The 72089-nt window shown below is 31.3% G+C and overlaps 4 protein-coding genes across 5 annotated transcripts; 2 read left to right on the top strand and 2 right to left on the bottom strand.

Moving 5' to 3' along the window:
* The first annotated feature begins 275 nt into the window (after nucleotides 1–275).
* Nucleotides 276–11864, top strand: LOC139512125 (perlwapin-like protein). Of its 2 annotated transcripts, XM_071299518.1 has the most exons (4): nucleotides 304–450; nucleotides 4513–4615; nucleotides 5599–5667; nucleotides 11618–11864. In XM_071299518.1, exons 1-4 carry the CDS (start codon nucleotides 352–354, stop codon nucleotides 11758–11760), a joined length of 414 nt encoding a protein of 137 aa, XP_071155619.1. In that variant the 5' UTR covers nucleotides 304–351; the 3' UTR covers nucleotides 11761–11864. The 2 variants fall into 2 exon arrangements, with proteins under 2 accessions (XP_071155620.1, XP_071155619.1); XM_071299519.1 differs by lacking the exon at nucleotides 4513–4615 and having other exon boundaries at nucleotides 276–450.
* Nucleotides 11865–16793: 4929 nt separating this feature from the next.
* LOC139512124 (perlwapin-like protein) lies at nucleotides 16794–20726 on the top strand. Its single transcript, XM_071299517.1, has 5 exons — nucleotides 16794–16854; nucleotides 17093–17154; nucleotides 17518–17620; nucleotides 18597–18665; nucleotides 20486–20726. The coding sequence occupies exons 2-5, from the start codon at nucleotides 17113–17115 to the stop codon at nucleotides 20626–20628; spliced, it is 357 nt and encodes a 118-aa protein (XP_071155618.1). The 5' UTR covers nucleotides 16794–16854; nucleotides 17093–17112; the 3' UTR covers nucleotides 20629–20726.
* Nucleotides 20727–26914: 6188 nt separating this feature from the next.
* LOC139510557 (perlwapin-like protein) lies at nucleotides 26915–31635 on the bottom strand. The gene is made up of 4 exons (XM_071297119.1): nucleotides 31514–31635; nucleotides 30213–30315; nucleotides 28924–28992; nucleotides 26915–27125 (listed from the first exon to the last, which is right to left on the bottom strand). Exons 1-4 carry the CDS (start codon nucleotides 31580–31582, stop codon nucleotides 26971–26973), a joined length of 396 nt encoding a protein of 131 aa, XP_071153220.1. The 5' UTR covers nucleotides 31583–31635; the 3' UTR covers nucleotides 26915–26970.
* A 6155-nt stretch (nucleotides 31636–37790) lies between these two features.
* LOC139512123 (high-affinity choline transporter 1-like) lies at nucleotides 37791–52169 on the bottom strand. Its single transcript, XM_071299516.1, has 8 exons — nucleotides 51859–52169; nucleotides 48801–48908; nucleotides 46862–47017; nucleotides 45941–46089; nucleotides 44907–45059; nucleotides 44057–44186; nucleotides 42713–42936; nucleotides 37791–38561 (listed from the first exon to the last, which is right to left on the bottom strand). Exons 1-8 carry the CDS (start codon nucleotides 52019–52021, stop codon nucleotides 37926–37928), a joined length of 1719 nt encoding a protein of 572 aa, XP_071155617.1. The 5' UTR covers nucleotides 52022–52169; the 3' UTR covers nucleotides 37791–37925.
* Nucleotides 52170–72089: the final 19920 nt, after the last annotated feature.

Below are 72089 nucleotides of genomic sequence, written 5' to 3'. Positions count from 1 at the left end.
TTTACAGTGTTAGACTTCAACATGCCTTGTTTATGTAAACAAAGACATTAACAGACGATGACCTGTCTTCAGATAATATCAGATGCACTGAAAGATCCAGACTAAACCAGTACATTTTTGTACCTCTTCCCAATTCTACCGCGTTATTTGTCAAATATTGTGTTGTGGTTTGTTTGATATATTGATATTTCACGTGTCTCTGACTGCATCATACATTATTTACTTGTTTCATACTTAAAAAAATCAATTTTAAAACTTAAGTATACATATGGTAATATTAAAATTATCCGGGATTATATTTCATGTCAAAAAAATTGTTTCAAGAAAAGTATAAATGGCTGCTGCTTTTCAATGTTATCTTATATACAGTATTCAAGCAACACGATGACAACTGTGGTACAAATGAACGTTTATTTGATCTGGTTTCTGGGATTTGTTGCATTTATACAGGTATGTTTCTAAGTTACGAAATTAAAAAAAAATCTAGTATCGCATGCAATTTAATATGAAAAGAAGATCTGGTATGATTGCAATGAGACAACTCTCCACAAGAGACTAAATGACACATAAATAAACAACTTTAGATCACCTAACGGCCTTTAACAATGAGCAAAGCTCATGCCGCAAAGTGAGCTATGAAAGGCCTTGAAATGACAAATGTAAAACAATTCAGCGAGAAAACTAATTATTTATGTACAAAAAATTAACGAAAAAACAAATATGTAATACTTCAACAAACGACAACAACTGAATTACAGGCCCCTGACTTTGGATCCATACAGAATGCAGCGGGTTCAAAAATGTAAGCAGGATCCATACCCTTCCCCTAACCTGGGACAGTGATGTATCAGTACACATCAGAACGTACTATAAAAATCAGTTGTAAAAGGCTTAACTCATCAGATGGATACAAATAACATACATGTAACTAAAACACGGAGTGTGCGTGGCCGAGTTCTTGTTGATCCCAACAACAAAATGACACTGAGTACTGATCTGAGAGTATTCGAAGATGCTGACAGCTAGTTCAAAGCCTCTAACAACTAATAAAAAAATGCTTGCATCTAAGACTAGATAATCAATCAGTCCAACATAGAACAAAGAAAATTATTCTATGATTTTCGGAAACCATTTAAAGTTTGTCTTTGCTTAACAATCAATTTAACCCATGTGCTAGAAAACGCTTAGATTTCTGTAGACCTAAATAGAAAGTACGTTAGTCCAAATATACATTCGATGGTCTCATTTTGCATATCACAACGTCTGTTCCCATTATCAACTTTTAATGATCTAAAATGATTATTTGTTATTCCAATGTGACGTGCTTCTTTCGCTTTGTGAATAAACCCATGCTCTAAATCCAATAAAACTTGTTTGCACATGCGTATGATGACAGAATAATGAATTTTTATCAAATTGTCATGCATTTAATATATTTCATTAACTTATAACCAGAGATGGGTCCGATTACTTTCAATGTAATTGATTAAATTACAATTACTTTGTCATTTGTACGATTAAATTAAATTAATAATTACTTCATTTATGAAAGTGTCTGATTAAATTAATGATTACATTGGCAAAGTAATCATGATTACATCTGATTACAATGAAATGAAAAAAAAAACATTTTGAATGATGAGAATGAATTAACGTTTAATATAATGTTAGTTCTTTTTACAAAGAATTTTGTTTTATATATTTTAAAATGATAACTTCAAACTTCATTTATTTAATAAACCACAAAAGTTAACTTCAGACATACATGAACATTGTGTCACCCATTACACTTTATCATCATTGATCTCTGAATCATGTTGACGTCAATTGAATATGACTTTATAAAGAGTTTGCTGTTTGTCTTCTGACCTCTTCCAAACTTTATATGTATTTCAAGGTGCAGTTTTTGGAAGTTAAAATATGGATAAAATAAAGTTAACAAATAAAAATTATGAAAAAAATCAATAGAATTGTTTAAACAAATTGTAAACAAAATACAAGTACTATAAGTCTGCAATTTACATGTCCAGTCCAAGTACATACAAAAATTTGCTTACATTAAAAAAGATATTTGTCAAACTTTTAATTTAGTTTGTGCTAATTAGATAAATTTGCACATGTCTGATTAATCTTTTATCATATATATTGTCCTACAGCTATACTCAATTGTAAATTGCAATAAAAAAAACACCTTAAAGGGGCACTAGCTGTCAAATTCATTGTAACCGATTTGACTCAAATTCTCATATTTGGTTTATAACAATGTAAAACATTTATCCAAACTGTCAAAAGTCTAAAATAAACAGTTTACAGAGCATGGGGTAGATAATATATAGGTTCGATTCGTGTGTATTTTAGTCCAGACGCCATCTAATTAACTATCGATTTGACCTCAGATGACCATATAAGCGATGTAAACAAAAATAAAGATACGAATAGATTAAACCAACACGTGCAATTGTATTTTTATAGGTCTGTTCGATTTTATTTTATAGATTAAAAATAGATGTTTCTCATTGTTTTTAACCATATAAGAATGATTTAATGTGCATCAAATTAGTAATCAAATGATTTACCGTAGTTTCACTTTCATTGTTGACATTCTTTTTCTTTAAATAACCAGTACACGTACAATGCATGCGTTGTCAATCTTTCTAGCTAGGGGTTAACTTGAAGTTCACATGAATACCGGTTAGAATGATGATGACGTTTTCACTTGCAAGTGAATCAGTCAAAAATTATGTTTAATCGCTTATTTCAACAAAATTTAAGGAAATTGATTGCTAAAAGCAAATAATTATTTCATTATTCCAATTTGATTAATGATTGATCTAAAAAAATCATACTTTATTTTTTTATATGTATCGTAGCTAGTGCCCCTTTAATTGGTTTCCTACCTGACAATTCAAAGTTTACAATAAACACAATATTAACAAAAGATTATAATTCAGGGTTAAAGAAAAATATAACATTGCTTAAATATAACCGTTTTTTTTATCAAATATATATATGTACATCTTTGAATTGTGAATATATGTACAATATCTTTTACTAAGGCCTTCTTAGGCTAATGATGACTTTTTAAATATTGTAACAGTTTATTTTTTACTGAAGTATACAAATCAATTAACATGCTTGATAAAGTAAACCAAACTATCTTAACTTGTTATAAATATCTATTAAATAAGAATAACAAAAAGGTTTCATTTATTGACCATAAACACAGTTCAAGATTTTTTTCATTGTAATCAGAATGTAATCAAAATGTAATCAGGATTAGAGGGCATTTTGAAAAGTAATTGATTAAATTAAATTACATGTAATCAGATTTTTGGCTGATAAATGATTACAATGATTACTTGAAAAATTGTAATCAATTACAGCTGATTAACGATTACAATTACCCTAATATAAGTCTGCTTATAACGCTTCCAAACTCTTAAATGATGTTGTTACTAATTCATTTATTATGACTGTAATGTGTTGCAATTTGAAATTTACATATTTGACCTAGGTTTGACAACCGTTCATGCTGGCTGGTCAAAACTCTTCCTTCTGAAAAATCACATTGCTAGTCGTTTGCTTGTTTATAAACAAAAAAGGGAGATTCATGGAAGAGCCTTCACAAATGTGCTACACTTAAACACATCGGACATAGAAATTACCTTAATTTTCCTAATCAGAATCGAAATAATTGATCCAAGCTATACTTTATTGTAGTTTTAACATGGGTAGGCATGATATTCATATTATTTTTGCCCTCACTATCGCTTGGGCAAAAATAATCACGAATATAATGCCTACCCATGTTAAAACTACAATAAAGTATAGCTTGCATCAATTATGTCTTAATTATAAAGATATTTTGAGAAAAGATCACAGCTACGTATTGTTGTTTGTGACGATTGAAAACCTTTTTTTTTTTAAGGTTTTCTAGAACTTTGCATCGGTGGGAAATTTCACCAAAATGAAATATTTGTATGAAAGACAATATATATATTTGTGATTGCAATATGATTTTAGGTTCGATATATTTTTCTAACATCATTTTTTATGACGGCTAACAAAATCCTTTTTTTTTTCCAAACAACAATAAGAGCTTTCAGTAGTTAATCTTTAAAATTGCACACTCGAAGCTGTGATATTGTTCTATCATGTCTACTGAGAGACTTTTAAAATAATTAAATATCTGTGGAATTAGTTTAGTTGGCAGTAGCCCCTATATTTTTTCTATATTTTAACTAATCAACGTTTCTTGTTCTGTAGTGTTTGTGGAACATTTTGGGTTTTTTTTTATTTTCTGTTGGCCATTGATAAACCAGCTTTCCTTTTTTCTTTTTTTTTTGCAAATTCTATTATTTTCTCTTTATTTGTCTAAACATACTTGTAAAATATGATTTTTGCCAAGTATTAGGGCAAATAATACAATTATCAGTATATATTACATTTGATCATCATCACCACCGTAATCATTATATGCAGAATTACTATGTTTATAATTTTTGTTATTAGGTAAACTCTAAAGGCCTTGGTGCTTGTCCTAAATTTGACATTTTTACAGCATGTGTTATTGATTTTAAATTCCATTGTGCTGTACAAAAGCAATGCCCATCAGGTAGGTTTTCAGTTATTGATATATTTGTGTATATATAAAATTACTAAAAAAGATCATTTAAATAATCTCATCATAAATACCAGGATTGAAATTTTAACCGATTTTAATTACAAGGTACTTGGTATGTAACACATACAATTTTATGAAACAATGTTCAACTAGTTTTGTGATAATTCATTCCAAATTCTATTTTTACAGATGCATAGAAATAGACTATAAAAATGCACCCTAAAATCCCATTTGAGGATGTTTGATTTTCAAAAGACTCCTATAAATTGATAGTATGTAAAGAATAAAATTAAAAAGCAGAAACAAATTTAGGACCCGTGTCCTTTTTTCTAGACATAAGCCATTGTAAATAAGCCTGAAAAGTGTTCTCTCTAGAACTTTTATACAATGTAGTTTAAAAGTGGCACTTTTTCTTTGTTGAAAACAATGAAATATGGCTTTTCAAACTATATGTAATAAAACAGTAAAAAGAAATTTAGGGTTGAGCGGTCGAAATTGTTAATGGCACCCCCTTAATAAAACAGAAGTATTCTGAATATCATACCAAAAATTTAAAAACAAGAGGAGCGCACATTGTTTAATCAATGATATCCGTGTTACAGACAGACGAAATGCTGTAACATGACAAAAATATTACATAAGCACAAATCTGTGAGATTTTGCTGTTACGTAGATATATGTAAGCTCGATTGGTTTTAAAAATTCTTAGTTTTATATAGACTTCATGTATGGAAAAGAACTCTAAAAAAACACAAATTTTGATTGTAATTTGCAAGCTCAACGTGTCTACTAACATGGAGTGATTGCCGTCTTACTTAAAATAAGATAAAATGCTAATCTGCCATTCTGAATAATAAAGCTGGTATCTTTGATATATTTTACAATGATATTTAAAACTTAAAGTAAGGAGTAGATTGGTTAGTTTACATAGATGTGAAAAAATGTAATTTTAATTATTTATTTTTATTTTATAGGATATCGATGCTGTCCCCATGGTTGCAATAAACGATGTGCGGCAGTGACAGTTGATGGTAAACACCCAGGTTAGTTTCTTTAAAACCAACATTCTCAATTTTATTATTACATTATATGTATGTTTCATGATAATCCGTTATTTTGATATGCTAGTTACAATCGGGAGACACTCCAGTATCATATTTTATTTCCGTATAAATTTTAACAGCAAAGACTTAACGTGCTTTGCGTGACAACGTTTGAACTAAGTGTTGAAAATCAAACAAACATCTTGATATAACTCTTCATTTCGAGTTTGTAACATATAAGAAATGACTATTTCTTTATTTGTTTCTGCAGGTTAGAAACTCGTTGATCGTTTACATATCGTTTATATGAAGTGCTACTGCTCTTCATACATAATGTATTTCGGTTATGCCCGCGTCACATTGTCCCGATTTTTATATACGATGGACACCCGAATGCGAAAATTGTAAGTTCGTACGAAGTTGGTCCCGATCTCGTTAAAATACCAAAAAGTGACCGAAGCAAGTACGATGAATAACGAAGTCTATACGATGGTGCCAAACTTATATACGATAGCAAAAGATGGACATACGAAGGTTAACCGAAGACGGGTATTTAAGCTTCATATCTCAGCCGAAGCCTACACGATGGATCACGAAGGCTACACGATGGATTACGAAGGCTACACGATGGATTACGATGATAGCGCGATGGCCATACGATGTCTAAAAGACGTCGTGTAAAGCTTACGATGCATTTAAATTATATGCCGAAGGCACATGATAAATAAAGGTAAAATACATGTATGTACATAATACAAGTATACAAACGATCTAAAAATGCGTTCTACCTGTTTTGAACTTTTTTATGAAACGAACAGAATTTCGACAACATTTCTGTACAAGTCTGCCATGCATGGCGGGAAATCGATCTTTTTGTCTAATTCTTATAAAACTTAGTTTATTATCCCCTCGCCTACTACATGTAAGATGAGTGTAGATAAAAATTGTTATGGACACTCTAGAACCAAAATGCTCAAAACTTGGTATGGTGTTACTCGTTAAGAATATCTTAAGCGCTATTGACTTTAAAGTTCAAAGGTCAAGGTCACAGTGGCAGTTGTAATACAAAGCAATATCACCCTTGTGGACACTCTAAAACCAAAAGATTTTAACCACATTTGGTATAGTGTTCCTCCTTGTAATAATCTGACATTTTTTACGTTCAATGCCAAAGGTCAAGGTCATGCAGATGGACTTGTTTTTTCTCCTTGAAATAGCATAATACACAGGAAATTGGTCGCTCATTTTTTTACCTGCTGGTTCTAAAGACAATATTAAAGGTATTTCCAGTTACTGAATGTTTTGGTTGATTTCTAAAAAAATAGTTTATGTATCAAATATGCATATTCAATTTACCATTTTCTGCATGTGTCATATACAAATATAGCGTCCGTATTTGTCCCCAATATGTTACATAAGAGGAGATGCCACGCTCGGCATTGCCTTGTTTGAACTGTAAAATGTGTGCACTAGTCTGAATAATCACCCATAAGTATGCCCATGTTTACTGATCTACAAATGTATCTTAAAGTTAAGGTAATGGGTTCGTTGATCCCTTTTATTCAAAAAGAGCTCTTTCCAGGAGAATATCATAATAATATAGACAAAAGGAAGGATGTGGAGAAAGCAACAAATGCGGAAAAATATGACATATAGAGAACAAAATGGTTATGGGGTAAACATTCGTGTGACAACAACTCAGACGATACATAAAAAATCAGAATAATGAAGAAAAAGTTGGTTTCCCTATATACGTGTACCTGCAGTTTTGGTGTACGAGGCGCGTTTATGATTTTCATTATGTTACTTGATATGAAAAATTGACAAAAAAATCATATTTTACTTGTAAAAGTAAATCCTGGGCCTGTAATAGGTGCTCTTCTTGTTCCATTTGAATTAATAGAAACAACGCTGTCGTTTTCTTGTTCTCATAGAATCATATGATATGAGCTACAGGTTTTGTGAACGTCTTTCTTAACTGTCGTATTAGACTGACCAGTGCATATCGCGCATGGCACTTTAAATGTATTTTAGTGCGAACACTAACTTACATTTAGCTGGATTTATTGCCGTCGTAGTTCCATCTTGTCGCCTTCGTACTTTTATTCGATGGCAACACGACGGGATTACGAAGTCTTCACGAAGTCGTGTTGCCATCGTAAGACCTTCGGGTAGCTTCGTGATTCATTCGTGTAGACATCGTAATGTCAAAACTGCACGATGGAAACGATGGAAACACGAATGCAATACGATGTTCAAAGATGCATTCCCGGTGACATTACGATGGTGAGGATTCTGATACGAAATCAATACGAACCCTCGACATCGGACGCACCTTCGGGGATTTTTTAACATGTTAAAAAATTAAGAATCCTTCCCGAAGTTGTCTCCGAAGGCTAGAAAAAGTGGCCGATGGTTCTACGATGGTTAAAGATGGCACTACGAATAGCCCGATCTGGATACGATCAGTCCCAATTTTGAAAATTTCCATAATCGTTTTGCCATCGGCGTAAAAATCGGGACAGTGTGACGCGGGCATTAACGCTTTTACACGCTTATTTATATTATAAAAAGTACATCAAATTCTCACTTAATATAAACATTAAAAAGTGTATTAAATTACAGATTTTACCTTTGAAGATATTGTATGTTCATAAATTCAATAAACGAATTAAAATTTATGGACGAGACATACCACATGCATTATGTTGTTTTGAATTATTATTGTGAGTCTTAGATTTCTCCAAAATTTCATTATCTGTTCTTATATCTAATTAATAAAAATTAATTAATCATTTATTAAATATTCTGTTAATATACAAAGACATGTTATTCCTTTTTTTGGTACAAACAATAGTAGAATGAAAAGTTTCGATTTGTAAACCACTCACAGAGTCCAGCACACGATTCTGATCTAGCGGTTACTAACGAGTTCATCACATTTAAGCAAAATTTTTATTAATCGATAATCAGATTATACAAATTTTAACGGCATTTATCTCATTACAGCAAATGCGAAGTTCTATATTTTTTGTGTTTTATTCTCGGGGACTCGATATTAAAAATCAAAATTCTCAAACAAAAACCGAAGAGATGATAAACCCAAATATAAAAAAACTATAAGTAAGCCCTGACAAGGTATCAAATCTTTGCTTGGTAAGAAGAAGTTCCTGATTTATTACTGATTTTGAAATTAAAATTTAAGTAAATCACTATCCGCTTTTCAATGATAGTACGAAGGTTCTTGTAACTGGGCATGTGGAGTAGAGAGGATCATTATTGGTATCATTTTTTTCTATACCAAATGCACATTTCGATAATATGTAGATATTCTTCAGACATGTATTTTGAAAAAAAAGTCATCTATTTATAGATAAATGATTTGTTATTATACTTGTTGGTGATAAATATGGTAGTTATGCATGCATAACAATTTAATCAAAGTATGCATTACTTGACAATAGATATAGGAAGATGTGATGTGAGTGTCAATGAGAAAACTCTCCATCTAAACAATTTAAAAAAGTAAACCATTATAGGTCAATGTACGGCCTTCAACACGGAGCCTTGGCTCACACCGAACAACAAGCTATAAAGGGCCCCAAAATTACTAGTGTAAAACCATTCAAACGGGAAAACCAACGGTCTAATCTATATAAAATAAAACAAAAAAAAAACGAGAAACACGTTTAAATTACATACAAACGACAACTACTGTACATCAGATTCCTGACTTAGGACAGATGCAAACATTTGCAGCGGTATTAAAAGTTTGAATGGATCCAAACCTTCTCTCTTTTTCATAAACAATAGCATAACATCACAACATAGAAAAACACACATTAAAAGATCAATTGGCAGTCTTAACTCAAGTAAAAAAACGTACACTATAAACGAATAAATTCAATCTGCGATATCGAATGCAAATGCACAGTTAATAAAATATTAGGGACAATCATTCAAGGCCAAAAAGCAAACAAACAAGTCCAAACAAAGCCATGGCAAGTCACCACTGCGAAATATTTAACCCATCGAAAATATTCACTTTAGAAATAAAAACGGTTTTAAAAAAATACAGGTAAATCTTGAAGTATATACAAATGTAGTAAGAAGAAGTGAAACTTAGAATATATTCCAAATAATCAAAGCTGGTATATAGACAAGATCCATATAAATATAAAATAACAAAAAAGCATTATAAATAGTATCAACAGGTCGAATTAACAAGAAAATACGATTTGAGAGTACTCGCAGTTTCTGATAGCTAGTTAAAAGCCAAAAACAATTATTAATAATAAAAAAAAATCATGCATCAGAGACTAAAATCAACTAAAACACTTACTTCATAATTTTTTAACCTGCAACACAATTCTATTATTTTTCAAACTTACGTATGGGAATGATGTGATTTTTTTCTGATTGATGCAAACATTTTACGCTAATATAACACATCAATTTCGGTAGAACACATTTTAGCCATGTTCCTGGTGCAAAAAAACAATGGTATTGAATTTGTCACTCATAAATGACTTGCGTATTTTAAAATTCATCTAAGATATACAAGATATATAGAATATAAAATAAAACCTTTTTTTCGCAATATTGTAGAACGATAAAAATAAAATATTCTTTAACCATTATAATCATGAAATATTACTCTTTGAATTATATCTGTCTAGTATTAGCTCGGTTATGTCAGTCATTCCGTCTTTCGTTCTGTCCGTCTGCAATATGGCTGCCTAGCTTCTGAAATCTGTTTTTCAAATTAAAATCTTTCAAATACCCTACAGTGACAGCTAAGATATTTTAGATGTGTGTCTTCCAATATTCGTCCACTTCTCGAAATTATTTCACATTTTTTCAATTCATAGGACTTCGCTATTGTGACACTTACAGCTATAAAATGTACCTAGCTATTGCAATTTGTAACACTAAAAGTATCCGTCCTTAATATGTGAATAAATATAAAGTAAATCGGATAGAAATTGTTTTACAAATTCAATTGATTTACTCAAATATTCTTCTAAATATGTATATACGTTTTTTCCTTTCGTTTCAAATTTTAAAGAGTCAAGTACTAATTAATTAAGGCATATGTATTTGCGTATCATTATCCCTTTTTATTAAGTCTTTATTTTATATTCACTGGTTTGCTATCCGTGAAACACTTATTCACAGCTATACACATATATACATATACCATAACAATCCAGTCAAAATACCTGCGCAATTCTACTTATAGCGACAATTACTCATCACGACAGTGAAAGCATAGTTGTAATTAAATAAACGATCAGAAGTGTTTTCCAATGCTATTCTAATGAAAAAAATAATTATATAATCATAAAATCTAATTCTCTTTTAAATAGGATGTCCTAGTTTTTAATATTTCATGCAAGTTCAACGATGAAGTTTCTATCATTTAACATGTTTTAAGATGTGATGTTTATTCATATAATTCATCGTGTACAACGGTAATAAATCAGGAATTACAATTCCCAACAAATTATTACCAGAATCATTGCATTGTATGTAATTTGTATATTCCAGTTGAAATAATAATAATAAGTGTTCAAAATCAGACATCAGTTGATAGGTTGGTGAAAAGAAATATGGGAAGGTGTGAATAGCATTTTGTAGTAACAGACAATAGAGATATTCATAACTTCCGAAATGTGTGGTGGCCATTTTGAAAAAAAAAAAATTTCTAGCCAGCAGCGGATTTTTATTAAGTATCATTTAGTCAACCTTTATACCAAATGTCATGCTTTTATCACGATTTGCACAATTATGTCCATAATATCTCCCACTAAACTGTGGTCTTTTAAATGAAGCAAAACTCAGACTTCTAATACACATCAGTTCAATCTTATTTCAGGATAACATCGATCATTAAGTGCGTTTGTTTTAATGTTTATTTAGGACTTATATTTTATTTGATATTTTGTAGGGTCCTGCGGTGCTGCCTATGGTAAACGAGGAAAAACATGTAAAGTGGATAGCAGTTGTGAGGGACATGAAAAGTGTTGCTATGGGAAATGCCGAGAAGTCAGAAAACAAATTGTTAAAGTTCTTTATCCTATCAAAAGTTAGTTAATTTTAAAAAAAAGATATATACAAAATGTATTTATCAATTTTAAATACTTTATCAGTAAATCACTGTTTGTAATTTTTGCAATAAAATATATTCAATTCAATTTGTTTAATTTGATATACAGTGGTAATTTTTATGAATAATTAAGTACAATAACGAAGAAAAATTCTGCTATATTTCGAAGACACACACCGTTGTTCATCAGATCAGCTTGACAGCAGAATACGTGTTTATTATTTGTATGGAAACAACTTCATCCACTCATAAACTAATAACGCCTAGGTAAAAAAAAGACCATACAACAGTTTACAAAACACAACATAGTAAACGAAAGACTGAACAATACAAACCGCACCGGCGGTGATCGTAGCTGCTCTAGAAGGTAAGTTGATGTTGCTTCAGATGTGGCACCCATCATTTTGCTTATGCAAGTACAGTACAAACCAAGTCATAAGTCTGATTCGATATATCACATTCTTAAATAAAAGTACATGATAGTGGTTTCGATGATTGGAATATAACCGTCGACATCTGTGAAACAGATATTCCATAACCGTCCACAACCTCGTGATAGCTTCCGAAAACATTACGAAGGGATGATTTCAACTTAACCAATTAGAACTATTAATTTAAAAATTTTCTTGTGATCAACAATGCTCTACTCTGGTATTAAATACCTTAATAACTCATATCAGCTATAAACATGATAAAAGAGAGCCAGCCATTTGACTGTAATACTAATTTTAAGATGTATAGGAGAAAAGATTGATACACAATCCAAAAATAACCTACTTAAATAGATGTACTTTGGTACAGCCATCAAAGGGCATAGAAGAGATGCAAAAGAAACCAAAGGAACATTCAAACTTATAAATCGAATTTGAACTGACATTGCCATTGCAATAACAGAAAAAAGACTTCATTTTCTTAAATTTGATAACTGAATGTTTTATAGGTAAAGCATGAATACGTTAATTAAAAGAACATGTGTGAAAATAACGGGGTCATTATGTTTGGAAATTGTTAAGGTTCGCCTGACAACACATTCTGCCAAGTGTCGTGTTGTAATGAAAAGTTGTATCATGATGCTTTGCGAAAACGTAATTTGAAAATGATAGTGATCCTTACATTTTTTTTTTTTTTTTTTTTGCTTAACTTGAAATAACTCTTGTCGCTGATTTCACTTTTAATATTCAATGCCTAACTTAAGAAATGACGGAACTGTCTGGTTTCTTTCTTTTTGAAGGTGGATTTATAAAATTGACAACTTTATCACAATTTACATTTTACCCCCCCCCCCCCCTTTTTTTTCCCTTTTCCAAAAAAAAAACACACACACACACAAATTAATAATAAAACATCCTTTTACTTAATCTTTATTCTGCCTTTATGATTGCAAGACTATGATGTGCTTTATCTCAATTTTCGTAATTACCTCGTGACAACTGGACAGATACAGTCTTAAACGTATATATCTAGGATTGTAAATATTTGATAATATTTTGACCATGTTTTGGTCTTAAATCCTCACACGTGCCTATGCAAAACATTAGTGTATATATGTGCGAATAAATGGTTCTTACGTTTAAATCAGGGTATTTATATTCGTATTTTCACCTGTTTTACCAACAGTAAAATTAGGATAACTAAAGTACTAGGGCATGGTAAATAGCCAGTACTAATAATTTTAATAGTATATCAGTTCGTTATATTTTAAAATCTTAATTAGATACTTCTTATCTTGAAAACAGTGCTGCACTAAATTTTTCTCTTTGATACACAAACGATCCCAATTCCAAATTGTTTCAATTAAAATAACTTCGCTAACTTAGGCACATTAATGATTTTTTTCTCTCTTTAAATAAATGGAAAGAGATTGTAAATATCTGCATATGACATAGAGACAACAACAAAACGAGGAAAAAAGAAATAGATATCTACATTTAAGCAAACAGTCAATTGATAAGTAACCTTTTAAAATGCAAACTCCAAATCTTGCGTTGCATGAAAAAAGTTCAAAAGTTGATAATTTAACAGATTATATAAATATCTATCATAAATATCAAATTTCTCAAATCAGAAGCAAGGTTTCCTATTTGTGAAATGCACAATGCATAGGTACGAAATATTTTCCACTGGTATCAATCATAAAAAGTCTACTTCCGGAAAATCTTCTGCTTGTACAAATTTTTTGTTAAAGTTATAGACCTAGACAAAAAGCTAAGATCTGTGGTTGATAATGGAGTTAGAATTCAGAAACGGAAGAAAACTAACAAAATGGGTTTTGCAAATAGATATGAAACAGAACAATTATCAACACGGAGAAAGATTTCAAACGAAATGACATTGAGTAAGAGCGACGTACACAAATATTAACAATAACATGATATTGCATTGTAACATTTTAAAACATATAACAATATTAAAAAAGTTAAAAAATGATTTTAAAGAACAGCTTGATTAAAGAGAGGGTACAAAATGGCACTTACAAGACGGTGACAAGATATCAAATAATTTATAACAACAATAAAGCTCGTGTCGTATAAACAATGAGGAAAGTTATTGCGATATGTGAAGGTTTAATATAATATTTTTCAGAGAACAGTTTTGAACAATTCTTGTCTTAAATGCATTTGTAAACACATATGGTATTTATTTATTTCGCTACATATAAAGATTGCATAATTATGTAATGCATAAATAGTTAAAACAGTATGATTCATTCAACTGAAAGTTATCCACATAAACATAAATTAATTTTCTTTCGTCGATTTTTCTTACGTGATCAGTTTTGCAAACTTATATCAATTATTTAGATATCAAAATTATAAACCATCAAATATGATTAAACATCTCATTAACCTTGAATTTGACTGCTGCTGTAGGTGTCAACAGTATGATGATGATGATGACTACCAAAATATTATAGTGTAACTAAATCCCGTATTATTTAGATATTAAAAAAGACTGCGTAACTAAACGACGCATGGATTAAGCGAATGCGTAGCACACGTTTAACTACTTGTGGCGTTCGTTCACAAGTGATCTTATTTTGTAAATTTAATTACGACAATATGAGCAACACGACGGGCGGCACATGTTGAGTAGGATCTGCTTATTCTTCTAAAACACCCTCTTGTTTTTTTTTGAGCGGTACTTGTTGTTTATTTGTAAGTATGTTTGACAGGTCCATATATACTATTTTTGTATCTTTTAAAACTGAACCAAACCACTACTTTACTTAAAGATAAATGTTCTTATTTTTTACAAATAAATTCACCCCCTTATTACTCTTTCATACATAAAATACAGAGAAATAAATTTAAAGCTGAATGTAGATATATTTGCTGCAACTCATTTAAAGCCTTCTTCTCTAATGAGAAAGGTAAATATGCTAGATATACTTACTGGAGGTGTGATGAGATGTTTGAAGCTATTAATTTTCTCCTTGATAATATTTATGTACGTTTCGGCAACAAAGTTTATCGACAGGTTGTAGGTATCCCCATGGGCACTAATTGTGCCCTTTTAATAGCAGACTTGTTTTTGTACTGTTACGAATCACAGTTCATGACTAAACTCAGTAAAGACCCGTCGATATTGCATTTAATTGAAAAATTCAACAACACTTACCGTTATCTTGATGATATTTTTTCATTAAATAATCAAGAATTTTCTCAATATACTGCGGAAATTTACCCCAAGGAACTTACTTTAAATAAATCAAATTTATTCGGTAATAACTGTCCTTTCCTGGATTTAGATATTTCGATTTTAAACGGGAAACTCCACACTAAAATTTACGACAAAAGCGACGATTTCTTGTTCCCTATTGTTAATTTTCCATTTTTAGATGGTGATGTTGGTGTTTATATTTCACAACTTGTTCGCTATGCCCGTGTCTGTTGTGACGTTTTTGATTTTAACGAACGCAACCTATGTATTACTGGTAAATTATTAAACCAGGGATACCGTTACCATACTACCATATTACTTAAAACCTTTACTAAATTTTTCCATAGATATAAAAATTTGGTTTTGAAGTTTGGTTGTACCTGAAGAAAACTTATTTCAAACGGGATAGCACATCCTCATTTTTACGGAAATGTTGTTAACCGTGCCCGGAAATTTAGAAATGATCCATGTAAACTTGTCGCTCCTTTAAATAAACTTATTCTAAAAGGTTACCTATTTAACACTGTAATAAGATCCTTGAATATTGTTTTTATTGGTATAAATATAGATTTTGTTATCAGTAAATTTAAAGCTAACTAAATATTCCTAGTATGTTATATGTATATACATATTCATGGATCTACAATCTGTCGATACCTGTAACTTGGCATTGCACAAGGTCATGTTTTTCTCTGGCTGTTTATGACGTCTTTACACTAAATCCATTGGATGTTGGATGTGTACGGATTGATAGTTTAGTCTTAGTTGCATGATTTTTTTATTAGTTGTTAGTGGCTTTGAACTAGCTGTCAGATAACTGCAAGTACTCTCAGATCTGTTCATTGTGTCGTTTTGTGTCGGGATGTATAAGTACCGGGCCACGTCCACTTGTATTTTTGTCCATCTGATGAGGTAAGCCTTTTTCAACTGATTTTTATAGTTCGTTCTTATGTTGTACTGTTATACCACTGTCCCAGGTTAGGGGGAGGGTTGGGATCCCGCTAACATGTTTAACCCCGCCACATTATTTATGTATGTGCCTGTCCTAAGTCAAGAGCCTGTAATTCAGTGGTTGTCGTTTGTTTATGTGTTACATATTTGTTTTTCGTTCATTTTTTTTACCTAAATAAGGCCGTTAGTTTTCTCGTTTGAATTGTTTTACATTGTTTTATCGTTGCCTTTATAGCTGACTATGCGGTATGGGCTTTGCTCATTGTTGAAGGCCGTACGGTGACCTATAGTTTTTAATGTCTGTGTCATTTTGGTCTTTTGTGGATAGTTGTCTCATTGGCAATCATACCACATCTTCTTTTTTATATTAGAAGGTGTACGGAAAAAAGTTGGATGATGTTTACTGTCTACACTAAGGACTCTATTAGCACAAAAACCAAGGAACGATAACAGTGTCCCCGGAACTCGTAAGTCTAATTATGTTTTGTTCAAATCATTGATATTTCAAATTTTTCTAACATAATACATGTTATAGTACATTATTACGCTTGTCGAATCTAAATCGATTTTGATGTAAGTTTGCATAAGTAAATGTTAATTTTATTCGTGATCATTTTAAGGGTAAAAAAACCCGTCCTTTTCAAGACAAGTATGTACAGCTGTTGCACCTTATTATTCAGAATTATATGTAATTTTATATTTTAGTAACAGTACTAGTGGTAGAAATGAACGTTTATTTGTTGTTGGGACTTGTCGCTTATATAAAGGTATTTTAAGTATTGATAGGTAAATTTCTTCCAGAATCGCATGCATTTTAATTGAAAGATTCAATGTTGTTTACCTATTTGCTCGTTTGTGCTTTTGGGTCCGGTTGTCGTCTCTGTGGAACATTCCCCAATTCAATTCTCAATAACATTTATTATATGAAAAATAATATTTGTATTTGATTTCTATATAATCTTTTATTTGGGTACAATTATGCATTTAATTCATATCAATATCATTTTATAAACGATAAACAATGAACAATTTAGATCTTTTAAAACATTTTCCTACGTAGTCGTCATCAGCAGCAGCAGAAGAAGCAAAATCAGAACCTTATTCACTTTGATGATTATTTTTGTTATTAGGTGAACTGTCAAGACCTAGGCACTTGTCCTACATTTGACATTATAACAACATGTGTTATCGATTTTGCTTTCCATTGTAATGACCAAGACCAATGCCCATATGGTACGTTTTAAGTTATTAAATAGATTTGTATAAAAAAAAAACTTTTAACTCCATAATATCTGTATTAAAGACAAATTAATATGTTGCTACGTGACTAAACAAATTGCAAAAAATAACGATGATACTCTTGTTGTAATAGCAAGTTTTCTTTATGCTGTGCTATTCAGATTGTATTTAAGAAAACTAAAATCAGTGAAAGAGGATCTTCTCGACATTGAGCTTTTTGTATAATTCTTGATGAAAATTTAACTTTTAAGTAGAAATATGCAAATCAATTAGTCTAAAAACTACCTAGTTTCATATGGATTTAGTTCAAGTATGGAAAAGCATTTCCAAAAAAAAAACTTATAGTACCTTTAACATAATAAATATTAAATTTTATTGTATAGCAATATTATATTTCGCACAGAAAGTAACCAAAAGTTAGCGTGCAATAAATTCTAATATTGCACTAGTGCAATAAATTTTCAAAATGTATGACGTCATCAACGACCAAATCTTAGTTTAAAGCAATTTTTACTTTTAAAAATTATATTGCTATACAATAAAAGGGTTATTGCGTGAATATTGGGGAATATTGTCCCTCGTAGAACATATATTGCACTCGCAAGCTCGTGCAATATAAAATTCTACTCGGGACAATATTCCCCAATATTCATGCAATAACCCTATAGTATTAAATGTCCGGAAAATATTCCTAAAAGAATATAACATTGCTCTGATAACTTGTGTAACTAATTGAAAAATCTGTATTTGAATATGTTTGATACTGCATATGTGAAAAATATTAATATGTTTTTTTTTCGTAATTTGAAAACATAAATTCTTAAATATATATACTGACATGTCTGTCGAACTATATTATATACTTATTACATTTTAACAATTAAATATATATAAATACATAAATCAGAAGCTTTGTTAATTAACTACACATTAAGTCACATAGATGTAAAGACATGTACTTTTCATTTAGGATATCGATGCTGTCCTTATGGCTGCAATAAACGATGTGTAGCAGTTACAGTTAATGGAAAACACTTAGGTTTGTTTCTTTAAAACCAACATACATGTAAAAGTTCATTATATATCATTTTATTTTATTTTTGTATAAAAAAGCAATATTTTCATGTGAAATACAAGTAAATTCGTTTAAAATCAAACGGAAAGCTTGATATAACTCCTTACGTCGAGGTTGTAGCATACAAAGTTGTTATAAATCTTATAGGGTTGTAAAACGTTTATCGTACGCACTTTAAAAATATGAAGCGCTGCGCTTCTAATTTCTATTCATTGATTTTCGAGGACACAATGTTCCAAATTCCAAAACAAAATACGGATGTTGAGGACCTGAAAAACTTAAAACGGACAAAAGGTAAGTCTCGAGGAATCAGACTTACATTTGAGGGGAATACATTTCTTTTTACTGGTTGACAGTGTTAAAGCTTGAAAAAATTTCTTCATTCCTCTCGCAATGAGAAATCATATTTAATATAACAAGTTGTATGTATTACTTATCACATTTTAAAACTGGTTATGTTCAAAGAACCGTTAAATCATTTTTTTCTCTACCGAACAAATATTTTTTTTTTGTATAATTTCTGAATAACAATCCAATCATTTTTAAACTAACGTAAACGAATCATATATGTGCAAATTTTCTTTAAACCTATATAAACAAAATGCATGAAAAACGGTCATGCAGTGCTATATAAATTTATATAAGATAAGGACCTACAACGACATTACTTTTAAACAATAAATGTATACATTGTTTTATTTAAGATATGTGTCTCCTATTATTCACAGTTTCAAAAATTTGATCTCAGCTTTTCCATCCGTGTCACTTTACCATTTTTGTCAATGAATGTTATATGGTATAGAACTACATAAATTCCTGAATCAAACTATATCGATTCTTTACGAAGATGATGGTCGACTTTCAAAACACCACAGTGCTACACAGGTCCTGACATGTAAATAGTATTGATTGTTTAGTTACGTAATGCAGCAAGTATTTAAAATGTGAATATTTTAAGCTTATTTATTAAATTAATCGGATATAACATGTTAATGTGTTTACTAAAATGTTCAAATAAATAAGTTCTGTTATGACATTTTTATAAACTGCTTAGTTTATATGTAGTTGTGATATACTGCTTTAAGAAACATAATATTTATAATCAGATTTACATAAATATCTACGTCGTACGTGGAATAACGTCAGAAAAATAGTTGACAGTTTACTTAAGTACCAACTGCTAGTCAATGAAGGTATATTTGTTACTGAACAAAAACTATCAACAGTATTTTCAAATGGCCTTTTAATTTGGTTTTAGTTTCTAGAAATATTTTTATTTCACACTGTTTCATTCTTTTTCAAATAAAATGACTGATGCTTTATTTTATGTATGCAAGAAAAAAGTCCATATCCTGATTCAATTTTTAAAAGTAAAGCCAAAAAACAAAAATACTGTTGCTCTTATTTAATATTTTAAATTCTGCTTATTATTCACATTTTTATCTTGTACTATGGCAACCAATCAGAACTTACAATTCGAAACAAAATTATAACAAGAATCATTGAAGAGTTAGACATTTTTATATTCTTTATGAAAATATGTTATAAATGTTGAAAATCTGACATCTCATAATTGGTCTCTCAAAAAAATATTGGAAGTTGTGAAGAACATTTTTGTAGTTTCAGTTTAGTATCATGAGATATTCATAAACGAGTCTTTGAAATACAGCAAATCTCAGACTTTCAATACAAAGCAGTCTCATTTCATGATAGATGTCGATCTTAAAGTTCGATAGTTTTAATGTTAAATTTAAGCCTGGTATGCTATTTGGTGTGTTTTACAGGTTCTTGTCAGTCTGTAATTGGTGGAGATGGAAACACATGTACAGAAGATAGAAGTTGTGAAGGACACGAAAAGTGTTGTAATGGAAGATGCCAAACAGTCCGGCAACAAATTGTTAGGGTTCTCTTTCCGGTCGTAAATTAATTCGAATTGATTGTTTTTAATTATGGTAATATCTTTAAGGAAATCTTTCTAAAATTGAATAATATTTCTTTTTAGTGAAATAAAAAAATATCAATTGAGTTTGTTTTAATTCGTAAATATAACTCAACATGCAGACGTCTTATGCGTTCACGTATTTCACATCCAATCTTTTATTGCAGTATTCTTAACAAAAATGTCATTATTCACCTCAAAAGCTAACAAAACCTTTAAATAGACTTATCAAGAAGGGATATAGTAATGATACTGTTGTCAGGTCATTAAAGATTGCATATTTTGGCATTAATTTTGATTCACTTATAGGGTCTTGCATCGGAATTAAACACATTTAGTATAAAACCAGTTGTTGGCATAACACGTGGTATAATACTAAACCCCTTACAGGAGGGATTGTGCCTGATATTCCTATGATGAAGACATAATCTTTCAATCAGTTAAATTTAGGTCTGGAGCTGGCATGTCAGTAACTGCTAGTAGTCTGTTGTTATTTATGTATTATTGTCATTTTGTTAATTTTTAATTTGTTTCGTATTCTGACAACGGACTCGGACTTCTCTAAAACTGAGTTTTACAGTGCGTATTAGTGCGTTTGTTTTTTCTACATTGGCTAGAGGTATGGGGGAGGGTTGAGATCTCAAAATGTTTAACACCGCTGCAATTTTGCACCTGTACTAAGTCAGGAGCCTCTGGCCTTTGTTAGTCTTGTAAGATTTTTTAATTTTAATTTCTTGTGTATAATTCGGAGTTTAGTATGACTTCCATTATCACTGAACTAGTAAACATATTTGTTAAGGGACCAGCTGTGGGACGCCTCCGGGTGCGTGATTTTCTCGCTACATTGGTGGCCTTCGGCTGTTGTCTGCTCTATGATCGGGTTGTTGTCGCTTTGACTCATTCCCCAATTCCTTTCTCATTTTTTTTTTTATTTGATATACAGTGGTAAGTTTGATGAAAAAGAATTGTACAAAATCAAATGACATATAAATAAAAAAAAGTAAGGAACTTTAAATTATAAGATTAAGCACGTTTTCTGTAGATGTGTACACATCAATAACATCTACACGAAATGTGTTTAATCCTTATATTTATCATAAAATCAAGGAATGAACCAAATGCACAATTGACATGTCGTAACTAAGGAGATTGAGAGCCGTGGTGTAGTGTTTAGAGCAACACAAAGGTTCCTATTCGATTCCCGTTCCGGGATGAAAATTTCAGGGACTGAATTCTTGGGTCTCTCTTGACACCATTTACAAGTATGGTCATGAGGAAACGATGATAGTTCGTCGGAAGGGGACGATAACTGGCTCACCCGTGTTAAGAGAGAGACATATCTCTTGAACGTTATATACACCCTTGTTGATTTCGAAAAAAAAGAGCAGAATAATGCCGCTATAAGCAGGAGTCGCACCCGCAAAGTGGGAAGGGATTAATATAAGTTGCAAAACTTGTTTTCAAATCCACTATAAATAAATATGTTAAAATTAACTAAGGAGATCTAAGGAGATAGCCCACATATTAACTTTCTAAAATCCATAAATGTAATAATATCTAACATGATACCTAAAAATCTTATTTTGACTAGATTTTATCCAGATTTGAAACATATTCTTTTGCTTGAAAGATTTCATTCGTACATATGACGTCGTGTCTCGACATAACGTAAATTTGCTAAATCATTCATGAAATAGCGCTGAATTTTTATACATTTTAATTTTATACATTTTCAAAGCCTTAATGCACTATTTCGTTTTTGGTATATATGCATCAGAATTTATTGCAATTTTAAAATAAAACATAAACATTATAAATATCAAAGTTGTAGATCTGTTTGATTTCCAGCCTGTTTTTGTTTGACTCTATCAAATGTATTTTGTCAATATTAACTATAGTGACCTTGATACAAATATGATGTAGGGGTTAATAATCAACGCAACGAAAGCACCATGTACAAAGTATAATAACAAAACGGAAAATTACTTATCAAATGGCAAAATTAAAACCTCAGACGCATAACACGAATGACAAACAACTGTCATATTTCTGGTTTAATAGGTGTCGAAATTTCCTTATACTAAATAAAGCTAGTCAGGCATCCCAAGTCGCATAAAATTCGATTTTATCGACAAAAAATGTCCGAGCATAACAAACTGACATGATAAATAAATGTGTCAAAATTAGTGGAACAACAGCCCACATTGTCATAATTGTCATATGATCTTATTAACTTTTGAAACAAACAACTATGTCAAAAACAAAAACAAACTGCCATTAAGACACTCTAAGCACTACACAAAGCACATACGCAAAAACTGAAAGACAAGAATACAAACAATTAGCACAGTTACACAATGGCAGCATATAAATTCCAAAATATAATGTAAATACAAGACAAAATGTAATATGGAGTTCAGTGCTTACAACTGTTGTTTTCGGAATTACCTTCATCAGTACATCTTGACACAAACAAGGCGTGTTTCATTATTTGAATGTAGCATTCTTCATCTAACGAGCTTAAATAAGAAAGGCAAATACTACAGTGTTCTTTTAGTTCATGTGCTCCCCTAAAGAACATGTGTTATCATTCAGTATTTAAAAAGAGTATCGTAGGATAATAACCCTGTCTGGCATAAACACAAAATTTCAATCCTGGTATCGAGTTCATTTGACCCCTTTTTACAGAATCTTATATTTCGTATAATCATCAATCTATTTAATTTAGACTTCAGACATTACTGAAAATGTAGATAGCTTTAATATTTTCGCCAACAGCTGGTGGCATAAAAACTGGTTGAAAATAGTACACAAAAAGAGTCGTAAAATCATTTAAACTTTTCTCTCTCTTGGAAACGACGTCAAATTCCATTATATTTTCTATGTTAAGTCATCGTTTATGAAACAGATATGACATCAAGGTCAACCAACTTCTAATGGCGTCTGTAAAAGTTTAGAAGGGACGAGTTTAACTTCACCACTTTGATAAGAGTTAAAGCTTTCTCGTAACCAGTAACACTTTATTAAGGGAATTATTTATTATATTTTACACAACTTAAAGGAGAACCTGTTCTCTTTTAATTCCAAATTTCGGAAAACGTTAAAGAATTGTTTGAATATAATATAAAAACCACCCATTTTAATATGTGTACCTCATTCTTGATACGCTCTTTAACTGGCATAAAAGCATAAACATTCAAAAGCGGAAGTCGAAACTGAAAACGCAATGGCAAAACAAGAAAAAAGATCGAATGACAGTATAGAAAATCTTAGACTCTGCAACAGGGACTCCATCAATAACTGGAGGATAATTGATAACGTTCACTGATACCCCTTAAAAATATACCCAAAGTCATGATAACATTAATGCATATTTATAAACAGGTACTTGTTTCAAACTTTCAAGATTTCTGTAAGCTTTGGTGTAGATTCTTCCAACTTTATATATCATAAAGTCTACTAGTTTTGGAAGACGTTTAGATTTTAAAAAATGTGGACTATTGGGGGACAGGATTATTATGTTACCTAGAAAAATTTAAATCCAAAATAAGAAGATCATCATTTTTGGAAATTGTAATGGTTCTCTTGACAAAATATTCTGCACATTTTCTATGCACAGTTATTTTACCCATGATACTTTGTAAAATTGTATTTCCAAAATGGAGATGACCCTTATATTATTCGCTCAACTCTGTCACAGCGCTGATTTGTCAATTAGTATCAAAAGTTCTTTTTTGAAAATGATATAACCGCTTTATTTCTTTCTAACCTAAACGAGAATTCGTAAAATAGCCTATTTGATCACAATTTACTTTGTTTCGTACCACAACCCTAACACACACACAAACAGATACCAATAAGCAAACCAATCTTATGCTCTAACTGTAGGACTATGTTTAAGTTATCCTTATATTCTGGCTTCAAATCGTTATGCAACCTGACCGATAATGTATCATACGACTTTATCATGTTTTTCTATGAATGCATATACTTGTCTATTACATTAAATATTTCCGTCAATAACGACACCTATATTGTTTTCTTTTTCTCTGATTTTTTCCATTGTTTGTTTTAAATTCTTAAAAGTCGCCTAACACAACAATAAACTGTGAACAGTCAAAGTTTCACACGTCAATGTTTTTTTCTCAACGTCACAATAAGACTATATTCAAATGTTTCAGTATTTGGTAAATGTTAAATTAAAACTGTAATTCAATTCGATGCCGTTTCCGAGAAAAAAAACATATTTAGTGTGATTTTCTGTGATATTTTATTCTTATTGAGCTAACAGATCTTCACATTAAAGCGGTCAACATTTTCCATAATGTCTATGAGTGGATTAATGATTATACGAATATCTATTTTTTTAAAAGAGGGTGTTAAAACGAGTATTATTTTACGATATTCTTTTTACTTACTAGAATGTTAAGTGACAAGACATTTTCGTAGGGCGTAACATGAAATAAAAGACATAATGTCATATTTTCGTAGCTAATTGATAAGAAGGTTCTCGGGTGATGTTTATTGCTGCATAAAAAAAGTCTTTCGGTCTTAAGCTTAACTAATGAATGATATACATAGAATAGCAGTTGCGAGCACTGAAATCTGTTAAACAATGATAATCCTGTCACACTGATTCACTACCCCTACAATATAGGAAATCTACACAAACCTATCAAATATCAAGAATCTTACAGAGTAATGGATAGCAAATTTGTTACTTTCTTTAATGATTGGTGTCGATCTCAATTGACAAGAAATGTATCTTTTAAATGTACAATTTCTGTATCAAATGATCTCTTTCGAAGAGTTGTCTCATTGGCAATCACATGAACTCTTCTTTTTTATACACAATATTCATTGTGCTTCAAGGAAAGCGGAAATACCACCTTTCCTCACTTCCGGTATATAAATTTTTAATATTATAATGTGTAACATTGTGTATTTATTTAAATTGTGCATATGCCTTCACTCCCTCGTGGTACATATGAGATTTTCTCTCATAAATATATTTTAATAATCAGTAATAGATATCCCGTGAGGACGCATTGTTTCAGTGTAAGATCATCCCGATGCCCGGAGTCCAGAGGGTGATCTTAGACTGACCCACTAAATCCGAATGGGATAACTTTTTCCCATCCAACCTGTTCTTGATAATTTAAAAAAAAACATTTAAATTTCATAAAATCTAGTTTAGAACACCATACAATCCTACATATATACTTTCTATATTATTATATAGTTATACTTTTATTGAGCCCCGGACACGATGTTTAAAGGGGCACTAGCTATGAGATATATGAAAAACCTAATATATTATTTTTTTTTGGCTCAATCAGTAATGAAATACAAATAGTGAAATACTAATTCCTTTTTAATAGCGAATAAGGTTCAATTTTGTCAAAAGATACCAAAAAACATTGATGATGAATTATCCAATTGCAAGTGCAAGTGAATAATTCGACCTCATTGAATCCGTATTCATGTATTTAAATTAACCCCTTAGCTTGAAACGAATAACACGTAAATTGTATGTGTAAAAGTTATTTAAAGGAAGAGAATGTCAAATACACACGAAACGAAGCTACGTATTTTCATTTATATGAGAATTTGATTAGAATCGGTGAACATAGATTTGACAGCTAGTGCCCCTTTAAGTATGTCAAATTAACATATCCAGTCGTCCTGGTGTAGCGGTTTGAGTCGTGGGTTGATATGCTAAAGGTCTTGAGTTCAAATCCCAGCATAGACATTAGATTTTGTCTACATAAATTTTGACAATAAGGATTTTCTGTATAAATAATTCAAGTCTTATTGTGGATTAAGCATTCCCACCAAAATGTTACAAAACAAAGGAAAACATGCAAAACGAACAAAACTCAAGCTGGTGATATCTGGTACATGTAGGGGTGATCCGGCTCAGATCCCCCTTAATAGAACAAAGCTGGGATTTAAAAGTTGGAATCCTGTTGCTTTGTACTATCATTTTTAAAACAAAATAACACCGTAAATCTTTTCAAACCCACGAAAGTGAATCTTTTTTTTTTAGATATCTGGTACATGTAGGGGTGATCCGGCTCAGATCCCCCCTGATAGAACAAAGCTGGGATTTAAAAGTTGGAATCCTGTTGCTTTGTACTATCATTTTTAAAACAAAATAACACCGTAAATCTTTTCAAATGCCTTTATTTATTCAAACCCACGAAAGTGAATCTTTTTTTTTTTATTTCACTAATTATAAACAGCTATTAACTTATAAATTCAGAACAAAAAATTCAAATGGTATTTTTGATAACTGATATTAGTTCCGTTAAAAATAATACGTTAGCATCATTGTTTGGGAGCATTTTTAACCGGATATTTAACCGGAACAAGTTCTTTCCTGACTTTAAGACACGTTTTATTGCAACACCTTTCATATCCTTTACACTGTTTATCATTAGTACAGTATTTACCCATTGTACCAGAGCTATTGCTGCAAGATCCTGCAAATATACAAAGGTAAATGAGATAGAGCCTTCAGATCGACATATATCATTAATCCAGATTCAACGACTAAAAATTCAGATGTTCGCAATATTTGAGTGTCTACATTGAAACTTACTTATGTTTTGCACAAATTTGCATATTTCTGAAAATGATTATCTGATATGCACATTTTCATAATCAGCTACATACATTTTCTTCTGAAATTTGGAAATGTCGTTTCCTACATCAATTCCGGTTATTATTTTGTTGGACATTTTAAGTCCTCAATTAACGCCGTTGCATAAGATGAAAATGTGAATAAACATTTCAAAATTTTAAATTAGTGAAATTATTCATTTTGCTTTATTAACAAACTTTCTATTCAATTATCGAGAATTTTCTTCCATGCAAACAAATCAATCAAAGTACTTATAATATATATCTTAAATACAGAGGTAACAGAAAATGCGAATAGTTTTTAGTGAATTGTATTTTATAGTAGCTGCAGCGTTTATATGAAAGAAATCAACCGGATTATTCACACAAATAAATAAAGGCAACAATAGTACATAGCTGTTCGAAATTCATAAATCGATTGAGAATAAAACAAATCCGGGTTTCAAACTAAAACTTAGGGAAACACATCAAATATAAGAGGAGAACTACGACATAACAGAAACACAACATTAAAATGTAACACACAATGAAACGAACTATAATAGAACAATAACCATTTTCCTGACTTTTTATAGGACATTTTTAATATAAAAAAGTTAGTTAAACCTGGTTTCGTGGCATGCCAAACCTCCCGCTTTTATGGCAATGTTAAATATAACATTAAAATGGCAACATTACATGATAGGACTATAATGCAAATAAATGAGAGAACATATAAAATATTTGAACAATTTATTGTATCCAATGAAACTTTTACAGTAGGTTCTATATCTTAATTGCATATGTGTTCACATTTTAAAAACGCTTGTGTCAACACATAACTAACATAGCTGGTATGGTATATCCATCTGCCTCGCAATATGATGCTACGAAAATAACTTTTAGAAAAAAAAACCGATTGAACACAGCTTGGTTTAGAAATTGCTATAGTTAGGCCCAAATAAGTTTGAATAACTTAAGAAAAATGTTAGGGTTACCAATAAAGCAATGCTTGACCATGCCACAGGAGACACATGTAACAACGACATATATTGAAATATGTTTGACAAACTTATGTTATGCTGATATTTATGATTACATTACCATATAATTGAACTTATCTGAAATAATTCTCAAGTATTACAAACAAGGATTTATGTATATTTCAAAAACAAGATGTAGTATGATTTCCTTTAAGAAAACACTCCACGAAATAACACATGCCGTAGAAGTTAGCGACTATAAGTCATCGTACGTCTTGTTAAAATTATCAACACCTTTATCACACAGTAGGAGGCTCCGAAATGACAAATATCTAACAATTCAAACAAAACAACTAACAATATCCCGGAAACTATCCTGGTGCATGTTCTAAACATTAAACAAACTCAAAATATAACATGATATTTATAAATAAGCATACAAATTTCTGTAATGACAAAAGTTTCGATTTAAATAAAGCATATTTAACCCCAAAAAAAAGGTTTTCAACGTCAAGCCTATTATTATCTTATGATATTTCACGTTAAATTGGAATTTGTACATTGAAGTTGTGAACATAAATGTTAAAACAAAAAGTGGCAGAATCGTTAAAATATGAAACTTTAATTCAACAATAATAACAATGTTTTCTAATAATCTGGTTTTAGAGAAACAAACCTAAGTGTTGTCCATAAAATACCACTGCTGCACAACGTCTTTGACAAAAAGTACGACAGCATCGATAGCCTAAAAATAAATTTACAAATACATTTCCAAACATGTGTGTGACTTAATTATAAATCAAGTAACAATCTCAGTTTTTTTTATGATGTACTGTTGTCTATAAAAAAAATACTATCTAAATCATTTTCAAACCTGTATTAATCTTTATAATATCTTAGGCTTATATCTTTTAGATATTTCAATATATCAGTTTAGTTTTATAATGTCAAAATGAAGTCGAAATAGTCTAATGAAATACTTATAGATTTAACAATATAAGGAATTTTAAAGTGAATGTAAAATCTGGTTGCTCTATAATTGTTTGAAATATTAAAGAAACGTTTTCCTAAATTTCTAGAGCGGTTGTTTATCACCTTTGTATATATTCATGGGCGTTTCCGGGATATTCTTTTTGCATGAAAAACTTGCATATTCAAGTCAAAAGATGTACATGTAAACGTAAACGTAAGGAACTAAGTGTTACCTCCTGCTGTTAGTGTCAAACGTTTCATCATATGTAACTATGTTAGGCATTAGAGTAAATGTTTTGAAGTCTATTACAGCCGATAAAAATCAAATATCGTTTTTTACTGTAACAGTTTTAGATTAATTATGTATCAACCACAACCAACACAATATTGAACGCATAACATACAGAAACGTTCTATTGAAACACACAAGTGTCATTTAGTTTAAACATATTTATTTATAGTAGATTGGGAAACAAGTTTTGCAACTTATAGTAATCCCTTTCCACTTTGCGGGTGCGAGTGACGCTTTGTTGCGGCATTAGCCTGCTTTTTGTTCGAAATCTACAGGGGTGTCCTTAACGTGCAAGAGATATGGCTCTCTTAACACGGTTCTGCCATTTATCGTCCCTTTTCGACGGACTAGCATCGTTTCCTCAAGACTATACTCGCATATGGTGTCAAGGGGAGAGCCGAAAATTCAGTCCCTGAAATTTTCATCCCGAACGGGAATCGAACAAGGAACCTTTGTGTTAGTAGTCCGTTGCACTAACCACGGCTCTCTTCTTTTTAAGTGTCATTTTCAGTTTGTTGTGGCACGGATTTGGTCGTCTGTTATTTATTTTGTCTGTGAAACCAGTTTTATTGAGGATAACATCTAAACATATCAATGATTTTGTCTTATCATATAGTTGAGAACCTTATTATTTGATTAGGTTAATTTTTGTTTTCTAGTAATGTAATACGAACGCTAATATATTAATAACGATACATTACCAGTTGGACATTGTTTTTGTTCCATACATTCCATGTCATAATTAGAAGCACAATCTCCAACAATTGTAAAAACTGGACAAGGGCTTAGGAATGGATGGTTTGTCTAATAACGAAAAAATTATAATCATAATGATGATGCCAATTTTGCTGCTTCAGATTTGTTATCAAATTGTAAAAAAAACCAAAAATGTTCAACTTACCGTACCATACACATTCTTAACATTGTGGACAAGATTAAAATCACGACAAAATATTTTTTTTTTAATCTTTATGATGTGTATATACTTGTTTTTATATTTAAGATCGCAACCAGGCAAAATAATTGAGTACTGGTTAAAAAAGATCAAGACCAACAGATAAACTTTTTGAACATTCTAAACAGATAACTTAAATTAGGAGTCAACTAAAAATTTCGGCACATAAACATAAGATCAAAACTTCATTAAAGGGTAATAACACCAATAAATGGTCGTCATACGATTTTAACATTCATAATATATATATATATCTATTAAAAGAGTAAAAAAAAAGAAAATACTGAACTCCGAGAAAAATTCAAAACAGAAAGTCCCTTGTCAAATGGTGCAAAATCAAATGATAAAACACATCAAACGAATGGACAACAACTGTCATATTCCTGACTTGGTGCAGGCATTCTGAAATGTAGAAAATGGTTGATTGAACATGGTTTTATAGCGCTGAACATATCACTTGTATGACATTTGCATCAAATTCCTTATATTTATAACGATGCGTGAACAAAACAGACATACTAGGTAAAATTGTCAAAATAGGGATACAGCCATCTTCACCGTGTCACAATCTTAATCAGAATAAAAACAAACAAATATATAACAATGAAGCACAAAACAGGATTGATAAAAAATAATTTTGTAGTTCAGAGTATTCAAAAGTCATAATAGCACATTAAGATAATTGCATTTTAACAGAAACAAAACATAATGCCGGGATGTTTAAAAGTACAGAGCCACGTCATATATACCAAAGAAACACGAAAAGTCACATGTACAATGCACACCAGCAAATAAAGAAAGATAATACAATCAAATTGATGGGATGTATAAGTACAGAGCCATGTCAAATGGGTATTACCGAAAACAGACCAAACAGTAAAAGTAACATTAAAAACAGAACAAAGACAAATAAAAAATCATTAAAGAGCATAACTTTAAGAAGGAATCATCTGACAATTTCGATAAATGACTGATTTTTGAAGATGTCGTCTTGTCAATACGTCCGATTGTGGAAGTTATGTGATATATTACATAATTGATAAATACCTCTAAACTAGCAACAAACCCAAGAAACAATGTAAAATATACGTTTACTTGTACCATACTTTTCCTCATTTTTCTGATAACTAAGATAACATAAACGTAGACCAGCAATTTATACTTGTCTTGAAAAGGATGTTTATTTGACTTTTAATATAATCCCGGATATAAATGAGATTTCCCTAGGCAGAGTTACCTCAAAAACAATCGGACGTTTGAACAAATAAAAAAACATAAACATGTACCATGTGTTGGCACTGACATTTACTTACAGGATGAAATATTATTGAATTAAACATCTTACGTGTAATACATTTAGGAAAAACAACATTTGATTGTATTGTGGTTTAATTAGACGTGTTCTATGTAAATGTAATGGGAAATAATTAAAAGGTAAATTGTGACCTATTACTTGAAACTTCAATTAAGTGATAACTGTATTATATTTTAAGCTTTAAGGACGTCCATCGGTAGTTTTACTGTCGCAAATTTAGTTTACCTGGCGACACGTAGCGGAGACATGTAAACGGGTATTTGCGACAGTAAAACTACCGATGGACGTCCGAAGAGCTTCAAATACAATCCAGTTATTTCTGTTCTAATGCAAAACAAGTTCATTATTAAATTTCAATCATTATTTCAGTGTAAAATATCTATTAAAGAAAATTCCGCGAAAAGATGTTATCAACACTAGATGACGTCATAAGTATGCTTCCGGCGTCAAACATAAACACCGGGCGTTTTCTGGCTTCCGTGTCGCTTCAGAATGTAATAAAATTTAATAAAAAGAGGATTGTAAGGTGCAACATGTGAGTTTTTTGGCTTATTATTGTAGAAATTACATGTCAATACATTCAGCAATTCAAAATGTCGGCTACCTTAGTTACAGACAAGGAGATAGAGAATTTTACGCTAACTGTCATCCAATCAGATCCATTGATACAAACTACATTTGTAATTGCATTAGAATAAGTAATCCATGAAAACTTGGCAATACCATTATTGCCCTTCTGCAAATTCAAATTAAGTAATTAATTGACTAAATTGTAGAACATATTCATGTCACAGAGAATTTTGTCTCATAAAACCAGAATACGATAACATCAATTATATAAATAATTATCTTTCGATTTCTGGGACCTGATTGTAAAGTGTATGAAAATCAAACGAGTGTAGAAATGGATTAAATGTTTCCTCTATTTTGATATTCCAACACAACATTTGAATCCTTTTATTTTCTTATCCATCTCAATGTGTTCAAAACGGTGCTACCCAACTGTGATTTGTTGCCATTTGGCTTGTTTGAGAGAAAGAAAAACAATTAATTCAATTCTTTTCTTTTGTTCTTCATTTTGTAACGATCGTATGTGTACTTTGTGTCATGACTTGATACGCGTGATGACTAATTTTCTTAATAGATTTGTATCTACTTCGTTGATTCAATCATATGTAGCTTGTTTCGTGTGTATTGTAGTCTAGCCGAATTTACCTCAGACGACCTCTGATGACCATATGCACGATATAAACATAAATACAGATATAAATAAATATCGATATCGTGCAATTGGATTTTTCTATGTCTGTTGAATTTCAGTTTATAGATTAAAAATATAGTTAATCATCGTTTTTACCTGTATACGAATGATTTCTTGTGGATATGATTTACCTTTGTTTCACTTCAAAGTTGACATTCTTTTCCTTTAAATAACTTTACACGAACTATTCATGCCTTATCCACCTCTAGCTAAGGGATTAAATCGAAGTTCACATGTATACGGATTCAATGAGGTCGAATTATTTACTTGCAATTCGATGATTCTTAGCTTGTTTTTGACAAAATTGAACAATACTGGCTACTAAAAGTGAGTTATCATATCACTATTTCACTTTCATTGATGATTAAACACAAAATGATCATAATTTAGGTTTTTTTTATATATCTCGCAGCTAGTTCCCCTTTAAATGAAATAAACAGTCTTATCTATTAATTGCCTCAACTTTAGACTTTAGCAAAGAACAAGATCGATTTAAAAGAGCGGCGAAATATGCCAGAGGGACAGTTTAACTGTTATTTTGTAATGATGGTGGTATACCGAAAATCTACACTAAATGCTCTATTACAAATAAATACGAAATATCTAAGTCATGTCAGCTGGTTTCAGAGAAAGGATAATGTTTTATTTATACATATAAATTTTGTTCACATACATTGTATCAACTAATTATCATCATTTATCACTACTTAATCATTAAATGTTCATCGTTGTTTTAAACCTTTGCTCATTTAAATGGACAGTTGGGTAGTTTATATGAATGCTTGAATGCTGGATAATCTACAGTGTCTCAATCTATCTCATAAAAATCGTTAATCGAAACAAAACTATTCTGAACAACGCTGTGTTTAAATTGAACGTCCTTAAATAGTCCAATTGCCAATTACAGTTTTGATTTTTAATCACACACTTTAAACACAAATTGTTTTCCTTTGTCTATTGTAGGCTTGTTTTCTTCCAGTCAAAAGTTAAAAAAGGAAACTGAAGACGAAATGTTTCAAAAAATAACATAATAACATTAATATGTGTTGTCTGCTCTTTGATCAGGTTGTTGTCTCTTTGACATATTCCTCATTTCCATTCTCAATTTTGTTAATAGTACAACAGAAACCTTCCAGGCTAAACTTAATCGGGAGTTGATTTTCTATTAGTAAACATTTAATGTCTTTTGTAGTTTGGTATATTTTGGGGGTAGGGTGTCTAGTTTATATTGTTTTATTTTTGATTATCATATATATATAGTTATTGTGTACCCTAACCATTCGTACCCTTCATTTCGTCCTTCTAGAAAAATTCATTTCGTACACTCACCATATCGTTCCTTGACCATTTTGCACCTCTAGAATATCTACATGTACAAATTTATACCATTTTGTACCTCATGGAAGCTTATATTTATGTCATTTCGTATCTTAAGGTAGATAAACATGTTTTTGTTTCTTGGTGAAAACTGTCTCATTGATTGCTCGACTTTGTACTTTATGGAAAACTTATATGTATACCATTTGTTATCTCATGGAAGATTTGTATGTATGCCAGTTCGTACTCCAGGACCAATAACATTGATTTTGTGTCGTTGGTATGAATCTGAAACCAAAGACTCGCGCAGTACTGTCATATTTTTTTATAAAGGTAGCATTACACATGTTACATTTAATTGCGTTTAAATGCTTATTGAATACACGTGCCATTTGACATTGCGGCATGAGGTTAAATATTGAGACATATTCAATTAATTATGTTATGGTGTAGTTTAACCTTAATATATAGAATAGAATAAAATATCAATGGATTTAAAACAAAAATAATACTGTTGAAAATCATGTTTCTTTTTATCTAAACGGTCAAGGTACGAAAAAACTTGTTACCCATCACATAAGCAACTGAATGGGTGCAACTTGTGCACCAGGAACTGGTTACCTACAAGATTAAAGACGGCTTGTAAGTGTTCATTTGGGTCAATCGATAGTTGAATGTCCAGCGCTTGGGGACTGTGAAATTTGTACGGGCCTTGATTTCAGGCTTTCTTCTACTATTAGTGCTTGTTATAGAAAGAATACACATTTGTTCAATCCCACAGTGAAAAGCTTTAAAATCAACCATTTGTTTAACTTTCAATGGCGGATAATTTCTTTTAATTAAGAATTATGATGTTTAAAAATTGTCAAATAATTGTTAAGAATTATCTGCTTGTACAGATTACCTTTTTCCTACAAATTTAACAACTAACATTCAAGTACGTGGATCAGGATAATGAAATTACTCTTCAACTGTTGTCTGTATGTTTTATGAGCATCTCTTGTGATCTTTTAGCAAAAGGTATCAAAAAGTAAAATAAAATAAAAATACCGAACTCCAAAGAAAATTCAAAACGGAAAGTCCCTTATCAAATTGCAAAACCTTAGATCAAACACATCAAACTAATAGAAAACAACTGGCATGTTCCTGACTTGGTATAATACATTTCCTGGAAAGAAACATAATTATATATAATATCTTGTACATCCAATAACCACGCGTTTGATAAAATGGATGATGTCTTAGGGAAGTACTGAAATCCATCACAATGTCATGGTTTGAAAAAACATATCTGTGGATAACATGGATGACACATATCCTCCTATATATAGTTATTTATGTGTTTCAATCTGTACAATTGTTAATCTCACAACAAACCAAGATCAATGCAATAACGATCAGACATGTAAAACAAATTGTAAGAACAAAGTGGTAGCTGAACTGGGCAAATGTCTAAAGTAAACACGCTGCAATGTCTCAGCTGCTAATCTTATAGTAATTGAACTTGTGTTGACAGTTTATAATATGAAGGTTTTACTACAAGTACAAATTAATCGAACATTTGCAATGATCAATGGAAGTGAGATGGAGGACAGATCAGGCCGTCCGATACAAGACAAACATGTACACATTATAAGTTAACCATTCATCAAATGAATTTCGTCAATTGTAAGAAGATTTTGAGAAACATGCCTGAACCGGATAAACCATGAGAATGAGGTCAAGTTTGGATGAACCCTGCCAGTTAACATGTAAACTATGCAATCGTTTCATAATTGCATATTTTTTTATAATAACTAAAAAAACAATTGTTCCATTCACCAAATGAAGCTGATCTATTGCTTAAAGTATTAGAATAAAAATTAAAAAACACTTCACATTGACTACTGCAAATAAGGTCCAGGTAAGTTAGATGTGCCAGACATTCATGTGCCCCTTAAAATCATTCCATACCCAAATATGAAGGGCCTATTAACTATAGCATATGAGATATAGAAAGATGCACAAAATATAACATAGTTCAATGAAGTTCAATTAAGGTTGTTTAAAACCTGCCAGCCCAACATGCACTACTTTTAACCATTCCATACACCAAATATATTTGTAGTATGGCTTATAATATATATAAGTTACGGATTTGACCTCGATGATTTTACACTTAATCACTGATCAATGAAATTAAGTAACCATTGATGTCAGGTGGGCACTGTTTGACAAGAATATAGACCTTGGAAAATTCCCATATACCGAATATAGGTATACAATTACGAAAAGTGAGTAGACTTTTTGTCAAGCTGTTGATGAACAATACAAATGAGACAAAAAAGGACCAATAACATCTGACAGTATTAAATTTCGTAACATAAGGCATCTGTATGCAATGTATAATGCATCCATGTCTTCTAAGATCTCATAGATATATACAAATAGTTAACGCTCCAGCCGACGGATAGTAACCCCCATTTCTCACATTATGCGAATCTTATCACAGGCGAAATAAAAATGTGATGAAAAATGTATAAACATATTCAGAACTTTAAAATGTTAAGTACATAACCATGACAAGTTAGACGACGGACTATATCAACCAAAGAAACGACTGGATAACAAATGTGGTATCGATGGACAAGAACATTCTATCAACATATTTGCAAAATTTGCAAAACAGGTTTTCAAATGAACAATTTTTCACATAGATTTCACCAATACAATAACTCATACCAATAAAGTTCTAGTAACGATTGGGAGCAATAGGCATGATTAGAAGTAATTAATTTAAAATACATGTAACTATGAATTATGTTAAAAAAAAGAATTATGCACAGTTTAAACAGGTATACAGCATATAGGGCAAACGAAGAGGACTTTATTACGGATACGCAGATGAGGACATTCTGGCTATTTCACTTATCAAACAAAACTGTCGAAAAGAATTATTTTTAAATTCTTATTTGAGAAGGGTAGAAATATAAAAAGTACGCTTCAGACGCGCCTTTCTTGATTTAAACCTTCTTTATAAGTAATAAAATTCAAAACTTATACAGTAAATGATGCTTTGTATTGGAGAAGCTAAATGACAATTAGCCAAAACCAATGGTTTACTTTACCTGAGGGAGTCGGAACTTTATAATTAGTTTCTCAATTATTCCTAAATTCTGAAAAACTGAAAATTCAAGAAATGTTTGTTATTAATCTTCTTGGCAAAAGCAATAGAAAAAATAATACCCTCGCAGACTAACAGCTCATCGGCAGCGATTTCGACTCAGTGCTAAAATAATACTTCAACCTGTGTGCGTTCACAAAAACACCTTGTTGCTGTTAATTGTAATATTAAATTCCCAAATATTGCACCAATTCAAATGTCATCGTGCAACACCTCTAATAAGTTTCATACCAAGTTATATTAAACAAATAAGCAAAGTTAGAGTAAAGAATATGTAAAAAGTTTAATAAAGTTTATAACATACCATAAGAAAAGTAAATATGAAAATAAAAAAAGAAATGGATTTAATAATCAGAATTTCTGAGGACTTATAGTTCCAAGGTTGTCTTAACTAAAAATGAAATTATAATTTTGTGTTACTGTAATGCATCTCTAGAGATTTTTTTTCGTCGTCGACTGAAATAAATCCGTTTTGTTTTTCTGATAAATCTTTGTTTAAATCTGTTTTTATCGTTTTATCATCAGCAAGACACTTTGACTTGTCAATTGCAGTCAACGAATTACTTGAAAAGACTGTCCCAAGTTTCTCTTTTTTATCGTCGAGATTGACGACACATTTGAAAATGTCACACTTGGCTGGTAAAAGTCCTTTTTCAAAAATATAGTTCGTGCAATACGAAACAAGAAAAATAAAGATGAAGGTTGTCAACGTAGAGAATGTTTTAAACGGGAAAAGTTGTGAATTTTCCGTTTCGTCGTACCATGGAAACTTTATCATCGTTGGTATGCTTAGGGTTTTTTCACCCCCTGCTAATCGGACAAATAGTCCCATTACATAACCAGCAAGAGAACCATATGTGTTCATACCACTAAAATAAATCACGCATGTCAACTGAGGAAACAACATTACATATACAAAGTCAGAACACAACACAAACAAGTCATAAATAGATCCCACTTGAATTGCCATGATTGTTGCTAATGATCCTATACCAACTATTGCTATTCTCATAACCCATGTAATTTCGTTGTCTGAAGCCTGAAATAGAAATATGATACACAATTATCATTAGAGAATACAAATATAATCATAGCTATCCTTAGTATTAATTGTTATCTGTTCTGTCCTATTACTCAAGAAATAGCATTAATTGCATTTCGCTTTATTTGTAGCCATTAGAAAAAATCGTGATGTTAATAAATAGCATTCTCCCTTACTGTAGGCATTTCAAAGAATCGTTGTTAATAAATTATAGAGTTATACTTTAAAAGTACCTTATGACTTATCAAATCTATCTATCCGTTAATAAATTTTAAAAGTTATATAGAAACAAAGGTTCCAATTACCTATAGGACAAAATTGACCGTAAATGGATTTAGCTATAATGTTAGGTCATATTTGGTAATATATTTCGTCGACTGTTTCAGTTCGTATACTTTCTTGGCTTTCAAATGTTCAGCTTTGAGCGTTCCTGGTTAAGGTAATTCAAGAAAAACGCTTTGGACGCATGAGATTGATATAAAAAATGTATTGTTGTTTTTAACTTTATTAATTTTTTCATTCTGTTCTTTTATAAAAAATCAATTATTTTGATAAATGCTTCTAATTTTTCTTTTTGTATATGTGTGATGACTGTAATAGTGGCGAAAACAACGACAGAAGTAGTAAAATGCATATAGTTTGAACCAATATAGATCTCAGTTATGCCGCTTTGTCCAGCAATTTGTAACTAACTAACGTATCCTGAAGAAAAATCACACATTTTATTTAATTGTTCAAAGCCTCTACATCTTTAAAAAAAACTCTTGGAACAGGAAACAATATTTAACCTAAAAGATTTTTTCTCTTGGAGAGTAATTTTTTTAAATGCCCACAAATCATTTATACCCCCATGTTCTATTTTAGTCATGGCGGCCATTAATAGTCACAATCACCATACTTTACTTTTTGGTGTAACGCGTCTTCTGATTGGCTGACAGTGTTTTGTCTTTCAGCTCATAGACATAATTTTGTCATGTAACTCTTAAATAATACGCTACGCTGGTTATTCAGTGTGCACCACATTTTTTATGTTATTTCTTCATAGACAGAAAAAAATATTATAGTCATTCCTACAATGGTTGACTGAAACGATGTATCGGTGTGTATACCAACTTTTTCTTGTTTTAGCGCTACTTTCACATTTCTTGGTCGGTGTGAGTAAAATATTTCACTTCACTAGTGAAAAATCAGTTTTTGGCAAATGATTGATCGAAAGTTAATTATGATGTTAAATTTTCTTGCTTTCTTCTGAGTTTTCCTATCGTGACGTCATGAAAAAAGGCGACCATGTCTGATGACATCACATAAAAAGTACACAATTTTTTTCACATCTTTGAGAGCAAGGATACAAATCATTAAAGAAACAGATTCCCCCACTATTACTCTTGTATTACGATATTTCGCCACTCTCAACAGCTAAAATTTTATTATTTCAAAAGCTCGGCACGCCTTGCGCTTTAAATAATAATTTTACTGTCGACATGTTTTGGTTGTCTTAGATCTTGACGTACAATTAAAGTCGTCCGATCTGTAGATTTAGTAACTGTGTCATATTCTAGATTATGATATGTTTACTGAGTATTAATTGTTATCTGTTCTGTCCTATTACTCAAGAAATAGCATTAATTGCATTTCGTTTTATTTGTAGCCATTCGAAAAAATCGTGATGTTAATAAATAGCATTCTCCCTTAATGTAGGCATTTCAAAGAATCGTTGTTAATAAATTATAGAGTTATACTTTAAAAGTACCTTATGGAAATTACATGGGTTATGAGAATCTATCTATACTTATCAAATCTATCTATCCGTTAATAAATTTTAAAAGTTATATAGAAACAAAGGTTCCAATTACCTATAGGACAAAATTTACCGTAAATTGATTTAGCTATAATGTTAGGTCATATTTGGTAATATATTTCGTCGACTGTTTCAGTTCGTATACTTTCTTGGCTTTCAAATGTTCAGTTTTGAGCGCAATTTTACACTGGTACTCAAAACCCTCCTTCCTTGATAGGTGCATTTTACATAGACAAATAAAATCGTATAATATAATCAAAATGAGGATGTTAATTTGATGTGTGCTTCTTCGTTACATTTGTTGTTTTTATAGTGATTAATATGATAACACAATGTTGACTGCTGTACCCCTATTTTTGACATTTTTAACTATTCTGTGTTTGTTTTGTTCAAGCATCGGTGACAATATAATGGAATGTGATACGACTGTCATACAAGTGAGAGGTTTAGCTAGCTATAAAACCAGGTTCAATCCACCATTTTCTACATTTGAAAATGCCTGTACCAAGTCAGGAATATGACAGTTCTTGTCCATTCGTTTTTGATGCGTTTTGTTATTTGATTTTGCCATGTGATTATGGACTTTCCGAATTGATTTTCCTCTGAGTTCAGTATTTTTGTGATTTTACTTTTGTGGTTTATGCTATTCCCTTAGAAACCTAGATTTATTGATTTTTGAACTATTGTAACTATTGTAGCCTTAATAAAAGATATTGTTTTAGGTATTAAACAAATGTACATATGAGTAATCGCAAATTCATGGTGTATACACTTTTCTTTAATAACAAGTAACCCTTTATACAACTAAGACTTTGAATCAGTCTATTTGGATGACTTAGCACCAAGAATTGAAATTGACTTTGTCAAATTATACATTTTTGTATGTCAACAGTTTATGAGTTCGGATTAACATATGAAGTTTTTTATTTTCAAGTTTTAAAATCAATTATTTTACAACGATGTGAATTCTGGACGTTTTAAAACTACCCCAATATCTGTACTTTGGTATTGGTATGATTTCCTAAAATAATTGTATATTTCCCGTTTATTTTCTAACAGTACTAAAACTAAGATTGCAACTTCATCAGGCAAATTTGAGTTTAAAATGTTTTACTTTCCTATTTAGGACTGTTTCGGTGTTAATAATCTTATTTGTTGATTGTGTTTGTTTCCAAAGTTTTTTTTGTTTGGCTATTTGGGTCGATCTTAAGCAATTATGATTATCTCCGAGATGCATTTTGTTTGCACTGACGCATTTATCATGATGGTCTTTATTTTTCCAACTCTTAATATAAAATCATACAAAATAAAATAATAAAGATAGTTACGCTTTTTGTATTTAATCCAGCGCTCCAGGACACCTCACCCCAGAAATTTGTTTATTTATACACGTCAAAAACTGTTTTCGAAATTTCTTCGATTGCGCCAGAACTTATGCATGTGCTTTAAACCCTGGATCCGCGCATAATGTCAACATAATTTGTGATTGTGACTGCCATTCCACAGGGTCACTTTCGATTACTATTTAACTTTATTGCAAACAGTAAAACCTGGACGGGTGAAAATGGAAACATGATATACACAACAAATATACAACACCAGACAAAAGTCCTAAACAAGTCAAGTTAATATCGATAATATATATATATTATACATAAGTATATAGAACATTTACCGAAAGTGGAACTGATTTTCGCAATTGGATGTATTGCTTTATATAGCCTACAACACTAAACAAAATACTGGTATCTTTTATTGGGATCTAAAAAGGTTTCAAGTTTGAAATTTATAATAAATAGTTCTAGCAAGATAGAATCAGACATTTCATTTTGGCAAATAACCATAAGGAATATGTGTACCATTGAAGTATGAAGATATTCTTTTAATTTTAGTCATCGCTTTTCACTTGTCCATGAACTTTCTGAACCCGCTGGAAGGCTTTTGATTTGTGTTTTTCATTTTATCAAGACAATTAAGGTAATGGCATTTTATGCTACTAGTATCATAAATGCCTTACAGAATTATTTGAAACCCTTGTATAATTTCTTTTTAATGTTTAAATGTGTTGAACTTAGCCAGGAACTTTATTGTCCCGCTGAAGGTCTCTTGATATCAATTCATGAACACAATTAAGATATTGCCATTGAATGCTAAACATATGTGCCTAAAATTGCTATTGTACAAATGTGTAATATACAAATTCTATTAGATTGTTTTGGTATTGATCATTATTTTACAAGCATTTCGTGATAAGGGCAATCTGAGATAACTGTATTTCGAATTTTACCTTGCCATAATTCATTTTACCTAGTGAACGTACAAAAAATAACAAGGAAATATATCTGCTTACTTTTGGTCGTATAACGGCACCGTATATATTTCTGGAAAACATCCCACTAGCAGACAATACAGATGAATCAGCAGACGACATGACTGCTGCCGCAACAGCTCCTAACCCAAAAAAGGAAACAGCTGTTGGGCAAAGGTACTGCATTACCAAAGGCAATGTATATCTTTCATCGCCATCTGGTAAACGATAGTCTGTGGCCTTGTAGTATCCTGTTTCATTCCAATCTTAAATAAAGACAGTACAAATCATATTCTATTAAGTTATAAATCTGCATGATATCCATTGAAGAAAGCTCAGTTGTGATTAAATTAAAGTGAATTAAATTCAGTCGACACAACTTCCTGGTTCCACTGTACGAATGTGTTGATAAACAAAATAATTTTAAAAGGTCGATCGATAGCGTCTTAATTTTTATGCCCCACCTACGATAGCATAAGGGCATTATGTTTTCTGGTCTGTGGCTCCATGGGTCCGTCCGTCCGTCCGTCTGTGGTTCCGTTCGTCCGTCCAGGTTAAAGTTTTTGGTCAAGGTAGTTTTTGATGAAGCTGAAGTCCAATCAACTTGAAACTTAGTACACTTGTTGCTTATGAGATGATCTTTCTAATTTTTAAGCCAAATTAGACTTTTGACCCCAATTTCACGGTCCACTGAACATAGAAAATGAAAGTGGGAGTTTCAGGTTAAAGTTTTTGGTCAAGGTAGTTTTTGATGAAGCTGAAGTCCAATCAACATGAAACTTAGTACACTTGTTGCTTATGATATGATCTTTCTAATTTTAATGCCAAATTAGATAATTACCCAATTTCACGGTCCATGGGACATGGAAAAGGATAGTGCGAGTGGGGCATCTGTGTACTTTGGACACATTCTTGTTTAATTCAATTTGAAAATGCTTGATTGAGAAATTTGGGCCAAACCTTTTGAACATATTTGAACACATCGTATCAAAAGCCTTACTCGGCGATACTATAATAAGACAAGTTGAAAATAAATTCAACAATCCTTACAATTAAAAAAAATTATTAAACCGAAATGTTTCTCTGGAAATAAACACAAGTAGCCAGCATAGTTACGATCTTTGATCTAAAGTGAACATCTCAAAGCATTGTCGTATACTATAAAGAAAATACCGGGTCGTAAAACAGACGTGTTATATAGAAACGTATTGTGCTTTATTTTGAAAATGCACATATCAGTTTGTTAACTCAGGCTTGGGAGAGAGCAGGAATATAACACAAACGATAACTACTTAGTTTGAGTATCATATTTTGACATAAGGGTAAGGAATTCGAAACAAATATTTTGTTGTATGAAATACCAGCAACATTATCAACTTGACTTACTTGTATTAGCTGCAATAGCACCAATCAGAACGGCTGGAATTGTCAAAAAGATACAACCAAACCCTGCAGCGTACGACAACAATTCTGCAATACGTGACGTTTTTGCAGAAAAAACTCTTTGAAAATATACCTGAAACGTGAAAATTAGATAGTAAATTATTTAAGAAAAATAAATATTATTTTCTAATAACTTATGAAATATAGGGTTTAACAATGAATTGAAAATATAACATTAGTAAGAGATGAATATTTCAAAAACTTGTACATTCTCAAGTCCATTGAATTAACTTAATATTCTTGTTAGTATAGGTAATCAATCTAACATTGTAGTTTTAAATATTGTCTTGATTTGTACTAATACTGATTGTGCTTCTAATAGTTCAATATAGATCTGAACGTGTTCATTCATTGTATACCAATTTTTCGTCGATTTCGTATGTTGAACCATGAATTTAGGTGTTCAGCAAAGTACAGTAACTATTATTTTATAAGCTTGTACACAGACGTTTGAAAAAAAACTATAGAATCATAAATTTATACAACACGACATATTTGTCTTCATTTTATTTTATATTGTGTTGTATATACATGTATGTACTGCTGATTTTTTTCAGTCATGATATTATCAGTTTACAAAATGTATATACGACTTATGATAGTTTATCAAAGGTACCAGGATTATAATTTAGTACGTCAAACGCGCGTTTCGTCTACATAAGACTCATCAGTGACGAGTTTGACTGTCCATTTGTGTCTTTCATTTCTTTTTCAGTGCATTAATGAAATATGATTGTCATACAGCCTATCGTTGCTTGGAAAACACACTTTATTTGTTGAAATTTGGTTTTACCTGCCAACCCACTCCTCCTAGGATAAGAAGCAGGAACGAATCAATATATTGTCCAGAATATCTTGGATCAAGATCTTTTATCCAAACTGTTGTATAGTTGACTGATATGTCTGTTACTGCATCATGAGTCATTGCAAATGGTACTGTCAACCACTGAAAGTATAAACAGATTTATTTTCAACCTTCCCAGCCAGCACAATAAAACCATGCTTAAGTAATAGAGAAAATAAGCTCTAACAAAGTATGTAAAAGTAAGGTTATTTTTAACGAACAAAATAGGAAAAGATATGTTATGCTATTGATACATTGTCATTACGAATAGCACAACTATTTGTTTACTGTAAACCAACTTATTTTCGCGAATATTTTATTCCGCGTTTTACCCTTTCTTGACCACTTCGCGGCTACCTAATTTCGCGATTTTCTGATTTACTTGATGAAGTTTAATAAGGAAAGATCCAAGTTTGACATATTCGCTACGATATATATTCGCGTTATTTTTCTCCTCGCATAAGTCGCGAAAATAAATCGCTCGCGAAAATAGTTGGTTTACAGTATTATAATTTTGTGTTGTGCTGACGTCAACAGAGGAACTTGACGCGTGATATTACATTTGGCTATTGTTTCTATATATCTATCTTGGTTCCGACTTTTAATAGGAGTTTTGCCTTGGAAATCTTCAATTCCGCCTAATTTGCTTTGTAAGCAATGTCTTTAGAGTTGTTTTTTTTTTTTTTTTTGGTGTTGGAGTGTGATTATTTTTTCATTTAAAATCGTGTAGTTTAGTCTTGTGGTTGAAAATGTTTGGTGTTATCTTATAAAATTAAGAATGGAAATGGGGAATGTGCCAAAGAGACAACAACCCGACCATAGAAAAAAACAACAGCAGAAGGTCACCAACAAGTCTTCAATTTGTTTGTGTTGTTATTTTGTCCATGTTATTGTCTGTGCTAGTATTTTGAAGTCTTCTTTGGTAAAGTGTATATTTCAGGACTTATTTTCTTGCAATACAAAGATGGACGTTATATACTTACAAGACCCACAAAAATACATAACAGTTGTATGACATCTGTATACGCTACAGAGTATAACCCTCCAAACAAGGTATAAAACACAGCTACACCGGCGGATATTATAACAGCCGTGTTATAATCAAGGTCTATAATTACTGAAAGAGTTGTACCTACAATTTGAAACTTCTCATTAAATAATGATACTTTTTTTTAAATAACACTGGTGTCAAGATAGTAATTATCTAAATTGGTGAAGAATCTCTGCTACACCAAATATTAATTAAGCAGATAATAATGCTGTTTTTGTTTTAATTGACAGCATATTTGTTCAATTAGTTGGCCTAATATTACAACAAACATACGATAGTACAATAAAAATAACTGTGTTCCCCTCCAGCCAACTAGGCATTTTTATTGTCCAGAAATATTCATATATGGTGATGCATTTTCCGCAAATGATGTTTACCCTTCAATACACCTGATCAAACTCAGTATTCAGTTAAATATAGATCTGGTTTTTCGTTTCCAAAGTAATGTCTTATTTCTGAACATAGGTATACTACGTGTATGATAATATCATTTCACAAATTCGTAAAAAGTATTCACTGGTATCCTTTAAAAAAGTCATTATGTTGTTGTCCTTGCTGTATGGAAGGTTAGTTGTTATTACTTAATACATTGATTTTTGGGTCCTTAGTTGCAATGCTCTTTATATTCGGATGTCATTTTGATATTAAACTCGTTCATTCAACCTTAACTGATGAGTCTTCTGTAGAAGAAACGCGCGTTTAGTGTGCTAAATGTTAAGGCTAGTACTTATGCTGAATTTATGTTTGTACTTTTTGTGTACTTTAACTTTTTTTGTTTTCACTGATATAAATAATTATTAGAATCGGCAATACTGCTGTTGTGTCCTTTAAAAACATATATAAGAAAACTTACCAAGGGCACCAAGTATTGCTCCAGACCAGAATATATCACCAGACAATGGAGGAATGTAAAGTAAAGCTCCCATCTTTTTCCCGTATTTTTGTTGCAACGGGTCCAACATTGTAACATATCCTAAGGTACGCATCCTCTTTGCGAAGAAATATCCACCTGTTTGGATAAATAATAATGATTTACATTTGTACTTCAAATTAAATAAGCAAAAACCTTTCCATCTCGTGTAAACTATATGTTCAATTCACCACTTGCATGGGTTTTGCACGTTTATCAGTGAACGTTTAACATGACAAATATACGTCTCATATGCGACATTGCAAACAGTAAATAGAGACGATGATATATTATACTGGAGTAAAATATTCCAGCTTATCCTGCAATTTAATGGGTTGCTTAGACAGGGCATAATAGCCCAAATATCCTGTGGACAAAACTGAAGATCACAAAAGTATTAATTAGGAAATCAGGACACTCTAGCAGAACATCATACCATAAGGAACGATATCAAAAGATCGATGTAGGATAAAAAAAAAACTTAAATCAAATAGTTTGGGGATGGGGGGTCAACATTGCTGCAAGTTTTGTTAATCCAAAATCGATTTTACCTATATCCATATGGGTAAATCAAGAGGGTGGGGGGGGGGGGGGGGGGGTTAGTGAAAAAACTATGTGAATTAAGTTTTTTTATCCTACATTGAACTTTTAATGTTGTCCCTAAATATGTTATAATAATCTTAACATATTTGCCCCCCCCCCCCCCTCCATAAAAAATCGAGTAAAAAGAAGGTCCACGCCCACAACGCTAGTGTACTGTTGTAATGAGTGCATATTTAGGATTTAACTTTAAATTTATGATATTCGTGTGCGATTTTGTAGCTACATATAAAAAAATATTAGGTCTGTTGTTATTTATTTCAAGCACAGCATTTCAATGTTGTTGTTTCTGTTTTTATATTTCTTTTGTCACAGTAATGCAATTACATATACGAATTATTATGTTTTTTAAATTACATGTATATTCAAATTAGTAGTAAATCAAATGTACTATTATTTCTCGTCATCATTCAACAGTTTTGTCACACTGTCAGTTTGATAAACAAATCCATATAGATAAAAACTGTCATTAAACTAGAATAAATTGTACATGCACCAGTAAACAAATAAGCCCGTCAAGTCTTTAAAAGTGTTTGATGGAAAAGGCTCGTTGAAGGCTTTGAATTAGGCTAAACTAAACGGTAAAAAAATGAACTATTCAATAGCAAATACATGTAACAAAAACTTAGTCATCAGACCTAGACGGTTATGATTTAACCGACATACTGAACCCTTAATTCTGAAGTTTTGAAACTCTCCGCAATGCATGAAATCGTTTCAGGTTAAGAGTGGTGACATAATCGAATGCATATGTATTAAAATAATAAATGTTCCAATTTTGAATTTTTGCTTGTACAGAATATGCTCTCAAATATATATCCCATTTTCTTTAATACATGTAGACTCTTTCAACATTATAAGGCAACCAATAAGAATCTATGATATGATTTTCATAATGACATGAATATCGTATGAAACCAATAGCTTCACCCCATAGTGCGTGCAAAACTTTGGTGCGAGCAAAATGACTCACAACTGTTCGGGTTGAGAATTGCAAAAACTGAACACATTTTTCTTCGGACTTTTATTCAATGTCGTATTATCATTAAGAAATTGTATATTTAGATAAACATTTTTTTGGTTATATGTTTAAATATCGGCAGTGATATTGTCCGATCCTTAAAGTATCCACATTGATATCTTGAATTTGGTAAATATTGAAAGTCTTGCTACGAATAACTTTTGTGTGAAAAATTATCAGTACAAACAATCTTATTTTTTTTTCTAGTTTAATGACTAATGAATGCAATAAGAATTAAAAAATAAAACCACATCAACCTACCGAACCACATGCTGGCTGCATATCCAAAAGGAGCTTGACACCACACCAAACCACTTACATATACAGCCTCCGCCGATCCATTTATAAATCCTCCGCCAACCCAGGTAGCTATACATGTAAAATATAAACAGTAAATTAAACTCTTAGGACAGTTTCTTTAACAATAGTTCTGTCTTTAAGATAAACAACCCGAGGACAATCGATATTTTTGGCATCCTAAAGTCGCCAGTGGTAAATTCACTAGTTGATGAGTTCTGCGTTGAGAAACACGCCCTTGAGACTGGTCTGTGTCTGGTTATCACATTGGGCACACGCACTTAATCAGTTATCATACTTTATTATTACTGTATCTAGTTCGGTATAATTTATTTTTTGTTTTATTAATTATATCAATGTGTTATGGTTTTTCAAGACATTTGCCAACATGCATTATCTTATTTAACGTATATGATTGATATTGCCATTGGCAACAAGACGGGTCTCACTACTAAAGAAGGAACAGCGTATCCTTCAACGGGCGGTACAGATGTATCTTAATGTAACTCTGGGATTCAGCAGGATCGTTTTGATCAGTTATAAGTGTTGTGTAGTGTTGTGTGTTCCAACCGTTGATCTCATGCAAGTATCTCCCTTACACGGACATATATTTTTACATTTTGACTTTGTCTATCTTTCGTACCATTCAGTAAATGAACAACTGTAAACCGTGAACAAAAAGTTATAGTTAAAAATGCTAAGTAGCAAAGCATACCAATACCTAAACACCATTGCTGCAAACAAAGCCGACTTAACTTGATTAGGTTTCATCGATAGCCCTAGATTTCTTATAGATATAGGAAGATGTACTGTGAGTGCCAATGAGACTACTCTCCATCCAAATAAAAACTAAGAAAAAGGTAAACAATTATAGGTCAATGTACGACCTTCAACACGGAGCCTTGGCTCACACCGAACAACAAGCTATAAAGGGCCCCAAATATTACTAGTGTAAAACCATTCAAACGGGAAAACCAACCGTCTAATCAATATAAAATTTAAAAAAACGAGAAACGAGAAACACGTATAAATTACATAAACAAACGACAACTACTGTACATCAGATTCCTGACTTACATTTGCAGCGGGATTTAACGTTTTAATGGATCAACACCTTCTCCCTTTTTCTGAAACAATAGCATAACATCATAACATAAAAAACACACGGTAAAATATCAATTGGCAGGATTAACTCTATCAAAAAACGTACATTAATTATAAACGAATAAATTTGATCTGCGAGAGTATCTGAATGCAAATGCACAGTTAAAAAAATATTAGGGACAATTATGACCTTTTGAACTGACGATGATTTACAAACAAGATGCATCCATTCAAACATTATCAGTACAGAAGCACTAGTAAGTGCTAGGTATTTGCGAAAAATACCAGTCTTGAGAATGAATTTCCCTCGCCTTACGGCTCGCGAAATTTAACATTCTCTTGACTGGTATTTTTCGCAAATACCCCTCGAGGACATGATATATCTGTTTAAGATGCGTTTGAGTTGTACATCTGTTGAAATGCGTATGAACTGTACATGTTGAGATGCATAATATAAACTGTAAATCTGTTAAGATTCGTATGAACTGTATATCTGTAAAATGGATATAAACTGAATGTGCATTTTATATACATCTTTACAGATGCACAGTATACAGATTATATGCATCTATAAAAGTACATCGATATAACTTAATTAGATATTACTATTCAAAAGGTATTTGCATGATCTTTCAAAAACGGATATGAATTATAGTTTTGCACCGACATCATGTAAATTTTAACCAAAACATCATTTGGATAAAAGTTTAAAAATAGAAATAATTATAGTTTATCCAGGGCATTGTGAGATTTTCATTTACTTTCAATCCACTGATCCGCGGGTCTGCATTTTTCAGGGTTCATTCCCTCATAACTGTATTACAAAACAAAACGTCGCCTACTCATTCCAAAACAAACCTTTATTGGTGATAATTATTTTATAAATCATAGCTGGTTAAATTATCCGATGAATATAATGCATAATCTATATTTTTTCATATATTACAAAGACAATGCATAAAATGCCTAATTAATATATTGTTATTCTATAATAATTCCTCAGTTGTGTGTTTTATGAAAATAAGAAGATTTGATATGATTGCCAATGAGACAATTCTCCACCAAAGACCAAATGGCAAAGAAGTTAACCATTTAAAATAGGTCACCATACATCCTTCAAGAATATTCAATATAGCATTTTTTAATACCATATTGTTTTTTTCTATCCCCATTCTAGTTCTAGATCTACATGTTAGAGTGTATTTCCTTTTGATCTTGGTGAATAGACTCAAAACAGGGAATGTACTCGATATTTTCGGAAATATTTTGAACATTTCAATTCCGTTGCTTTTTGTACTATAATAATTATTCCCAATTATCTTAACCTTTGCTTAAACTCACTGACAAATTTATAATCATAAATTATTCTGAAAAGATCAAGACGATATTAGAAAATACAAAAAAAGAGATATGGTTAGAGGAAGAACATATTTTATTTAGAACAGACGAAATTATGGTTGATCAAAACACAAACCTTAAAAAAGAAATATGCATGGTTATGTAATTATACGCCATGCAAAACGATCGTTGATTAAAATTGCTATATCTAGAACTGTACTAGTACTCAACTGTTATTGTTCAAAAATGTTAACATGTTTAGTGTGTATTTTTTCAATATTGTACTTATTTATATTAATTGATTTCTTCTTTAATTTTGTGAATTGTAATTATTTGGAAAGGATGGTGTTAAGTTTTTATAATCCTATAATTATAAAAATAAATATATGTTGCATGATTGCCGATGAGACAACTATCCACCAAAGTTCAAATGAAGTGCTTGTAAGCAATGGAAGGCAACCATGTGGCCTTCAACAATGGGAAAAACCCATACCATATGCTTGGCTATAAAAGGCTCCGACATAAATAATAAAATATGTTTAAACTATAATAGAACGCTTTCTTGTAGTTCCATGCTTACCTGTCATAGTGAAAATGCCAACTGTCATACCAATATTTCTCCCGGCCAGCATCATATCTTCATTGTCTTTCCCTTTTGTTTTTCGTGCGGCCCATAGACCAATCACTAATATTAGTACATAAAAAATAATAACAGCAATAAGTCCTGGTACATTGACAGCCATGCTCAGACTTTTTGATATTTAGCGACTTTCAGGTAAAATGTTCATATGACATCAATCAGAACATTGAGAAGGTACAGTACTACGGATGATCGAACCACGCTGAACTCTGACACATTACAAGGTGAAGAAGATGAACGTCATAAGTAAATAATTGCATTCGACATGCAGTCTGAACTACATAATATTTTACCTTTTATCGAAAATAATGTATTTATAATCTTAAAACAGCCAAAGGATATAAACTAAGTAATGCAGTCAAAATGATTGTTAATGTGATGATAACAATATAATATATACTAGGACAACCGTTTAATAAGTAAATTTTATCATGAAGTTGCACTCTGGACACACATCTCAAAGTAACGGAGATTTAACTGTTCTCCTTTTCTGTAACTCCTTTATATATACGGTGTCAATTCACCTTATACAAATGTCAACTCTTAGGATACAAAAAGTTATAGAAGATATCAAAAAGTCGAGAAAAAAAAACCAAACTAGTTTGGAGAAAAACAAAACCAGCCATGGCAAAAAAAAAAACGACGGAAAAATATACAAACCCATATTTTGTTTTAGAATAAGTACAATATATCACAAACCCATACATTCGAGAACTCGAGTGTTCCGTAAGAGTATAGCTACCGACAGCCGTGTACTACTACTTATCTATGAAAGGAATTAAACTTATCACAAACGAATCGGTTCCTGATTAACGATTAACAGGAAATCCCATACATGAATGTCTTGATGTTGGGTCCTTCTTTTCTGTAATTTTTTAGTTATATATATATATATATATATGGATAAAGGAACTTAATGTACATCATCCAAACGGCATCAATAAGAAATACTAACAGTTTTGTTTTTCACTCATTTTTATTGTTAATATACACAGTCAAGTATATTGAATTATAATAGTGTTTTGTTTATATTATGATATTCAGGATTTTGGATTAAAATCAATCGACCAAAACTTACCTGTATTATTACTGATCTATTTTTACACCTTATACATTATGTATCAATATAGTTAAAACTTGTGACACTTGAAGAAGGCCATTTGTTGAGCCGAAATATTTGTCAACACGATTTAATAACAACATTTTCGTATCATAACATCTTATATCAGTACCGTTGTGCAAATCTTTAGACTGATATATATATATATATATATATATATATATAGCGGGACGGCTGCAGTGCAGGCGATTTGGTGTCACGATATCACAGTAGCATGGGTTCGAATCCCGGCGAGGGAAGAACCAAAAATTTGCGAAAGCAAATTTACCGATCAAACATTGTTGGGTTGATGTTTAGACGAGTTGTATATATACATTAATTTTGTAATTTTTCTCTATTCTTTATACTTGTTTGTTCATTATTCTTTACTCTTCATATTTTTGCACCTCATCGTTCAAACAAAATACAATGAGGGTTCTTTTACTATGATAACTATAATTATTTAAAGGTAAAATACAGTCAGAAATTTTAGCCGCGATGATTAAAATATTACTTTAAAATTAGAAACAGAGACATATATACACGTATATATGTCTCTGTTAGAAACAACAGTAAAATACTTGCAAAATTGTGTTGGAGTACAAAAATGAAATTTGTAAGCAATAGAAGAAAACGATACAAGCAAAAATTCTGTTTATAAAATGTTTGCATTATGTTGTTCTAAATAAGAAATTAAAGATAAAACCAAACAAACAATTTTAAACCGGTTGTAAATTAGTTGGTCCCTAATAGTTTTGTTTTTGTTTAGTTTTTTTCTAAAACTGAATATTTTGTTATATATATCTTGTTGAATCTATGTCGACATTTTTTTTACAATGTAATTTAATTTCATTGACATGTACTAGGTTGAATAAACATTTCGGGGTAAAGAGTCATATAACTGATTAAGGTAATCTGTTTGAGAGAAGCGACACTAAGGTGAGGGTCTCCTTTTTCAGCCAAGGATGTATATCTAGTAGACATTAACTAGAGTATGCGTCCTTGATTTATTATCATAAAGGTCATTTATGTATGTCTTTATAATGTTCTAGATAGTTTATTTATATAATCATCGTTGTGGTCCTTTTAGATACAAAAACACGTTGTTTTTGAAGTGTCGAAAGTTCATACTAATATGGGGCAGGCGCTATAATTAAATTATTATGATGATTTGCACTATGGTTATCTGTACCTTACTGACTTCTTTTCAAATACAGCTTCGTATTGTTCCCGGATTTATATTAGCTTATTTGTGTCATTCTTTGCTCTAGAAAAAATTGTAAGTCGTTACCACGAGTTACTTATTCGTGTCCACAATTTACTAATTTGTGTCAGCGTCGTATCCATGACCACGAGGTACTACACTACATCGTGACCTCTCATCAAATTTGCAATTGAAACATCATAAGGTAACATTACGTGTAACTCGTGGCCGCGAATTAGTTAATCGTAGCCACGAATTAGTAACTCGAGGTCACGATAAGAAAATCGTGGCCACGAATAAATAAGTCGTGTTTATGATTAAGTAAATGGTGGGCACGAATCAGTAACTGGTGGCCACTACTTAGTAATCCTAGGTCACGAATAAGTAAATCGTGGGCAAGAATTAGTAGCTCGTGGCCATGAATTAGTAAATCGTGATCACGTTACAACGATCTTTCCTGCATATGACACTTTTTAAAGGTTTGCCTTTTATTTGGTTTCAGTTCATGCAATTTTGTCGTTCCTTGTGATATATTGAATTCGCATTTAGATAACAATTTATGTATAAATTTATATTACCGGTAAGTTATTAAAGTAACCAAGAGTTAAATTTTAAAATGTTGTATCTTGATCAATATCGAACTAACAAAAACATCAAAGACTACAATTGTGTGATTAAAAAAAAAAATGTGATAAATGTGTATTTTCAAACGAAATAAAAATTATTATTATTTCAAAGAAAACTGACTTAACCAGATGCTCCGCAGGGCGTAGCTTTATACGACCGCAGAGGTTGAATCCTGAACGGTTGGGGCAAGTATGGATACAACATTCAAGCTGGATTCAGCTCTAAATTTGGATTGTGATTAAATAGTTGACACAGCATAGGTTTCTGACACAGAATGAATGTGTTCTAATGAACTTAAAATTTTTGTTTTCTCTTAGAGCAATTCACTATGCTGTTGAATATTAATCCTCTCAAAAAAATGTTTGAAGAAATTTTCTTTTTTATTTATGAAATTTCAAATGAGAAAAATTGAACCCAATTTTTTTAATCACATCCCCCTTTCCCTTATTCCAAAACTAATCTCAATTAAAATTTCTAATGGAGTTTGCAACAATAACTACTCATTTAAATACATCATAAAATATTAAGATGTAAAAAAAACTGCTTGTTATCACTGAATGGTAAAGATTATTTTAATTTATCAGTTGGTAGTAAAAAGTGAATATACATTGTATATTGTATATAACAAAGATTTAAGTTGATTCTGGACAAAGAAAGATAACTCCAATTAAAAAAAAATCTTGCTATTGCACAATATTTTGCAATTATATATTTCTTGCTTACTATTCTGGACAAAGAAAGATAACTCTAATTATAAAAAAATTTGATATTTCACAATATTGTGCAATTAGATATTTCTTGCCATTGCGCAATACTGTGCAATTGAAAAGACTTGCTATTGCACAATACTTAATATAATAATTTTAGATCCTGATTTGGACCAACTTGAAAACTGGGCCCATAATAAAAAATCTAAGTACATTTTTGGATTCAGCATATCAAAGAACCCCAAGATTTCAATTTTTGTTAAAATCAGACTAAGTTTAATTTTGGACCCTTTGGACTTTAGTGTAGACCAATTTGAAAACAGGACCAAAAATGAAGAATCTACATACACAGTTAGATTTGGTATATCAAAGAACCCCATTTATTCAATTTTTGATGAAATCAAACAAAGTTTAATTTTGGACCCCGATTTGGACCAACTTGAAAACTGGGCCAATAATCAAGAATCTAAGTACATTTTTAAATTCAGCATATCAAAGAACCTAACTGATTCATTTTTTGTCAAAATCAAACTAAGTTTAATTTTGGACCCTTTGGACCTTAATGTAGACCAATTTGAAAACGGGACCAAAAGTTAAGAATCTACATACACAGTCATGACAGTTAGATTCGGCATATCAAAGAACCCCAATTATTCAATTTTGATGAAATCAAACAAAGTTTAATTTTGGAACATTTGGGCCCCTTATTCTGTTGGGACCAAAACTCCCAAAATCAATACCAACATTCCTTTTATGGTCATAAACCTTGTGTTTAAATTTTATAGATTTCTATTTACTTATACTAACGTTATGGTGCGAAAACCAAGAAAAATGCTTATTTGGGTCCCTTTTTGGCCCCTAATTCCTAAACTGTTGAGAACTCAACTCCCAAAATCAATACCAACCTTCCTTTTGTAGTCATTAACATTGTATTTAAATTTCATTGATTTCTATTTACTTAAACTAAAGTTATTGTGCGAAAACCAAGAAAAAAAATCAATCCCAACCGTTCTTTTGTGGTCATAAACCTTGTGTCAAAATTTCATAGATTTCTATCAACTTAAACTAAAGTTATAGTGCGAAAACCAAGAAAATGCTTATTTGGGCCCTTTTTGGCCCCTAATTCCTAAAATGTTGGGACCAAAACTCCCAAAATCAATACCAACCTTCCTTTTGTGGTCATAAACCTTGTGTTAGAATTTCATAGATTTCCATTCACTTTTACTAAAGTTAGAGTGCGAAAACTAAAAGTATTCGGACGACGACGACGACGCAGACGACGACGCCAACGTGATAGCAATATACGACGAAAAAATTTTCAAATTTTGCGGTCGTATAAAAAACTTTTGAAGTCGTTTTATTTAAGAATTGAATACTCTTTTTTGTAAATTTATTGGGGTGTAAAAGCGTTGACCGAAGTACATTTTGTATGAAGCGCGGAAGCGCTTCATACTAAAAATGTGCGCACGGTCAACGCTTTTACAACCCTATAAAGTTACAAAAAAGGCATTCAATACTTATAATTACATTTTTACCTGTAGGATCATGAAAATACGCCATTTATCAAGTTTTTATTTCATTTACCTGTGCACTTTATTGTGGGACCTCGTGTCATCACGAATGAAAAGTTGCATTGTGTAATGCAATTGATTAAGGAATATCACGAGATTGCTAGTTAGCCAATCAGAATAACGTATTATAATGAAACATACATCTAATGTAATTATTCCTCTGTGTTAAATTCATTTACCATTATATCAAATCGGACTGTATCTCAAATAAAGAACAGACACTATGACCTCCACAGTTAAATGAGCATGTTGTCGTTAAGTTTTGTTGTCATACAAGATAGTTTAAGAAAAGAACGAGACGATTTACATATTCTGAACGTTAACCTTTATCAATGAAATGTGTGTCATATTATATAATACAAAACAATCCTTTCTGTAGGTCAGTCTCAAATGGCCGTTATATATTTGTGACTTAACTTGCAGACAATTAAATGTTTATCTTCCATAGCCTGGGGAAATGGGGAAAAAATACTCGAACAACTCATCAATGACTGTTGATTTATTATTATTTGTTGGATACCAATTTTCGTGGGTTTCGCGGGTAAAGGTGACCAACAAATTCAAATATTCAACGAATCACAAATTTTCAATAGGCTTCGTATGCAGAGAATTGTTCCAAATTAATTCATACCGGAGTCTTTTAAAGCTTACTTACGACAGTTTGATCATTGTTTTGATCATTGTAGAAAGCCATAAGGTTCCCAATGTCACTATTCTCGTCCTTTGTGGTGTCTTTGGTGTATACTTTGTTTCATTGAAAATCATACATCTTATAATTTAAGTATGATGTCTCTGAAATAAATCCTAAATACATTTTACCTGGGACTATTTTAGTACTACCAACATATTATGTCCAAGGTTTAATAAGAATTCACAGAAAGTGACTTGCAAGAAGCAAGACGTTCTCTTCACTCTCTGGTGTATCCCCTGGATGTTTTTCGTTATTCATGTTTCTAGTTTCCTTTTAGTTTTCAAAGTTGATGGTCTATTGTTTGTACTTCTGTGTTCCGGGTTTGTCTTTTGTTCATTTATTGTCCTACTTTATGGCTATAGTCTAAGCGTTGATTTTCATTTGTAAACGTGGTTTTGCAATGGTGCATGTCCACCGATGTCCAGAATTGTGCGAGAAATATATTTTAAGTACATGCGATGCTACTCAGTGGACACCAAAAAAAATTGTCCTTTCTGCATGGATAATTGAAATTGATATCAAAGAATACAAATCAGTTTGTGTTATCGCAAATAAAACTAGATAGCTGACATGGTTTGAATTAACGTAAGGTCACATATTTCCCGGTATCAAATAATTTGAAGAAAAAAACAAGGTATTGCCATATATGACCTTTTACATTGAAAGGTTAAACTTGCATTAAGTCGTGTTGAGAACATTTAACAGATAATAAAGGAGTATGGGGACATAATTCAACTACTATTTTGGACAAAGAAATATAACTCCAATTGAAAATTTCTTGCTATTGCACAATATTGTGCAATTAGATATTTCATGCTATTGCGCAATACTGTGCAATTGAAAATATTTGCTATTGCACAATACTGTGCAATTGAAGATTTCTTGCTATTGCGCAATAGTGGCAATTGAAAATTTCTTGCTATTGCACAATACTGTGCAATTGAAGATTTCTTGCTATTGGTGAATACTGTGCAATTGAAAATTTCTTGCTATTGCACAATACTTTATATAATAATTTTGGATCCTGATTTGAACCAACTTGAAAACTGGGCCCATAGTAAAAAATATAAGTACATGTTTAGATTCAGCATATCAAAAAAGCCCAAGAATTCAATTTTTGTTAAAATCAAACTTAGTTTAATATTGGACCCTTTGGACTTTAATGTAGACCAATTTGAAAACGGGACCAAATATTAAGAATCTACATACACAATTAGATTTTGCATTAAAGATCCCCAATTATTCAATTTTTGATGAAATCAAACAAAGTTTAATTTTGGACCCCGATTTGGACCAACTTAAAAACTGGGCCAATAATCAAAAATCTAAGTACATTTTTAGATTCAGCATATCAAAGAACCCCAAGGATTAAATTTTTGTTAAAATCAAACTAAGTTTAATTTTGGACCCTTTGGACCTTAATGTAGACCAATTTGAAAACGGGACCAAAACTTAAGAATCTACATACACAATTAGATTCGGCATATCAAAGAACCCCAATTATTCAATTTTTGATGAAATCAAACAAAGTTCAATTTTGGACCCTTTGGACCCCTTATTCCTAAACTGTTGGGACCAAAACTCCGAAAATCAAAGCCAATCTTCTTTTTATGGTTATAAACCTTGTGTTTAAATTTCATAGATTTCTATTTCCTTATACTAAAGTTATGGTGCAAAAACAAAGAATAATGCTTATTTGGGCCCCTTTTTAGCCCCTTATTCCTAAACTGTTGGGAACTCAACTCCCATTAATCCATCTCAACCTTTCTTTTGTGGTCATAAACCTTGTGTTTAAATTTCATTGATTTCTATTTACTTATACTAAAGTTATTGTGCGAAAACCAGGAATAATGCTTATTTGGGCCCTTTTTTGGCCCCTAATTCCTAAACTGTTGGAACCAAAACTCCCAAAATCAATCCAAACCTTCCTTTTGTGGTCATAAACCTTGTGTCAAAATTTCATAGATTTCTATTTACCTAAACTGAAGTTATAGAGCGAAAACCAAGAAAATGCTTATTTGGGCCCTTTTTGGCCCTTAATTCCTAAAATCTTCGGACCAAATCTCCCAAAATCAATCCCAACCTTCCTTTTGTGGTCATAAACCTTGTGTTAAAATTTCATAGATTTCTATTCACTTTTACTAAAGTTAGACTTCGAAAACTAAAAGTATTTTCGGACGACGACGCCAACATCATACCAATATACGACGAAAATTTTTTCAATTTTTGCGATCGTATAAAAAGTGCTTGTAATCACTGAATGGTAAAGATTGTTTTAATTTATTAGTTGGTAGTAAAAGTTAATATGCATTGTATATATATTGTATAAAACAATGATTTAAGTTGATTCAATTACTATTCTAGACAAAGAAAGATAACTCCAATTTTCAAAGAATATTTCATAAAAACTGCAATTGAAAATTTCTTGCTATTGCGCAATACTGTGCAATTGAAGATTTCTTGCTATTGCACAATACTGTGCAATTGAAAAATTCTTGCTATTGCACAATATTGTGCAATTGAAGATTTCTTGCTATTGGCCAATACTGTGCAATTGAAAATTTCTTGCTATTGCACAATATTTAATATAATAATGCTGGACCCCGATTTGGACCAACTTGAAAACTGGGCCCATAATAAAAAATCTAAGTGGGCCAACATGTTTAGAATCAGCATATCAAAGAACCCCAAGAATTCAATTTTTGATGAAATCAAACAAAGTTCAATTTTGGACCCTTTGGACCCCTTATTCCTAAACTGTTGGGACCAAAACTCCCAAAATCAAAGCCAACCTTCTTTTTATGGTTATAAACCTTGTGTTTAAATTTCATAGATTTCTATTTACTTATACTAAAGTTATAGTGCAAAAACAAAGAATAATGCTTATTTGGGCCCCTTTTTGGCCCCTCATTCCTAAACTGTTGGAAACTCAACTCCCACAAATCCATCCCAACCTTCCTTATGTGGTCATAAACCTTGTGTTTAAATTTCATTGATTTCTATTTACTTATACTAAAGTTATTGTGCGAAAACCAGGAATAATGCTTATTTGGGCCCTTTTTGGCCCCTAATTCCTAAACTGTTGGAACAAAAACTCCCAAAATCAATCCCAACCTTCCTTTTGTGGTCATAAACCTTGTGTTAAAATTTCATAGATTTCTATTCACTTTTACTAAAGTTAGAGTGCGAAAACTAAAAGTATTTTCGGACGACGACGCCAACATCATACCAATATACGACGAAATTTTTTTCAATTTTTGCGATCGTTTAAAAAGTGCTTGTAATCACTGAATGGTAAAGATTGTTTTAATTTATTAGTTGGTAGTAAAAGTTAATATGCATTGTATATATATTGTAAAAAACAATGATTTAAGTTGATTCAATTACTATTCTAGACAAAGAAAGATAACTCCAATTTTCAAAGAATATTTCATAAAAACTGCAATTGAAAATTTCCTGCTATTGCGCAATACCGTGCAATTGAAGATTTCTTGCTATTGCACAATACTGTGCAATTGAAAATTTCTTGCTATTGCACAATACTGTGCAATTGAAGATTTCTAGCTATTGGCCAATACTGTGCAATTGAAAATTTCTTGCTATTGCACAATACTTAATATAATAATGTTGGACCCCGATTTGGACCAACTTGAAAACTGGGCCCATAATAAAAAATCTATGTGGGCCAACATGTTTAGATTCAGCATATCAAAGAACCCCAAGAATTAATTTTTGTTAAAATCAAGCTAAGTTTAATTTTGGTCCCTTTGGACCTTACTGTAGACCAATTTGAAAACAGGATCAAAAATGAAGAATCTGAATACACGGTTATATTTTGCATATCAAAGAACCCCAATAATTCATGATTTGGTGAAATCAAAGAAAGTTTAATTTTGGACCCTTTTGGCCCCTAATTCATTGGGACCAAAACTCCCAAAATCAATCGAAAGCTTCCTTTTGTGGTCATAAACCTTGTGTTAAAATTTCATAGATTTCTGTAAACTAATACTAACGTTATTGTACACAAGAGTGCACACACTGAAATGTCTCGCCTTCTTTACTTATCATTGATATTATGTTGATAGTCCTAAGTATAAAGCTTTATTACAACTGTCACATAAACTTAACATTAACCAAGATAGCTAAACAAAGACCAATGAACCATGAAAATGAGGTCAAGGTAAGATGAACCATGTCAGGCAGACATGTACAGCTAACAAAGCTTCCATACAACAAATATAGTTGACCTATTACTTATAGTTTAAGGAAAATGGACCAAAACACAAAAACTTAACACTGTGCATGAACCATGCAATTGAGGTCATGGTCAAATAAAACCGGCGGGACTGACATATAGATCATAATATATTTCCATACACCAAATATAGTTGACCTTTGGCATATAATATTAGATAAAAAGACCAAAACTTAAAAACTTAACTTTTACCACTGAACCATGAAAATTAGGTCAAGGTCAGATGACATCTGCCCGCTAGACATCTACACCTTACAATCATTCCATACAACAAATATAGTAGACCTATTGCATAAAGTATGAGAAAAACAGACCAGAACACAAAAACTTAACTATAACCACTGAACCATGAAAATGAGGTCAAGGTCAGATGACACCTGCCAGTTGGACATGTACACCTTCCAGTCCTTCCATACACCAAATATACTAGCCCTATTGCTTATAGTATCTGAGATATGGACTTGACCACCAAAACTTAACCTTGTTCACTGATCCATGAAATGAGGTCGAGGTCATGTGAAAACTGTCTAACTGGCATGGGGACCTTGCAAGGTACGCACATACCAAATATAGTTATCCTATTACTTATGATATTAAAGAGAGAATTCAACATTACAAAAATTCCGAACTTCTTTTTCAAGTGGTCACTGAACCATGAAAATGAGGTCAAGGACATTGGACAGGTGACTGACGGAAACTTCGTAACATGAAGCATCTATATACAAAGTATGAAGCATCCAGGTCTTTCACCTTCTAAAATACATGTATAAACCTTTTAAGAAGTTAGCTAACGCCGCTCCCGCCAGATCACTATCCCTATGTCGAGCTTTCTGCAACAAAAGTTGAAAGCTCGACAAAAAACCAAGAAAAATGCTTATTTTCGGACCTGTTTTTGGCCCCGAATTCCTAAACTGTTGGGATTAAAACTCCCAATCCCAACCTTCCTTTTGTGGTCATAGACCTTATGTTAAAATTTCATAGGTTTCTGTTTACTTATACTAAGTTATTGTGCGAAAACCAAGAAAAATGCTTATTTGGGCCTTTTTGGCCCCTAATTCCTAAACTGTTGGGACTAAAACACCCAAAATCAATCCCAACCTTCCTTTTATGGTTATAAACCTTGTGTTTAAATTTCATATATTTCTATTTAATTTTACTAAAGTTAGAGTGCGAAAATCAAATGTCTTCTGACGACGACGACTACAGACGACGACGCCAACGTGATACCAATATACAAACAAGTTTCAATTTTTGCGGTCGTATAAAAAGGACCGAACTAATGCTAAAAAACTTAACTTTGACCACTGAACCATGAAAATGAGGTCAAGGTCAGATGACACCTGCCAGTTGAACATGCACACCTTACAGTCCTCCATACACCAAATATACTAGACCTATTGCTTATAGTATCTGAGATATGGACTTGACCACCAAAACTTAACCTTGTTCACTGATCAATGACATGAGGTCGAAGTCAAGTGAAAACTGTCTGACGAGCATTAGGAACTTGCACATACCAAATATAGATATCCTATATTACTTTAGAATTTAACATTACAAAATATTTGAACTTTTTTTCAAGTAGTCACTGAACCATAAAAATGAGGTCAAAGACATTGGTCATGTGACTAATGGAAACTTTGCAACATCAGGCATCCATATACAAAGTATGAAGCATCCAGGTCTTCCACCTTCTAAATTATAAAGCTTTTAGAAGTTAGCTAACACCTCTGCCGTAGCCCCGTGTGTAATGTACTGTTTTCAAATTATTAAATATTTCTAGTATACAACACTTGTTCCATTTCAGCCATGACTGCCATGTATGTTGATGTACCAATACATAATTAACATACTACAATCGAGAAAACTATGAACACATCATGTCATGTTGTTATATTTCAATATGTTCAGTTTGGCATCAGTGGAGAAGATATTAAAAAGTGTATTTAAATGGAAGGCAAGATGACAGATATCAAGAAAGTAAAAGCTTTAAAAAGTCATTTTGGCCTTTATTTTCATCATTTTTAAGATAAACTTATGACCTTTATTTATTTGTGTATTGACAAAATGGTAAAAAAAATGTTGAGATTTCTCAAATTTGATTTAATGGTTTTCTAACACTTACATTTTCAATTCTAATCAAAGTACTGAAGTACTGAACATCGGATGACCGCAGGTTCTTGTGGATGGTCAAAAGCGCATGTCACAGAAACTGGTCACATCTCTATACCTGAAACTTGGGTTAATTTACAGAGATATTTTTTTCTGATAGAAGTTCGTGCTTGAATGATGAATAAATGACAGGAAATTCAACCTCACCGTAATAACTATTATATTGTAGTGCAAGAAATCAGTATACCTTGGACTATTATACTTATATAATAATAGTCGTAGAGAATACACCGGTTTGTTGTTATATATATTTTAATATTACGATTGCATGTATATATAATTTTCATCTATTTGTATATGATAATTCTATTCTACTATTATTATAGTGCAGTGCAAGTGCATGGTGGACACTCTTCTGTAAAAAAATCAAAGCCTTAAAGGCTGTAAAAGCAATTGCTGCCATGTTAATGTTTTGGGGACTTTTATTTTTCATCTACATCGATAAGAATTAAACCTGACAGGACATGGTTGTCTAGTGAAAAGCAAGAAGGTTTTGACTTTATATCAATAAAAGACTTAAGCAGGAAATCATTTTTAATGTTTTATATTTCACAAGGAGACAAGAAGTTTACCAGGCTAAAGTTGGGGGTAATTATGGATTATCCCCTGGTAGTGTTTGTAACTGGGCAATAATTACTTTTATTTATTTAATTTTAACAATTTTCATAATTAATTTAAATTAACCACTCAGTTAAAACATTTCACCTTTCGAGACGCTAATGTTGAAAAATGGGACAGAAATAAAATAACTTACAAGACATAAACATGTAAAAAATAAATATCTATTTCAGCTTACTAAAAATATTTTCATAGTGTTACTTTGACATCATTTCTTAAAACTAAGTCCCACACATAATTGTTCATTTGATATGTGTCTTCCTCATGCGATACGAGAAGTTTTCATGTCGCTAAATAGTCTTCTTGTCGCTTAATTTATTCTTCTTGTCCGTTCTTGACGCTTCTTGTCGCTAAAATTCTTCTTGTCGTTATTAGTGAGACCGCTATTTTTAGATTACAGGTGGTCATTTACACTACACGTATAACCTGTGATAACCTGTGTAGTGATTTTTATTTTACGATAAATTTATGAATGAACGATAATTTTATGAATGAACAAGAGCACCTGACCTCTTTCTGAAACACCAATTAAACATATAAAATCGTATTTATTAAGATATAATTCAGTCAAATTTTCACCACTAATAAATTAAATCAACAACTGAAATGATTCCATATTTTGTTGAAACATCGTACAACCGGAGAACAGAAATCGCAGGTATGAAAATGCACTTTTTTCACTGTTGTTGAAAACCTAAAACTAATTTGACTATAATTTATGAATGACGGAAATTTAAGCGATAACAATACATCGGAGTGACCTCAAGGTCATCCTCTGTAAAAAGCAATTAATTTAACTTTACAGATTTTTCCTTTTATAAAACAGCTGCAACAGTATAACGAATGCACATTTTTTATTTATACTCTTTAAATACAGACATATTAAAATGTGTTTTATTCTTAGTACAAACATATAAATTGACATACAGATTTCAGTAAGCATATGTGACCAGCCACGGCATATCCAGGCTTATGGAGGTAGAACGTCATTGTGAGAAAAATGCCGTTAACTATATTTGACTAGCCACGTCCAGGCTTAGGAGAGTACATTGTCTAAAATTTGCTTTTTATATTTATCTAGAATATTCCGAAACAAAACTCTCATGTTATTATGACATATTTGTTGTAATAGCAATGAAACGAGTCATATCGAATATCGGTATGAAAATGAGACTGTTCTATGATGGCTTTAATTTTATTTATTGAAGGCACTAATTAATTTATAAAATACAAAATTATTGTATTTATTGGCTCTTAGTAATGTTCAATAGGCTAGCGTATTTGAATAAAATTTCAGACTTAAATTTAATACAATACAAACAATTCTTAGCTCTATTTTAGAACATGTAATTTAAACTTGTTGAAATGAAGTTAGTTTAAAATTTGTCAAAGTAAGCTTTAAGAATTCCTTTTTATTTAAATTCGTCTTTTAATTTAGATTTATCATGCATGTCTCTAAACATAGTATGCGACGCGTAAAAGTTTATAAGTAGGTGTTCTCATATCATATATGCATTTGATACGGTGCATTTATTATGGATATATTTCAGACTCCATTTATGAAAGAAAATTTATAAAGCAGAGCATTTTTTTTTGTAGCTCTATTTTTGAACATGTAATATAAACACACATTTGTTAGGGATATATTTCAGATTTCATTTATGAAAGGAAATCTATAGAGCAGAAATTTGATTTTTTTTTTTTGTATCAATTTAAAATGTAGATTTAAATATTTTGCACTTCAAACGATAAAGTAAAACTTCTCCAAAACTTATATATAATGTATAGTTCTGCGTCAGCAAAAAAGAAGCTAAGGAAAGTGTTTAATATCTCTTTTTCACAAATACTTATTTCATTGAATCTCGAGTTTATATTTTTCTAACAATCACGTTCTACCTCCATAAGCCTGCAAATGTCATGGCAGGTCACATGTATGAACAGTAAAAATTGCCAGGAATAAGAACAAAAACAATAATGAATACTGTCATTTTCTAGTATTCTAATTTTTTATTTTCCCAGGTACATCTACCAATATGCTGTATTTTCATTTCTGTAATTATTCACACTACTTTAAAAAAAAAAAAAAAAAAAAAAAAAATAACAAACTTCTTTGAAATTGCTAAATGTTTGTTCAAATATGCTGAAAACATTTCAAAGATATTTTTGTCACACATAGATATACAGCTTCCATACATATAAAATACTGCTTCACTAACAATATTCACATTTATTGTTGTCTCATCACATGTAACCTGTACACAGATTTACATTAACATTTGACGTATGATTATTGAATGATGTCTTGATGATTTTAATGACATATAATGAAAAATGTCTGATATGTAGGTGTCATTGATAATACAGTTCCAGATTCATACCATCTTTAATTTCATCTGAATATTGTGTTAAGGAAGACTGATAAATTCTTTTGATCAAGGGTAAATAACCCCTAAGGCCAGGAGAATGTTTTATCAGAAATTTGAAATATCAAATCCTCTCATTACTAATTGATTGTATGGAAATAATTTATGTTTTGCAATTGAATTTAGTGTGTCTTTCAGAAAGCTATGTGTGCATTTAACATTGTGATTGTTGTATAACTGACATGATAGGTGAAATTAGTTGTTGTGATTTCTGGTGATCATGTTATTAAAATTCTGAGTACACAATTTTTTTACTTTTTTTCAGGTAACCAAAAGCAATTTACACAATAAATAAAACATTACAAACCTTTATTTCATTCATTATGCATGTTATGTCTAGATATTCAGACATCTTTTTCCACTCAAAGTTGTAGTTTTTCAACTGTTTTCAAAATAAAGACCATAATTTCTCTATTTTTTCTCATATTTTGATGTATTATATAATCATGATTATAGATTTTGTTCTGAAAAAAATTGTTAATGTGAAAATGTAGCTTTATTTTTCATTTTAGCAGTAAACATCATTTAATAGATTAAAGACTATATTTTTACATAATCATGATAATTTTCCAATTTTTACTAATATTAGTTTATAAAAACTGTTCTGTTTGGGGTCTGTTTGGAATTAACATTTTCTTTCAAGGTTTTAAAAGTAGCTCTTTGTTAAACACTACACTTACAGTATTGTTATTTTAAAAGTGGGTCTGAATAGACTGTATTATATATTTTCTTTTATTAAACACACCTCTTATCCTTACACTTATCATCATAAGACAAAACATTAATCTAAATTTTACCCGTTAAAAAAATGTAATTGAATTTAATAAATAATATAAGTCAACTCAAATCAAGAACCTTGCGGCTCTTTAGTTAAGTCATATAAACTTTTTTCCTTCAGGGAATTTTGAGTGGTTTTAATGCTGATCTTCAACGTTTTTTTTTTTTTATTTTATCACAACTTTCTTTTACATTATAAAAATTTAAACGCCTAACAAATTGTAGACAGATGTCTATTGATGAAGACACTATGATAACATCTACTTTTTTATGTGTTGTTAGGTTGCTGTCTCATTGATGTAAACCCCACACCTCCTTTTATTTATTACTATGTCTAAGATCTTGAGAAAGGATACAATCTCCTATTGTAACATGGTCTTTGAATATTGTGTACCTGTGAAGAAAAAATAAACAGTTGGTACAGACTTGTTATATGTGGATAACATGGCTCTTTTTTCCACAACAAGCAAATTCAATTAGAAACCTAAAGATGTGATTTCAATATACATTAATTCAAATACATAACCACTCTTTAGATAATTTTGAATACTTATATCATGTATATATTCATAAAAAAAAACTTAAACAAGAGGTTCTCAAGAGCCCGAGTTGCTCACCTGTTATTTTTTGCTTAAAATCTTTCCACAATGATAATTTTGCTTTTCAATATATATATTAACGAGTGTCTTAAAAATTCTATTTAACTGTTCTTTGTATCTGTCATATTTTTGTCAAAAGCAAAAAAATGGTTTTTACCTCCTATGTTCCATTTTAGTCATAGTGGCTATGTTTCTTGACGTACAAGGAAATAAAGTAAAAAAAATTATACCAGATATTCTGAAACCCATTCACCCTAACTTTGGCTGAAATTGATTCAGCAGTTTCAAATGGAGAATGTTTTTTACCCCTATATGTTCTTTTTTTTAGCCATGGTGGCCATGTTTTTTGACGAAATGGAAAATAAAACACAAACTCTATTCTAGATACCCTAAGAATCATGTAGTTTCACAGGGGAAAAAGTAAAATCACAAAAATAAGGAACTCAGAGGAAAATCAATTCGGAAAGTCCATAATCACATGGCAAAATCAAATAACAAAACGCATCAAAAACGAATGGACAAGAACTGTCATATTCCTGACTTGGTACAGCAGGGGCAGATTTAGGCGGGGGCGTGGCGGGCATGCCCCCCCTTAAAATTTGCAAAGCATGAGTTGTCCTCAGCTCAATAAAGTATCTGAACAGACCACGAATATTAATCTCGTCGTATTGCATCTGTTTTAACATTCAAAGAAGTATATAAAACAGTAAGAATCAACGTGATTACTAATAAACTGACCTACGGTTTATTCATAAGTTCTATAAATATATTATACTTCTTCGCGGTACTGGGTTTGGTGAAAAATATCATAGGTTTTTAGCAATTCAAGTAAAACAATGTGACAGTTGCAGATTTTATAAGTTCAAAAACAACCCTACCTCACCTGCGGTTGGGTTGGTTATTTCATTATGGCACGGCCAAGAAAACAGGCCTGTTTAAATTCTTTCTTAATGAAAGATAGGAATACTGGTTCAGGTGAAAGGTTCGTTTATTAATTTGTATCATTGTTTAACATCTCTGTATGATATCAATATATGTTTCTCACTTTCAACCTGTAAAGTTTGCGGAAGCATGCATAAACAGTGAAGGCCCCCAACCCGTACTACCGTATTACATAGGATCCCACGAAAATAAACATATCTTCGCAAGGACCTCATTCTGATTTTACTGGTTTGCGGTAGAAATGTATATAAAAAGTTTGATGCGACCTCCAGAAATAGAAGAAAAGAAAAATTAAGAAAAGACAATTAAAAATCGCTGGCAAAAGTAGAAATTCTTGTTTTCAAAATCTTATATTGGTCAGTGAGCTATAATTGAGTCCATGAATAGAAGCTCTATAGTGATTACAAATTGACAGGGGAGGATTTATGCGGGTTTAGCTTGAAACTTAAATTTCTCGCTAATTTTACCACAAAATATTTATTTCTCGCCACGCTTGGCAAGATATCTACATTGCACCCTCTCTAGAAGAATATTTCAATAATTTCGATAATAATACCTCCAAAAAAAATTTGCCTCGATCCGCTAAGGCGGAAATTTTAGTTTGCGCCCCCCCTAACCGAAAATCCTGGATCCGCCCCTGTACAGGCATTTTCAAATGTAGAAAATGGTGGATTGAACCTGGTTTTATAGCTAATTAAGCTAAACCTCTCACTTGTATGACAGTCGTATCACATTCCATTATATTGTCACCGATGCTTGAACAAAACAAACAGACACAATAGTTAAAAATGTCAAAAATAGGGGTACAGCAGTCAACATTGTGTTATCATCTTAATCACTATAAAAACAACAAATGTAACGAAGAAGCACAAAAAGGCATACATCAAATTAACATCCTCATTTTGATTATATTATACGATTTTATTTGTCTATGTAAAATGCATCCAGAAAGAAATAACCATGGGGAAGATTTTTTAAAGTAAGAAAACATGATAAAATTGTCCTTAAAATGCAATAACTCCTTAAGGGGTTAATAGACAATTTTTGTATATTAACTTATTTGTAGATCTTATTTTGTTGAACATTTTTGCTGTTTACAGTTTATCTTTATCATTAATAATATTTAAGATAATGACCAAATACTGAAAAAAAAATCCTATAATTACCAATTTAGTGGCAGCAACCCAACAATGGGTTAGAAGATTCATCTGAAAATTTCAGGGCTGATAGAACTTTACATAATGAACTTTTTTACACCAGGTCAGCTTTGCTCTAAATGCTTTGGTTTTTGAGATATATGCCAACAACTGCATTTTGTCCCTATGTTCTATTTTTAGCCATATACCATGTTTTTAAATGAAACAGAAAATAATACACAAACTTTATTCTAGATACCCTAAGGATCATTCAGCTTAAGTTTGGTAGGAATTGGTTCAGTAGTTTCAGAGAAGATGTTTAAAATAGTTTACACCAGAGAGACGACAACGGACGACAAATGATGGCAAAAGCTTATTGTTCCTTTGGAGCGGTGAGCTAAAAACATACCATTTTTTCAGAACTATTTTTTCAGCTTTTGTTCCAGTCTGTGCAGCTATCAGCTTCTTTAAGTCACCAATTGTGTCATCTATACTGGTAATTATTAAGGACCATTGTAGTTAGTTAGTAAAGCTCTTGATTTTTATTCATATATACATGTACTAGACATTGCTAGACATGATCAAATGATGATAGAAGTCTTTAAAAAAAAAAGAAAGAAAAAAAAGATCAACATGCAAATACATGTACAATACTTATAGTATAACTAATCCCAGAATTCAAATATCGAAAATATTCAAGGAGTGATAGAACAACACATTAATTCACGAATGCGCACAGCGCATGAGCTAATTATCAGTGTTGTTCGGTCACAAGTTGAATATTTTTCGATATTTGAATTCTTTGATTAGTTATTTTTTTTATTACATTGGCAAATTATTTTTTTTAATGAAATTAAAGATGAAAATGTAAGGAACTATGATATAACCTTTTCTACGCATTTACAATTTGTTTTGATCCAACATTATCGACATCTTGACAACGCCAATTGTTGTATGACGTCAGAGAAGTGAAATAACCGATTATTTCACATGTGAAATTATCGGTTTTTATTTCACTGGAAAATCAATGTAACTCATTGCAAACAATTTATATTTATTAAATTGGTTGCAATGAATTACATTGTGGTTATTTCACTCCTCTGACATCATACGTGATTATTTCACTCCTCTGACATCATACGTGGTTATTTCACTTCTCTGACATCATACAACAAGAGGCGTTGTCAAGACGTCAATAACCTCTGATCAAAACAATTTGGGAATGTACTTTAATTTCATAAAAAAAGCCCTTTGCTAATGTAATAAAATGAATAAGTAATCAAAGAATTCAAATATCGAAAAATATTCAACTCGTTACCGAACAACACTGCAATGCAGTGATAATTAACT

This window comes from Mytilus edulis, chromosome 2, assembly GCF_963676685.1.
Source record: "Mytilus edulis chromosome 2, xbMytEdul2.2, whole genome shotgun sequence".
NCBI lineage: Eukaryota > Metazoa > Mollusca > Bivalvia > Mytilida > Mytilidae > Mytilus > Mytilus edulis.
This window is presented reverse-complemented; position numbering and strand designations above follow the sequence as displayed.

What these genes read in the sequence shown, in the direction of transcription:
- LOC139510557 (XM_071297119.1), bottom strand. Translation starts at nt 31,582, where the DNA reads ATGAGGAAAAGTATGGTACAAGTAAACGTATATTTTACATTGTTTCTT. An exon ending in ACAAAAACAATGTCCAACTG is followed by an intron (nt 28,993 to 30,212) that starts GTAATGTATCGT and finishes ATTTATTTTTAG; the next exon opens with GCTATCGATGCTGTCGTACT. An exon ending in ATTTTATGGACAACACTTAG is followed by an intron (nt 27,126 to 28,923) that starts GTTTGTTTCTCT and finishes GTATATTTGCAG; the next exon opens with GATCTTGCAGCAATAGCTCT.
- LOC139512123 (XM_071299516.1), bottom strand. Translation starts at nt 52,021, where the DNA reads ATGGCTGTCAATGTACCAGGACTTATTGCTGTTATTATTTTTTATGTA. An exon ending in TGGCATTTTCACTATGACAG is followed by an intron (nt 48,909 to 51,858) that starts GTAAGCATGGAA and finishes TTACATGTATAG; the next exon opens with CTACCTGGGTTGGCGGAGGA. An exon ending in TGCAGCCAGCATGTGGTTCG is followed by an intron (nt 47,018 to 48,800) that starts GTAGGTTGATGT and finishes TTATCCAAACAG; the next exon opens with GTGGATATTTCTTCGCAAAG.
- LOC139512124 (XM_071299517.1), top strand. Translation starts at nt 17,113, where the DNA reads ATGAACGTTTATTTGTTGTTGGGACTTGTCGCTTATATAAAG. An exon ending in GACTTGTCGCTTATATAAAG is followed by an intron (nt 17,155 to 17,517) that starts GTATTTTAAGTA and finishes TTTTGTTATTAG; the next exon opens with GTGAACTGTCAAGACCTAGG. An exon ending in CCAAGACCAATGCCCATATG is followed by an intron (nt 17,621 to 18,596) that starts GTACGTTTTAAG and finishes CTTTTCATTTAG; the next exon opens with GATATCGATGCTGTCCTTAT.
- LOC139512125 (XM_071299518.1), top strand. Translation starts at nt 352, where the DNA reads ATGTTATCTTATATACAGTATTCAAGCAACACGATGACAACTGTGGTA. An exon ending in GATTTGTTGCATTTATACAG is followed by an intron (nt 451 to 4,512) that starts GTATGTTTCTAA and finishes TTTTGTTATTAG; the next exon opens with GTAAACTCTAAAGGCCTTGG. An exon ending in AGTTGATGGTAAACACCCAG is followed by an intron (nt 5,668 to 11,617) that starts GTTAGTTTCTTT and finishes GATATTTTGTAG; the next exon opens with GGTCCTGCGGTGCTGCCTAT.